Source organism: Dipteris shenzhenensis, chromosome 9, assembly GCF_047967505.1.
Source record: "Dipteris shenzhenensis isolate YYH24624 ecotype China chromosome 9, Dip_SZ_1.0, whole genome shotgun sequence".
NCBI lineage: Eukaryota > Viridiplantae > Streptophyta > Polypodiopsida > Gleicheniales > Dipteridaceae > Dipteris > Dipteris shenzhenensis.
This window is the reverse complement of record NC_141604.1, coordinates 10219395-10280342: the sequence shown is the minus strand read 5'-3', so window position 1 is coordinate 10280342 and position 60948 is coordinate 10219395. Positions and strand designations below refer to the sequence as shown.

Here is a 60948-nt window from a genome sequence, read left to right as displayed (position 1 = left end):
ATGCACGTCTATATGTGCGGCTGTCTGCTATATAGACGTGTTGTTAGATTTGGGTCTCTAGATGCACAAATAGACGTGCAAATAGATGCACTCGTAAGTTTTTTTTTAGTTGAGTAAACGCGTCTGTGTGCGCATCTGTAGGTGCTTTGTCTTGTTGTGGTACACACCACGGATCTCGTGTGCCATACCCTCAGCATCTAAGAGTACTTCAAAGGATATTCATGTGGATTGGCTACTTGATGAAATGGAAAGAGCAGAGAAGGGGATGCATATCACAATGGAAGAATGGGAGTATGCTAGGGGATGCATGAGCAAGGTCGGTATATAGAATGTTATGCATAAGTTAGGAGCTTTCAACAATTTAGATTGCTTATTTAATTGATTTTGTCTTGGTGTAGTGTACTCTGTTCAATGCTATATGGTGTGAGGGCAAGCATTTTCGAACACAACGGATTGATGATAAGAGAAACACACAAGATTGCGGTGTCATTGCTAGCTTTGAGGAAGCTAATGGAGCCATGGATGATTATTCTGGCATAATCCAAGATATTATTAAGCTTGACTTTTGACACTTCTTTGTGTATGTTTTGGATGTAAAGTGGTTTAAGAATGTGGTGGAAAGAGCTTCTAATGCAACAATCAAACACCATGCAAGTGGCTTTGTAACTATTGACTTCACAAAGTTTTCGCAAAGTAAGAAGAACATACTAGTTCTACCGTAACAATGTGAACAAGTATTGTACACACATATAAAAATACTCTTTTAAATATTGATACCTTTGATGCAAGGAAAATAACATGATTGTCTTTGTGTTTGAGTTAGGTTGTCTATCACAACCAATGGTAGATAATAATAGGTGGTGGCATGTCATACCTATTACGCTACGTTTCAAAGTGATGTATAGTACATTTACTAATATGGAGCGTATGGAGGATGATCATGGCCATGGAGGTGATGATGACTGTGATACAAGAGAGTAGGATGATCATGACACAACAACACACAGCAACTATAGACACGCTTGGTAGACGCGCAAAATAGCGGGCGCGTCTATAGGCATTCCTTTAGTAGAGGAATTACAGGCACGTCTAAAAGCACATCTAACAACTTGTCTATTTGCGCGTATATTAACACGTCTACTTGCGCGTCTAAACTGAGAAAATATGGGCTCGTCTAACATTGCGTTTATCAGCGTGTCTATTTGCACGTGTATTAGCGCATTTATTTGCGCATTTATATTGAGAATCAGACGCGCATTTAGACGCGTAGATAGACGCAAACTAGAGAATACAAAAAGTGAGATTTTGGTGTACATCATTGCTTTCCAAACATTGCCCATGATTACCAAAGCACATAAATTTTTGCAAGCCCACATATACAAGAATTAAGTGAGATGAGGAGAATGAGACAATATGTAAAATAGTTTTGCCAATATCAATTATGGGGCTACGCTTCAATCTCATCCTCAATGAGATCAACCCTTGCCAAACTATCTACTTTAAAATCCAAACAAGTGTTTAGATCTACAAATACATTCGACCCACTACTACTTGTGCCACTCATGTGCTCATCGAAATCAGCATCTTGAATGGTAGGCTCGTCCTCATAAGTAATGGCCTCAATATCTGTATCTCCTATCTCATGATCATCCTCCTCTCTCGTATCACGGTCATCATCACGTCCATGGCCATGATCATCCTCCATACGCTCCATATTAGTAAATGTACTAAACATCACTTTGGAACGTGGCATAATAGGTATGACATGCTACCATCTATTATTACCCACCATTGGTTGATAGACAACCTAATTCAAACACAAATACAATCATGTTATTTTTCTTGCATCAAATATTTAAAAGCGAGTATTTTTATATGTGTGCACAGTACCTGTTCACATTGTTGCGGTAGTACTAGTGTGTCCTTCCTACTTTGCCAAAACTTTGTGGAGTCAATAGTTACAAAGCCACTTGCATGGCATTTGATTGTTGCATTAGGGCCTCTTTCCACCATGTCCTTAAACCACTTTACATCCAAAACATACACAAAGAAGCGTCGAAAGTCAAGCATAATAATATCTTGGATTATGCCACAATAATCATCCATGGCTCCATTGGCTCCCTCAAAGCTAGCAATGACGCCGTAATCTTGTGTGTTTCTCTTATCATCAATCCGTTGTGTTCGAAAATTCTTGCCCTCACACCATATAGCATTGAACATAGTGCACTACACCAAGAAAAAATCAATTAAATAAGCAATCTAAATTATTGAAAGCTCCTAACTTATGCATAACATTCTATATACCGACCTTGGTCATGCATCTCCTAGCATACTCCTATTCTTCCATTGTGATATGCATCCCCTCGTCTTTCTCTGCTTTCTCCATTTCATCAAGTAGCCAATCCACATGAATATCCTTTGGAAGTGCTCTTAGATACTGAGGGTATGGCACACGAGATCCATGGTGTGTACGAAAGAGGGCCCTTTCTTCTTGTCTTCTTCCCTTTGCATCCTCGTATCTTATCACCCATCTTTTCATCACATCACTATTAAGCATGCAAAAGAGGTTGATACTATTATGCAACTCCGTGTCTATTACTTTGTTGCGTCTTTTCCCTTGAGGCACAATAGAGGTCATCCTTAGGTCTTCATCATCTCTCCATAGTCGTGGGAGAGAGCTATCCACATCAACAAGAAACTCATAAATATATACAAGTGACTCTTGTACCAACCAACCCTTGGCCATGCTACCTTCAGGTCTTGCATTTTGTCTCACGAAGCCCTTCAAGGTCTTCATGAAGCACTCCAGGAAGAACAACCATCGTGCTTGTATAGTACCGCATATAGCAATCTCATCCACCAAATGCACAATGAGATGTAGTTGGCTTGTGAGAATAGAACGTGGAAATGTCTCCTCCACTAAACAAACCACCTCCACTGACATAACTCGAGCATTCTCAAGTGTGGTGGGATCTATTTCCTTTGAGCTCACATACCTAGAAATGAAAAAGTACAGCATATTAGCAATATGCATTCAAACTTGCACGGAGCATTGATACGCATCATATTTTGTATCATGTAAAGTACCTCACAAGCTCGCCCATCTTGTAAATACAATCTTTCACGTCCTTCAATGCACTACGTGAAATGCTAGTAGGTAGTATGAACTGAACCCATGAGGAGGTGGTTGATTAGTTGCTTATAACTATTCACTCACAAATTTGAAAGGAAAAAGATATTATGCACATAAAATACTTACTTGGAGCATCTTGTGCCAATCATGAGATTTCAAGCCATATAATTGCTCTACACCTCTTTTCTTGCTCTTTGTAAAGGCTCCCTTCAAACACCTCATGCATCCAGTGGGAGTATGAATTGTAGTAATAGTGTGCGTCACCGTCGCCATCTCTAGCTTTGATAACATCCATGGTGCACGAGGTAAAAAAACACGCCCATTTGGTCTCTCTTGATGCCAAGCTTCACGCATCCTCCCTGTGGTACGTAGATCCTCCCTTATGCCTGCTGAATCTTGTGTCCCATTCAAATGCTCCCAAATGGTAGATGCCACATTCTTGAAGATATGCATGGGATCAAGCAGGTGATTGATCTTGAGGTGGGACCAATATGGTAAACGATAAAAGATGGAGTATCTAAACAAAATAAAGTGTTAGCGGGCAATCTTTACTTTAAGCCAATATATCCAATCTTTACTTCCAACCAATAGTTACAAACCCTTACCGGCTCATGCCAAGTGGTGGAGGAGTCATGGAACCGTCCCAAATTCTCATCCAATCTCCTGCGGTGAGTGATTGTGGGAGGACTTCATTCCAAGGGGCAACATATCTAGGATGATCAGGTGGGAGAAATCGACGGTGATTCTCATAGATGACCTTATTCAATGCGTCTGCCTGTGAGGCAACTAGCAAAGGACCACAAATAGGACATGCATGGTAACCCGATGTAGTGAGACCTAAACAATAGATGCAATTAAGAGTGGAAGGTGGGTTTAGGGTGCCACATTCTTTGCCTATTCATAATTAGAAATGCAATGCTTACCTGAACACTCGCCATAGCCTGGGAAGTCATGCATCGTCCACATCAAGACTGCTTTGCAGTTGAAGTCTCATGACGAGGAAGGCCTGCTCACATCATGCACCTCAATACCTCTCCAAAGTATCTCTAGCTCGTCAATCAAATTCTACAAATAAACATCAGGGTTTTTGACTTTATGTTTCCCTAGAATTAGAAGGGACAGCATAACATGTCCTTTCTTAATAGCCATAGAGGGTGGAAGATTGTAATTCACCAATACCACTGGCCATACACTGTAAGACGTGCTTTTGAGACCAAATGGGTTCACACCATCCATACCCAATCCAAGTCTCAAGCTCCTAGGTTCTTCCTTGAAGCTTGGCCATGTGTCTTCAATATGCTTCCACGCAGGAGAGTTCGTAGGAGTTCTCCACTTGCCATCGGTTGATTGATGGGATGAATGCCATGACATGAGCTCTGCAATAGATTTGCACTTGAACATATGTTGGATGCGAGGGATTATGGGAAAATGTCACAATACCTTACGAGGCACGTCCAAGGTTTTGAGATCTGCTCTATATCTTGCCTCTCCATGAGTAGGACAATCTCTTGCATCCTTATGTAGTCCACGAAACAAAACGCAATCGTTGACACATGCATGGATGTGCTTGTAATCTTATCCTCCAAGAGAGGTCACATGTTGCCTTGCCATATCTCTTGAGGTCGGTAGTTTATTCTCCCTTGGAAGCATTTTACACAATAGCCTGCATGTGAAGACCATAAATGAGGAAAAGCATTCGAGTAATTAACCCACTAGCATAATTCACCATGTTTGCAAAATAGACTTTAAAGCTTACTAGAGTAATGCATTCAAACTTGCATTGCTCCATCCATAGATGGTTTGTAAGTTTAGTAACTCAAGGGAGGCACATTGTAGAACAGACAATGTGCACTCCTCAAACAGTGGAGTCGATGCTGTAGTAAAAAGATCATCCTGCTCCATGCTATCATCCCTCCCTTCATGGACATATAAATCCCGCACCATATCATCAAACACCTTCTTCTCCACGGCTTGATGAGGTAATGGTGGAGGGCTACTATCACCATCACTCCATGCATCTGTAACGGTCTTTCCTGAAGATCCCACCTCATATCGCCGATGCTTCACCTCCTCATGGCGAGCATAGGGCAACATATGCGAGTGTGGCATTGCATCCTATATCAAATTAAAATGGGATCATAACTCAAACATATGAAGACCCATAGGTATCTCAATCAACCTTAACTTACAAACCCTTACCCTGTTTACGGTCACATCCCATTCTCCATAGTTTGAGATATGATTAAGTGTAATCCTGCATGCACGATACATGTTTCCTCGACATCGATCACACAAACATTTGATTTTTTGCTCCAACCATATTCGCGATGGTGGATACGGAGGGATTCATCCTCACTGGAGCTACTTGTTGAAGATGAAGACATCCTACAAACAAACAACCCACCAAATTTGCTCTTCTTCAAATATTTAATTTAAACTCTGTGGCACGTCTAAAGGCGCGTTTAAAAGCGCATCTACAGTCGCGTCTAAAGGCGTATCTAAAGACGTGTCTACTCTGTGTATTTAGACGCGCCATTAGACACGATTATAAATGCGGCTTTTAAACTTGCTTTTAGCGTGCTCGCTTTGCTTTTCTTCACATTACTTATACTTCATGCGACTTGCTTCCTTCCTTATTAGCAGATCCACAGTTTCGATGCTTAATTAGAGGAAGGCTCCCATACTTACTTCCAAGCTTACACTTAAGAGGAAGGCACCCACACTTACTTCTAAGCTTAAAGGAGAGGAGGACGAACAAGGAGGAGAAGCAACTTTGAAAAAGAAGAAGAACCTTCCATACCTCTATTTAAGTAAGTCCTTTTGCAGTTAATCTTGTTTGGAAGTTTGCTCTCTTTAGATTTGTACTTTCTCATATCCAAGAAACGCATGATCTGGGTATCAGTGTCACATTTGTGTGTCGGACGCAATGTCCTTTTCTACTTTTTAGAAATCCCGTCTGTCAGAGCGCATCTATAGGCGCATCTAAAACCGCATCTATAGGCGTGTCTAAACGTGCATCTAGCCTGTTTGCAGACACAGACAGATGCGTCTATAGACACGTTGTTAGACGCTCTGTTAGACGCGTCTATAGACGCGCTAATCAAACGCGTCTATAGATGCGCTAATCAGACGTATCTATAGACGCGCTCCGACAGTAAGCCTCTCTTCCCTTCCCCTTTCTTCTCAGCTCATCAGTAATAGATTTTTTTCCTTTTTTCCAGTTCAACATGTGGCTAGGAAGCGCTTCCAGCTCATCTAATCCGCGAGAATCTATTAGAAGGACTTATATAACCTTTTAGGGCACCCTCCTAGTCCTACGGAGTTGTACAGGAATATGACGGGTACTCTAAACACTCCCCAGGAGTCGGCACTACAGACTCCAAACCACCCCACACCACCTGAGATCACCCCAGCGGAGTCAGCATAGCCGTCTTATGCCCCTTCTTATGCCCCTTCCCCCATACCGTCTTATGCCCCTTCCCCCATGCTGTCTTATGTCCCTTCTGCCATCCCGTCTTATGCCCCTTCCCCCATGCCGTCAGGAGGTCCTTCTGTCTCGCAGAGCCATTGATGTACTCCTGTGCCATCGAGACTCGGTTCTCCAGCTACGAGTGGTCAGCGTAGTCCCATGTAGTCTCCAGCTACGAGTGGCTAGTGTACGAGCTCGACACGACACGGTAGCAGGCGTAGTAGCAGGGAGAGCGGTGGGGGATGCATGGCACAGTGCTTTGGGAGGGGTGGCGGTGGGGACGATGATGATTCAGATGATTTAGACGTGCCTCCAGGTGATGGTACGATATTCTATGACATCACTTAGATAGGAGGCATCTTGATGGATGCGCGGGGGAAGGACATCATGGCCTTCATGCGCTTTGTAATTGCTAACAATTACAGAGATTGCTTTATCCACTTCAAAGACCAGCCAAAGAGGTTGGCTGATGAGACCCTCGCTGCTGTTCGCTCTAGGTATCCTAACCCCCCCAATCACCAGTTCACAGATAAATGGGCCAAGTCAAAGATTGTTACGATACTTGGCAATAAAAGATCTTTGCTTAAGAGGCAGGCACTAGCGAAGCTTGCCAGGCTTGAGGTCAACCACCAAGGGGCCCGCCCCACACCACTCACAAGCATGAGTGGAAGAAAGCAATGAAGTCAGCGAGGGAGGACCCCAGTCTGCAGCACGTGGAGGCACGAAGGATCCAGATGGAGGAATATGGAAGCACGCATTTTGAAGCAGGGGGTGTTGAATCATGGGAGGCCCAATTTGTAAGTATCGATCTCAAATTATATTGCTTATGTAGTTTATTAGGAGGTTGTTTCTTTGTACTAATCCCTCCACAAAGTGTGTCGTCTTGTAGCTTGAGATCGTGGGCAGATACCCTACTCCTGTGGAGACAGCCTACCACTGCCACCATCGCAGAGGAGATACATGGAGACACTTCTATGATGACGGGTTGATTACTGAGGAGCAGTATACCCGGGCTACTGGAGCGGCCCCCGAGGTATTTGAAAGTAATTAAATAATGCCAAAATTATAAGTAAAGATTTGATTTTTGAAGGGAGCGTGGAAGGGAGCGAGGACCTAGAGAACATAGATTAGTCGTAGAAGTAGTGCTAGCTACTCTTTTTTGTACTTAAAGCCACTGGCTTGGCTTCGTGCCTCTTGTATATACACTCCTCTTATTTTTTGTACTTGAAGCCACATGACGTGGCTTAGCTTCCTTATTTTTTGTACTTGAAGCCACATGACATGGCTTAGCTTCGTGCTATATGTATATACAAGCACTTTTTGAGCTTTCAATTTTATTGCGTTTTGGAGTTGTGATATTTTATTTGGAATTGTAATTAAGATGCCGTTGGCTGTAAGAATTGAATTACACAATATGGATATGGGATTCTTGTAACTATATAGCATACACAACATACACAGCATTCTGTAAATTAAAAAAAAAAAATAAAGCACGTCTATCAGTGCGTCTATAAACGTGTCTATATATGCATTCGTCTGTTCGACAAGCATCTATATTTGCGTCTATAAACGCATTTATAAGCGCATCTATTTAAGCATCTAAGTGCATGTCTATACGCGCGTGTCTAATATATAGACGCGCTGATAGATGCGGGTCTCCAAATGCGAAAATAGACGCGCCCGTAAGTTTTTTATTTAGTTCAGTAAACGCATCTGTGTGCGCGTCTATGGGTGCTTTGTCTTGTTGTGTGAGATAGCAAATACAGACACTGAGGCCATTACCCCCGTGAGGACGAGCGTACCATTGGTAATGCTGATTTCGATGAGCACATGAGTATCACAAGTAGTAGTGGATTGAATGTATTTGTAGATCTAAACACTTGTTTGGATTTTGAAGTAGATAGTTTGGCAAGGGTTAATCTCATTGAGGATGAGATTAAACCGTAGCCCATCATTGATATTGGCCAAACTATTTTACATATTGTCTTATTCTTCTCACGTCACTTTATTTTTGTATATGTGAGTTTGCCAAAAAGCATTGATATTTTTGTTAAAATTACGTGCTTTGGTAATCATGGGTAATGTTAGGAAAGCAATGATGTACATTTATCAGCCTATACCAAAATTTCACTTTTTGTATTCTCTGTTTTGCATTTAAATCTGTCTCTAATTCACAGTGCAGATGCGCTAATAGACGTATAAATAGACGTGCTAATAGATGCACTATTAGGCGTGCTTGTATTTTCACTATTCGAGCAACGTTTATAGATGCACCTGCTATTTTTCGTGTCTATCAAGCGCGTCTATAGTTGCTTTGTCTTGTTGTGAAGTGGCAACAAAGCAAGCCAATCACCAACCTAACATTAGACTCTAATTTAGAAAGTTGTTGGATTCATCTAATGCCTTACAAAGTTTTTTGTGACTTGCTTACTTTGAGGAGCATAAAAGGGATGACGGAAGCCAACGACTTGCAACAACAAGCAGCCATTCACTTATAAACAGATTGGCTTGTATTCTCAAATCACCATTTACCTACAAAGAAGGTGACAACGTCCCTTTGCCTTCCATCATGGGCATACGGGAGGGAGAGGGGAGGTGATGAGATAAGCGGACCATATTAAAGGAATGTAAAGTAAACACAATGAATCAAACATGAAAATGCACAAGCCTCTCTATATAAAACAACTCAATCAATAATGAAACGACACAATTGATTCAATCACCATCTCGTCTCTCGATCTCTCTCATCTCCTACCACCTCTTCTTTTATCTCTTGCTCTCTGTGTATGAATGGCATTCACTTCCTATTTCCTACATGGTATCATTCGCCATATGTTCCTACAGTGACCTCAAACTTCCATTGTGCTCTGATTCGCTCCCATTGCCCTACACAAATGCAAAACCAAGAATCGTTAGTGCCAGCCCTCTCATCACTAGATTTATCGTCCAACGCTCCCCGATCTGCACAAGAATCACATGATTCGACACACCAGCAATATTCCATTACGTAGTATATATGCGCCCTGTCTGATTGACTCTGCTTGGAGCAACCACTTGATTGATGTAACCTTGTGATTGACATGCTCTGTTTATAAGAAGATGACTGCACGTCAAAGCTGCTAAGCATTCGGTGGAAGCATGGCTTTGATTTATGGGCATTTCGATCCTTAATTGTGCCTACAATGTCATGGGAATTGCGGTTAGAGACAAGCCGTCCAAGAAAGGAGACGTTGAGGAACTGAAGCATAGTTGACAAAATCCTTGGTGGAAAGATGCTGTAGCATACAAGATCATGAAACCTACATCAACGACATCAACAAGACTAAGCCCTCTAACTTCCTTTCTTCCTTTCATTCTGCTACCTCTACGATTTAAAAATTAACTCATATTAAAATACACAGACTGTGCACTCCCATCTTTGCTCAAAGATTATCGACCATCACCATCTAATCCATCTCCTCCATAGGTATTCATCTCTACTTGGAACTGCCCAACTTTTAGGCTATCCAAGGCAACGGAACTGTCATCTTCTTCGGCCATTCGTTGTGGAGAACTTCTACACATCTCACAATGGCCTCCACATCGACAAGAGTCTTCTTGTCTTATAAAATTGACCATCTCACCAACACTAACTACCGTACGTACGCATGGTCCGTTCGTCTGCAAATGTTGGTTATGACATTATTACATGGAAAGACAATGATGCTAAAGCAAAATCTGATCTTATTCTCTCCATTGGAGATTGTCAGGTTGACCTAGTTCATCATCTTCCTAACTCAAAGGATATTTGGGACCATTTCAAACTTATTTACAAAGACTTTGACATTGCATCCGAAGTTTTAGCACATCGTCGACGCCTAGTAAACCACTCGTTGGCTGAGAATGCATTGGTGCCTACCTTCTTGGAAGAGTGGCAATTGCTTCTCGATGAAGCCATGACGGTTGGTCTCAATTTCTCTGAGTCCCAAGTGGTCACCATGTTACTAAGTGCCCTACCTCCTACATGGAGCTCTTTTGTAACCACACAAGGGAGTGCTACTAATCTAACTTTATCTATTCTCCTTGGTAGAATTCTCCAAGAATACACCATGCATAAGAACACTAACAAACCACACCTGAATCTAATAGTACCTCTAACACAATCCTAGTGATGTTCGCAAAAGGCCCACGTTCACCCTCACCATTCCATGGCTGCAAGAAGAATGTGTCTTGGCAAGAAAGACCTTCTAGCTCTAAACTATCGAGCCCATCCTCCTCCCGAAGTCAATCACCCACTCCATGTTCTTGTGATATCACATGCACATATTGTTATAAAAAGGACCACTATCGTGATGGTTGTTGGTCGATAAGCAACAAGCTCAAGAGCACGAGTCATAATTTGTGAAAGCGGAGGGGGAATATCGTGACAATGGGACAATGGAGACACTAATGACAATGTTGCTCTCACGTTTTGATACTCACTCTTGTATTGCTTCTTGAATAGGTATGCAAAGTGTGGACAAAAGGAGATGATAAAAGATGCAACAATTGCATAAAAGCATCTCGGAAGGTCTACTGAAAAGGCACTACAAAACAAGAAGCTCGAGCTTGCAAAAATAAAAGCTCATCTTAATTTTGAAGTGAAAATTTAATTAATCCAAAATTTCCCTTCAAGAAAAATAGGGGAATAAAGGAACGTAAAATAAACACAATGAATTAAACACGAAGAGGCGCAAGCCTCTCTCTATAAAACAACTCAATCAATAATGAAACGACACAATTGATTCAATCACCGTCTCGTCTCCTCGATCTCTCTCATCTCCTGCTGCCTCTTCTTCTATCTCTCTCTCTCTCTCTATGTATGCATGGCGTTCACTTCCTATTTCCTACACATATTACTTTAATAATGGGATGATCATGCCAAGTTATTTCACTCTTATCGTCATGGCCTCTAATGGAGGTGATAAGAAAATTACTCAAAGAAAACGAGTGACCCAAGCAGCATAAATCTTACAAGAAGCCTTACCTATTAATCCTTAATTTGCATCTGATAGTCTAACATCCTTTCAGCATCCAATCCACTGGGCCAGCAAACATCCATGCAACAAAAGTCCACAGGGGCGATACAGCAAGAGTCCAATACAATTTCCATTGGTAGCTGCAGTAAGATTCTTAGCCATAACACCGGTTATATTTCATAAAAAAATAACATCTTTTCAGCAAACATCCATGCAACAGGCGATACAGCAAGAGTCCAATACACTTTCTGTTGGTACCTGCGTAAGATTCATAGCCATAACACTGGTTTTATTTCATAAAAAATATACCTGACTGGTTGTCTTTTATGACCTTATTCAACCAAATATATATACATTGGCCGTGCTCATCCTAACTTCACACTCTTGTGAATAGAGACAATTCACGAAGTTTAAGCAGCAATGAATGACTATTGTGCAAACTACTACAAACAAACACCCCGATATATCTCTACACGACGTAATTTTATGGTAATGCTGAGGATTCATAATGGGTAAAGCCCTACACGACTAAATATATTTCCAGGCAGTAATAAAGGAGCCCTGCCCTACTTGTTCTATACCCTTCTGAATGGTACAATGGATAGACACCAATCTTCTATATACAGGCAGATTTATCAACTTCTCGACAACAGAATACACCACTTCCTATCTATGTAATGCTGCTATGGCAAATAATTAGGGCCAGTGAGGAATAACTCCAACTGCATAGGGATCAGTTATGCACTCACTGAGCCATGGACTGACGCTTCTGTCGTAATGCTGCTGCTGTCTTCAGCTCCAATTCCAGCCTTGGGGATGGTTGTAAGCAAGTGAATCGGTTGCTACTCCATTACATGTCGAACTGCAAACCCTTCTGCTCACTTGATCGATGGGCATTGGATTGGACCTGATAAGCTACTAACACAGTTGATTCTGCCCAAGTTGAGAGGACAAAGTGGTAGAGGTTGCTGGAGGAGCGACACTACTTGAATCCGTCATTTGGTTCTCTTTAGTCCTGGTCCCTGAGCTGCTGCCATCCTCGCCATTGCTGTAGAAATGAGCTGCAACATTATTGTTGGTAGTCATTCCTGCTGGTTCATTCTCTGCAGCTGGCATGATAGCCAATATTTCTGAATCTCCTTCCTGCGCTTGCTCACTATCTTCCCTGGTATTGCTCTCATTGGGTTCCTCCAATAATCGCTCCGTGTGCTCTTCAGCCTTGTTATATAGAAGTTGCTGCTTGCTACCCAACACTCCCTCCTTGTACAAAGCGTCCAAGTGATGATAGTAAGGACAGGTCTTTGCATTTTCTGGACGCTTCTTGTTGCTCTCCTTTGCCTTCTTGAAGTATTTGTTTATGTTCTCCCACTTCTCCTTGCATCTCTTTGCTGACCGGCTGTAGCCCTGGCATGACATTGCTGAAGCGATCTCCTCCCAAAGAAGAGCCTTAGACCCAGGTTCATGGAATTTCTGGTCCATTGCCATCCTGAGCTTGATCAATGCGAGAACTTCGGGTTTAGGCCACCTTTTGCTATTTGGGTCGCTAAATTCCTTGTCGTGCTGAAAATCTTCGCGTGGCATGTCAAATGGGACCATTGCTGTAGGTTGAGCTTGCAAAGCTACTGCATGAGGAAGTTCCACGCTCTGGCCTGTCATCTTCTGGAGGAAAGCCACAACAGCTGCGTCTCTAGAGGCTGAAACAGCACGCTCTTGAGCTCTTAGGTCCCGTTCCCTGTTCAGCCTGGCCATTTCTTGCCTCTTCCAAGCCTCCTCGCGAATTATCCTGTCGTGGTCTCTTCTTTCCAAGGCTTCCAGAAATTTGTGCTGCATCTGCTCCTGCTTGTCAAGCACCTTCTTCATAACGCTCTCAAAAAAAAGCAAGTACTTCTTTGTAGACTTCCGCTTCCTTTTCTTGCTGTCGGGATTGCTACTGTGTCCGAGATTCTCAGAATCATCATCGGAGAAATCAGATGAAAAATTCAGGCCACTGCTAATGTCTGATTCGGGTTTTACTGCAGATCCCGTTCGCTCTCCCGGACCGAGGGTTCTGCCAGTGTCTACATCAGTGGAAAAAACAGGAGTTCTAGTAGTAGGTGCCTCTAACAAGCCAAATGTTCCAGCAGGAGCACCATTGCCAGTATTTACTAGGCTAGGAGTAGTCGTTTTGTTGCTGAAACTGCTAGTTTTCGCGCAAAGACCCTCCAATTGGCTAAAGAATCGATAGCTTTTTCCGTCCTGCCTTCCAGCCTTCGCGTCTTTCGTTCTCTTATAATATTTGAAGACATTCTCAAACTTCTCTTTGCATTTCTTCGCGCTTCTCTGATATCCCATTTCTGCCAACTTCCTGAACATGAGGCCAGTTAAGGGGAATCCAACACCCAGCCCGTCAGAAGTCAGAAGGAACAGAAGGTACAGCCGAAAACCATGAAATATCTTGACATTAACAGCAAAGACAGTCATGGATCGCGTGCAAACATACAAGAACATACAAGCGCATAATCTCGGAGAGTATACAGACATTCCATGGGCGACATGGATCGCATAATTACGTGGTGCGCACAGCGCGATTATTTATTGAGGTCTAACAACAATAGGAGAGCTACAAAAGGAAACAATGGTCCAAACCGTTACGGAAGTGCAAATATTGTCGATGATTGATGGCAGATCGATGATTGATGCCAGATCTCACAGCACTGCCTAACTGTGGCATTACGATTATTTACGAGGCGATGGCGCATTGGCGAACGCGCGCTAAGCTCAGACGCAATGATCAGCAGCTAATAAGAAAATTGTGTGACAAATCCATGTGTAAGCGAATCATGTGAACAAATTAACATGGGAGAGCAGGCCTATCGATTCTATCGGATCTCTCTTGAAGTATCGAGTCTATCAGATCTCTCTTGAATCACTCTCTTCAACGGAGTCTCTTGCTACCTCCTTGAGCTTCCTCACATCGATGCGTAAGATGACGGAGAGGTACCAATCAAGAAGCGAATTTTGCATCAAGCAGCTGGGCACTGCTTCCTAGTTCTGTGCAAGCGACACTGATGCAACGAGAAGAACCCATGATATCCACCAGTGCAAGGAGGCATGCAGGCTGCAGCTCCAAAGATAACACCAGCATCTGCAGGACATGGACTCCACATTCAAGCAGAAAATTACACACCAGGATCTGGATGGATTCTGTAGAACCCTAACTGTTGACTTAGATTGACACGCAATAACGCGGCATTCATGGACACGAAGGGCAGATTACGGATCTACATGACAACACAAGCTCCGACAAGTCTTAGTCTTCTCCAACAGTGATGAGCTTAATTATGCACCTTTGTACTAGAGGCTCGGGAGTTGGGACTCGGGAGTAGCTTCTTGGAGGTAGTCGATAGTACTAAGTACTACTATATGCAGCAACAATCAAGGACAATCGATCGTCTCATCCCTTCCCTCGAACCTCTACTCAAGTTTCAACAGGATCAGCTAAAGAGATTCATCAATCGCTCTATGATCGTATCAACCTCATTGGCACCGAATCTGGCGCCACTATGATCAGGATTCAGTTTCAACTTTCGCCCTTCTGCGGATCCTACATAAGCGCCTTGTTCATCACTCTTTTCAACTACCGGGTTCCGATATCTTATAAGACTCACTCAGCTCATTCGCAGCAAAGTATTCAGGAGAGTTACCTGGATACCTCCTCCCACAGCGCAGCTTTCAGGCTTGAATCGCGGAACATCGCGTCCATATCGGACCTGATTTTCAACAACGCGAGCGTTTCTTGTCTCGGCCACCTGTTTCCAGCCGTTCCTTTCTCTCCCTCTTCCCCCAAGACATCCTGCTCTTCAGCATCGAGAGACTCGTCTCTTACCGGGACCAGCGCTTTGCTGTGAGTGCTGATGGGAAGAGGCCGGCTAGGAATTGGAGAAGGAGCTTCTGGTGGCGACCCCGAAGCCAGGCTAAGTTGTTGCACCATTTGCTGCTGCTGTTGCTGGCTTGGTTGACCGTGGTGCTGCTGCAGAAGTCGTGGCTGTCCTTGAGCCGGTGCCTGTACCTCGTGGTGTGGCTGTTGGGTAGGAGACTGCTGGGCATACCCATGCTGTTGCTGTTGCTGCTGCTGTGTGATCTGCTGAGGCTGAGAGAAAGGCAGCTGTTGGTGCTGCGTATGAAACTGCGACTGCAAGTGATGGGAGAGACTTTGTTGGTGTTGGTGTTGAGGGTGCGGTGAATGACTGTGAGGATGGCTATGACCTGAAGGAGAGAGAGACATTTCATGAGAGAGATTGAACATGTGCCCGGTGGGAGGAGGAACCCTGCCCACCACGTACTGGGGTACATCAGGCACCCCATATTGTCCAGCTCCTTGCATATTTGCAAGGGCTTGCTCCGGTAATCAATATACAAACAGGCTACATTTCGAAGCAGAATGACTGATCAGCATCTTCCAGATGCGGTGTGGGGTGGTCAAGGAGATTTAGGTTATAGTGAGGGAGTGTGATTTTCGAAGGGAAAAGGCAAGAGCGGAAATAAACCAGGGGAAAGAAAGGGGGGTGGCAGAATGGGACAGATGAGCGCGAAGTGTTGAGTGAGAGGAGCGTGGAGGTATTGTAGTATTGCAAACTACGAAGTACTGTTAACTGGTGTGGATGTGGAGGTAGAAGCAGGTGGGGATAGGGAGAGAGGGAGGTTTATCTAAGCGCTGTTTTGTAAAGAATGAGGCAGAAGAAGATGAGTATAACCGAAGGCAAAGTGAGAAGGAGGAAGCAGAGGAGGGTGGAAGGGATTGAAAGGAAGCTACGATAGAGGGGGGGAAGAGAAGCCGTGAGGGTGGTGAAAGGAGGGAGGGGGAGGGGTTGACTCTGCAAGCTGTGAGTGGGAACTCACACCTGTGGAGATTATTGAGCTTGCTAGATATTCAAGTGATAAGATTCAGTGACTGTGCAAACCCCGGCCAGCTAGCCTCATCTTCTCTCTTTGGCAATGGAGCTCCCTCCTTGGTTGCACCTTTCTTATCGCCTTTGTTTATTGATGAATAATTTGCTTATCGCCTTTGTTTGTTGATGAATAATTTGCAGGCCTGCCGGCTTCGTTTCTTTCCTCCCTATTGACCACGTTCAAGCTCACCTCTGATGTCAATTGCAGTGCAGTTTGCTGGCAGAACCTTGGACACCACATCGGTAGACAAGGAAGCATGCTATTTTTATATTTCTGGAAGAAGAACTTACCTTTCTCACATAAAATTAATCTCGTCGAGGTGAGATCTTCGCAGACCATTGTATCATCGACTGTAAGTTTAACGTTCTCCACTGCAAGCTGCACATTACTTCTCCTGGTAGAACTTAGAATATTATTACATTGTTCGCGCAGTGCACAACTGCAAGCTGCAAATTATATCTAGGACTTTGAATATTGGCTTTTCCTCGTTCTGAATTACGTACATAAACCAGAATGCTACGTTAAAAGTAGTTTTGTTTCGTTTGAATGGCCGACACAACCAACGCATCTTTCAGAATATCTGTTCTTGCTGCTACACTCTACTGTTACCAAATGGTTGCATACAAGGCTGAGCGTTCGTTCTGCCGTCAATTTCTACAGCAAAAAGCAGCAGGCAGGGATTGAAAACTTCGGTTGATTTTGCATTGCCAGTCACGCGAGCGAGGTTACGTGCTTGCACCGTTGCACGAGAGTAGCTTGTCGGCAAGCAATAGGTTGGAAAACTTCGTAGATTAAGTATCGCCGTCCGACTGATCTCCGAGTACCCCGCCACGATCAGCAGGAAGAGAAGAAACTTAGATTAAGCATCGCCGTCCGACTGATCTCCGAGTACCCCGCCACGATCAGCAGGAAGAGAAGAAACTCGTTAGTCGTCTCTCTTCACCACCCGCAAGGCAACAAAAAGCCTGCACATGTAGCTCGTTCGCCATTGGCCTGAAGTCTGCACGCAGCTGCGTCATAGCTTCATCATCACCGTCTTCATCATCTTTCATCTCTGCCAGCAATCACCCCATTGATTTGCCGCTGGGGTCGCCCTTCAAATTTTGAGGCCTGGTCTGCTCGCCCCTGGGACTCCGTCAACGAAATGACCGAGGTCCCAGAACTCTCTCTGCCGCTCCAGTAGTACTTTTGTGGCCGTCGGCGGAAAGTTCCTCCCCATCAGAGTGTCTGGCGTGCACGCTCGCGTCATGGCAGGCACGCTCGTCTGGACTTGCCAGACGGGGGCGAACTTCAACGATGCCATAATAGTAAAATGCCAACACACCTCGGATTCATCTATTCTCCAGTCCTCCTTGCTGCTGCTCAGTGCCTGGAAGCCTGAGTGTGCCTTCCACACTTGCCTCGTCAATAATTGTGGAGCGGAGAGTTTACAGACAAGTGGGCAGCCCTGAAATTTGAAAGCCTGCCCTAACCTTCATATTGAAGGACAAAATTTGTCATTGGCCTTTAATTAGGGGTAAATACATGTATTTATATGAAAAAATTTGCAACCTTCTTCAATTGTTGGCTTCATTTGCAACCTCAATTTTTCCAATGTCCTTCCCTAGAATGCCTAAAGGGCTTTAAAGGTCGTTGAAGGCTTCAAATTTCAGGCTGCAGGTGGAACTGAAGTATCCCCTCGCGAATAAGAGTATATCGGCCCTTCAATGGTTCTTCTACCGTCATCGAAAATATACGAATCTACCGCTGCATGTAGGGTTCCTAGACATGCACAACATCCAGTAGAAATCGGAACTTTCTTACTGACTGTAGAAATTGAAGGCAGAACGATCAATCCACAGTAGAAATTCCTGCACGTCTGTATCGGTTGCTTGCAAGCCAGGGCCCAGCACGCTACCAAGCTAGCAGCTAGCTCTCGAGGCTATCCGCTGCTGATCAGCAGTGAAAATCAGTTTCGACCTCGACGCCATCAGCGGTGAAAATTTTCACACAGGCCTGCTCCGGATAAAACAGCAAAAGTTCACCAACTGTGAACGACATAATTAACTGGTGTGTCTTCCCGGCAAAGGCGCTTATACACAGCCTGTCGGTGCATGCTCAAGAGTCGCGATGCGCGAGGGTAGATTCCAGTAAGAACCCAGGAAGAGCTTTCAACAACTGACCATCTGCGATAGCTTTTGCAGACAGACAAGCTGGTGCAAGCAAACAAGCAATAGCTCCTCATGAAGAGCGTGCAGATTCTCATCAGCAGTACACGAGTACAGTGAAGCTAGAAAAAGAAGAAACGATGGGAAGGACAGCGTTGGTCTCCAAACAAAATCTCACGACTTTATCCAAAACCACCACTGTAGTACAGATCCGGAAGGAGGAGGAGGAAACAAAATCGTTCTGGTTCAGGAAAATTCCGCATTGTGTTACAGTCTACAGACTGCAATGGCAATAATATAAATACTACACAAAAGGTGGAAGGAGAAGCTTCAAGCAACAGTCGTGGTGCAGGAAAATTCTGTATTGCAGGTTCACAGACCGTAATATAAATTACTACACATAAGCTGGAAGAAGAATAAGCTTCAAGCAAGAAGCAGGAAACACAACATTGGAGAAGAAATCAGTAGTTCAAGCAGAAGGATCATACTAAACATAAGATTGGAGAATGGTTAAGCATTACTTTGAGCAATTAGAAGAAGGATCAGCTAAAGCAAGGACAAGATTTATACTAAGCTAGTGCACAAATTATTGGAAAAGAAGAGAAGAGCAGAAGCAGCAGCTAAAGCAAGGACAATGTGCAGACCTTATTGGAAAGCAAGGACAGGATTAGTAACTGGTGATTGATGGAGAAAAGAAGCAGCAAAACAAAATCGCTCTGGTTTTCAAACCCAAGCCAGAATGGCCTTACAATCACTACAGTAAAACAGCCCTTTTGTTTTTGTCGCACTCTTCAAAACCCACCTCAAGAACAATTGATTTTATTATTACTAGCTTTCCAACCCGGCCTACGTATTCAATGCTGTTGTAACTGCCATAAGTCTAAAAGGGCCGAAATGCATGCCCTTTGGGCCCCTTGGGTCCCTGCCATTTGGCCGATTGGGATAAATCCCATAAACAAACATCGAGTGCTGGCAACAACACAATGACCTTGTGAGCACCTCCGTCTTGATTACAAGAATCTACCCTTTTGGACTCACCCACCACTCCGCCCTCGCTGTCGCCTTCGCTCTCTAGAGTCTAGCCTCCCTCTTTGTGTGCGTTCTATTTTAATGCTCGTGCTAAATTGTCGTAATGTTCCTCCTCTCTCTCTCTCTCTCTCTCTATCTATCTATATATATATATATATATATTCACACGCTGTTAAATCAGCCCTCAAATCACCCTTAATGGAGAATATCAAGTTACAATGTCAAAATATAGCACTTAGGACAAGTGTGCATAGTAATCTAAATCATGTGCACTCAAACAATCAAACAAGTTGAATTACATTCAGTAGGCTTGCCAATTTTGTTAATGTTTGTATATAGAAGGGAGTGGTCCGACTAGTAAATGAAGTTTGTTCCATATGTTGTGTTGTTATTGTATTTGTTTTTCCATACGTGGTCAATTGTGGAACCATGAATACAAGTTGGTTCTTCTATTAATTATTTAAAACTATTTTGTGCCATGAATTTTTGTAGTTGTGTTGAATTTGTACAATTGTCTCAATGAATATTGAAGTCTCTTGAGATTGTAGTTGGTACTTTGTTAACCATGGTTTGCAATATATTTATGAGTGTTGATTGTGGTGAGGAAGGGTGCTTGTAAACATTAATGATTGCAAACATTGAATTTTGATATGTTTTGAATATTGTTAACAAACACTCACACCTTTTGTGTGAAATGTATTCTTGCATTTGCAATTGTATATAAGTTTTGTAACATATTGCAATACCGACTCCATTGTTGTTTTGCAAGGTTGTGAAATTTTCCAAGGAGATGATTCATTATTTTGGCAATGAAGTTCTTGGAGGCATAATATTGTGGCACTCATGAGGCTTGTGACAATGTCACGTAGTGCGCAATCTTCTAGTATTTAGAGATTGCAATGTCATTTGTGTGTTTTCATTTATGGAGTGGTTAATTTGTTGTGGAATCCATTGTCGAAGTGATCTCAATCATTCTATCTCTTTTACAACATTCTTGTCGATTTTGATATGCTTAGGTTGGATTGGTTTGATGAGGTAAAGATTTTTTGGCTTGCGAACACATGATAGTGCTGTGTATGTAAGACCATGTGCCTTGATGAAGGAAGGATCAAATGCAAGATAGTCCATAGATAGACCTTGCGAATGATGAATTGTTCTTGCAGCTGTTGGTTGTAGTGGAAATTCGCTCCTAGAGATAGTGTTTAAATGGTTTTTGCCAATTTGAAATTCTCTTGTTATTTAGTGTATTGATGTCCATTGTGGAGGAATGTTGTTAGTGTAGAGGTTTTTGTTGTTGAAGCGGGTTTTCCTTCCAATGTTATTATTAGTAAACTGAATCCAAACAATGTGTGGCTCAACGTTGTTGAAGGATTGTTTGAATATTCCATCGGCACTATTCACTAGACCATCACCAATGTCCAAGTTTCCCGAACATATTTCTATAATCATTCATGGATTTAGGTACAATATTTGGTGCAATCTAGATGTGTTCTTAGGAGATGTAGGAATGTTTATTATTTTGCTACATGTCTTGTGTCTTTTGTCAATTGCTCTCAAGATGTGTGGATTTTCCTTAAGCAACGAGAAGACTGCTTCATTGTGTGCATCCTTCACTGCATTTGTGTAGAACAAGTAAGGTATGCTTTCCTTTTGTATCGGTTGACAAAAGTATTTATTGTTAAGATATGAGATGTCTTCAAGAGTGTGTTCCCTAATTCTTATGAAATTTAGAATTTCTATGTATGTATTGTCTTCTTGCCACATAGGCTTTATTAATTCATAAAGAAGAACATTGTCTATCCAAAATGATGACATTGATCTTGCATTTGCTACTTGGTCCATGAATATCCATGAGTCTTTTGTTGGACTTGCTTGACACAAATCTCCACAAAGGATAATGTCTATTCCTCCAAAAGGCTGCAAGTGATTGTATTTAATCTCATGGAGATGCATGTCAGCAGCCACAAGTGTGAGCTGTGTCCAATCAAGGAAACCTCATTGAACACTACAAGTTGAAGGTCTTTGACGTATAGTTGAGATAGTTCTTGATTGCCGTTCCCAAAGTTTCTCTGCAGCAGATAGTGTTATGAAGAAACATGGTGGTCCTAATTGTCTTAACATTGCAAATAGATTTTTTTTGAGTTGTTGCTTGTAATCAATGGAAGTTCTTAGATGTGTGAAGTCACGAAATCCAATGTTTGATTGTAGAAGCTTTTCAATGTTAGTATCCAAAAGAGCATCTTTAACTTGTAATGTCCTACCCTTTGTTTGTGCTTTATGGATACATACCCAGGATGAAGAAAGAATTTGGCGGGCCAATATTTTCATTATTTTGAAGAAGAGGTTGTCTATGGACATTGCGAATCGACGATCTACATTTAATAATTCCCAAGCAGTAATGGTTTAGTATGAAGTGCACTCTGGAATGGCATAGTTTCATTTTTGTCCATAAAAAAGTTTGGGGTATGCTAATTCTTCACAATGTTTGTCTTTAAAAATACTTAGGGGTGAAAATCCTTCGGAAGGTGCAACAACAATAGGTTGACCTTCAAAGTCGACAACTTGTTGGCTTGCATACATGCCATGAACAAGAGTATCTGTTGCATAATCATCTTCTTCTATTTGCATGTGGTGTTAATATCTTCACTACTACACATGGGTCCTATTCCGATGCTTAAGCACCGACATTTAGCATGCGTGGGGCGCTAATCGTCGATAATCAAAGTGGGATTCATTAAGTGTCACTATATAGTTTTGTTTAAAGAGCGTCACTATATAGCGACACTTATTAGACTTGTAAATGGTCGTTATATAGCGACACTGAGACAATTTCCTATAGCAATGTTTTACAGAGAGTCTTTTTTCATATCGACCTTAAAAATTAGTTTTTCCCAACGACAATTTTTTTTCGTTTTCATACATGTTTGATCCTTTGAGAGAATAGAATACAAGACCATGTACATCAAGTTTGAAGCTCATATATTCATGTCCAAGTTTAAGATGAAAAAGATCAATGGAGAGCATTTACATCAATGGCTAACGTGCCAAACAAGTCTATCTCTAACTCTATACCGAGTTGATCTCCTATATCATCATCATGCTCTAGCATCGTACCTTCACCTAAGACTTGATCACCTTCTTCAATAAAGTGTGGTAATTCTTGATGATCGTCATCTTCTTCCTCAATATCATGATCTCCATCTGCCTCCCGTACGATGTCACTATGCAGATCTTTCTCTTGGCTCATATTGTGATCATCTTCTTCACAACTAGATCCGTCTGGATCAATTGGAGTCGACATTGGTAGTGGCATCTCCATATCCACATCTCTATCTTCAAAAATTTGCTTACTTCATGGTGCAACTTGGATCACGTACCACCATCTTGGATCAGAACTATCAATGGATCTTTAAAAATGAAAGCTTTGATAAATTAAATCATTAGTATATACCTGCTCACAATGCTCGAGAAGAACAAAAGCATCACTTTCATCGGTCCAAATTTTGGTGGAGTCTATTGTAAAGAAACTGCTACTATCTTTTCTCACTATCGCATGGGGACCGTTGTAAATAGTTCTAAACCATTTTACATCAAGAATGAAAATACTAAATTGTATGAAATCAATATCATAGATTTTGCATATGGTTCCACAATAATCCAACTGTGAGGAGAGAAGATTGGTATCCGAAGCACTTGCTCGGCTATCTTGTGTGAAGTTAGCCATGACTCCACAATTATACATGACTCTCTTTGAATGGATGCGTTCCACTCGAAAATTTCGTCCATATGACCATAATGCACTGTACTTTTTGTACTGCAAAAGAGCATCATTAAAACAATAAAGATGCATCTATTTTATAGCGTATATTGCCACAAATAATTACTTAATTACATCAAGAGGTAAGAAACTTACATGCATCATATATCCATATGATAACTCTTGCTCGCACTCGTTTATTGTCTCTCCATCGCGTTTGGCTTTACGTAGAGCCAGTTGTAGCCAATCAAGTGACATGTGAGTGGGAAGAAGGGTGAGATCCCGTGGATATGGTTGTGATCACCTGTAAATTACTCTGAATCTCTTCCTTGTAACTATTCTTTTTGCTTTGGCTGCTTCATATCTCTCAATCCAAATTGCATCTCCTTGCTATTGAGGATACAGAACTTATTGAATTTCTCCATTTGCTCTTCGCTCATCTTTCTTTCAATCCCTTTTCCTTGGGGAACCTCGCCAACGATGCGATCATCATGCTTGTTATGCTAAGCCTGCAGCATATCGGGATCCGTGGATGCAAGAAACTCTGTGATATATACTAATGACTCTTGCACAAGCCATCCCTCTGCCATGCTTGCTTCTAGTCTGCTCTTTGTCTTACAAATCCCTTCAAAGTTTTCATAAACCGCTCGAGAAAAAACATCCACCGACTATGAACAGTACCTGTAATGGCCACCTCATCAACTATGTGCACAAGCAAGTGCACTTGAGTTGTCATAATGCTCGAGGGAAAGCGCTTCTCAAGCAAGCATACAGCTTCGATGGATTCCACCCAACCTTCTCGATGCTCGATATGGAGATCTCTTTTTGAGATATCCATCTATTTCACATGCCCATGTAAGATATATTCATAATCAATCTACAGATTATTCAGCTTAAATTGAAGAAAATGCAATCAATGCAATTTGATAGTAAGCATACCTCACAATACCACTGATCTTGAATATAGCATTTCTAACATCTTCTTCTAAGCACCCTTTTATTATAATTGGGAGGATGAACTATTAAAGCAACAAAGAAGTCATGTCAATAATATAACATAATCATAATTACACTAACGCATCACGATTATCGGTACACTAATCCTAGAGCTTAGAATACCTGTAATACCTTGTGCCAAAAGCCCACTAAGCTTATCGTCCTTTGAAAATGCTCCTTTCTAGCAACGCATGTACCCTCTGGGTGTTTGAAAAGAGGCAATGTCCACCTTGACCGCTGCCTCCTCTCTCGTGGAGAGGATCCATGCTGCTTTCGGGAGGACAACTTTTCCCGAAGCATGCACTTGGGGCTACAAATGAGACATCCTAGTATTCATAGCATGCAAGTCTTCTCGCACTCCTCTCGAGTCTTTGGAACCAACCAACACAACAACACAAAGCAACTATAGATGCGCTTGATAGACGCGTAAAATAGCGGGTGCGTCTATAGGCGTTGCTTGAATAGAGAAATTACGAGCACGTCTAATAGGGCATCTAATAGCTTGTCTATTTGCACGTGTATTAATACGTCTATTAGCACATCTACAGTGAGAAAATACGGGCCCGTTTAACATTGTGTTTATCAACGTGTCTATTTGCACGTGTAATAGCGCGTCTATCTATGCTTCTACACTGAGAATTAGACGCGTATTTAGATGCTAAACAGAGAATACAGAAAGTGAGATTTTGGTGTACATCACTGCTTTCCAAACATTGCCCATGATTACCAAAGCACATAATTTTAACAAAAACAACAATGCTTTTTTGCAAGCCCACATATATAAGAATTAAGTGAGGTGAGGAGAATGAGACAATATGTAAAATAGTTTTGCCAATATCAATGATGGGCTACGATTCAATCTCATCCTCAATGAGATCAACCCTTGCCAAAATATCTACTTCAAAATCCAAACAAGTGTTTAGATCTACAAATACATTCAACCCACTACTTATACTTGTGCTGCTCATGTGCTCATCGAAATCAGCATCACCAATGGTAGGCTCGTCCTCATGGGTAATGGCCTCAATATCTGTATCTCCTATCTCATGTTCATCCTCCTCTCTCGTATCACGGTCATCATCACTTCCATGGCCATGATCATCCTCCATACGCTCCATATTAGTAAATGTATAATACATCACTTTGGATCATGGCATAATAGGTATGACATGCCACCATCTATTATTATCCACCATTGGTTGATAGACAACCTAATTCAAACACAAATACAATCATGTTAATTTCGTTGCATCGAAGGTATCAAATATTTAAAAGCGAGTATTTTTATATGTGTGCACAGTACCTGTTCACATTGTTGCGGTAGTACTAGTGTGTCCTTCCTACTTTGCCAAAACTTTGTGGAGTCAATAGTTACAAAGCCACTTGCATGGCATTTGATTGTTGCATTAGGGCCTCTTTCCACCACATCCTTAAACCACTTTACATCCAAAACATACACAAAGAAGCATCGAAAGTCAAGCTTAATAATATCTTGGATTATGCCACAATAATCATCCATGGCTCCATTGGCTCCCTCAAAGCTAGCAATGACACCACAATCTTGTGTGTTTCTCTTATCATCAATCCGTTGTGTTTGAAAATGCTTGCCCTCACACCATATAGCATTGAACATAGTATACTACACCAAGAAAAAATTAATTAAATAAGTAATCTAAATTATTGACAGCTCCTAACTTATGCATAACATTCTATATACCAACCTTGCTCATGCATCCCCTAGCATACTCCCATTCTTCCATTGTGATATGCATCCCCTCGTCTTTCTCTGCTTTCTCCATTCCATCAAGTAGCCAATCCACATGAATATCCTTTGGAAGTGCTCTTAGATACTGAGGGTATGGCACACGAGATCTGTGGTGTGTACGAAAGAGAGCCCTTTCTTCTTGACTTCTTGCCTTTGCATCCTCATATCTTGTCACCCATCTTTTCATCACATCACTATTAAGCATGCAATAGAGGTTGATACTATTATGCAACTCCGTGTCTATTACTTTGTTGCGTCCTTTTCCTTGAGGCAAAATAGAGGTCATCCTTAGGTCTTCATAATCTCTCCATAGTCATGGGAGAGAGCTATCCACATCAACAAGAAACTCAGAACTTCATTCCAAGGTTTAACATATCTAGGATGATCACGTGGGAGAAATCGATGATGATTCTCATAGATGACCTTATTTAATGCGTCTGCCCGTGAGGCAACTAGCAAAGGACCACAAACAGATCTGCTCTATATCTTGCCTCTCCACAAGTAGGGCACTCTCTTGCATCGTTATGTAGTCCACGAAACAAAACGCAATCATTGACGCATGCATGGATGTGCTTGTAATCTAATCCTCCAAGAGAGGTCACATGTTGCCTTGCCATATCTCTTGAGGTCGGTAATTTATTCTCCCTTGGAAGCATTTTACACAATAGCCTGCACGTGAAGAGGCGTATGGTCGGAAAGTGTCGTCCCTGGAACTATACCCGCCTGACCGCCGACGCTTTGCCTCCTCATGGCGAGCATAGGGCAACATATGCGGGTGTGGCACTGCATCCTGTATCAAATTAAAATGGGATCATAACTCAAACATATGAACACCCATAGGTATCTCAATCAACCTTAAGTCTTTAACACTTACCATGTTTACGGTCGAATCCCATTCTCGATACTTTGAGATGTGATTGAGTGTAATCCTGCGTGCACGATATATGTTTCCTCGACATCGATCACACATACATTTGATTTTTTGCTCCAACCACATTTCGCAATGGTGGATACAGAGGGGTTCATCCTCACCGGAGCTACTTGTTGAAGATGAAGACATCCTACAAACAAACAACCCAAAAATATTTGCTTTTCTTCAAATATTTAATTTTAAAACTCTGTGGCACGTCTAAAACCACGTCTGTCTGTTCTGTAGTGCGCATCTAAAACCGCGTCTGCTCTATGTATTTAGATACGGAATTACACACACTTATAGATGTGGTTTTAGACGCGACTATAGACGCGGTTTTCAAATCTACTTTTAGCGCACTTGCTTTGGTTTTCTTCACATAAGCTTCATGCGGCTTGCTTGCTTTGTTATTAACAGATCCATAGTCCGACACTTAAGAGGAAGGCACCTACACTTACTTCCAGGCTTACACTTAAGAGGAAGGCACCCACACTTACTTCCAGGCTTACACTTAAGAGGAAGTTACCCACACTTACTTCCATGCTTACATGAGAAGAGGGTGAACAAGGAAGAGAAGCAACTTTGAAGAAGGACAAGAAGCTTCCATACCTCTATCCAAGGTAACTCTCTTTACGGTTAATCTTCTTTGGAAGTTGCTCTCTTTGGATTTGTCCTTTGTCGTATCCAAGAAACGAATGATTTTGGTATCACTGTTACGCTTTTGTGTCGTGCGCATGTCCTTGAGCTAAGAAGAGAAAAAGAAGAGAAAAAGAGAGAGAAAAGGGAAGGGAAGAGAAGAGAAGGGAAGGGAAGGGAAGGGAAGAGAAGAGAAGGAAAGGGAAGGGAAGCGTCTAAAACTGTCAGAGCACGTCTATAGACATGTCTGAGAAGTGCGTCTATTTTTGCGTATAACAATGCATCTATAGACGCGGCTATCTATGTTTGTAAACATGCTAGACGCATCGATAGATGCGCCTGTAGATGTGGTTTTAGACGCGCTCTGAAACGTGTCCATAGACGCACTCCTAATCTTCTTTTTTTCTTTTTTCCAGTCCATCATGTGGCTAGGAAGCTCTTCAGGCTCACCTGATCTCCGAGAGTCTATTTTTAGGGAGTTATATAACCTTTTAGGGCACCCTCCCAGTCTTGTAGAGTTATACGGCTACATGATGGGTACTCTAAACACCCCCTAGGAGTCGGCACTACAGACCAAAAACCACCCCAATCCCACACCAACTGAGATTACCCCAACGGAGTCAGCACAGCCTAGCCAGCTGCACAGTCGAGGCCCTTCCCCCATGCCATCTTATGCCCCTTCTCCCATGCCATCTTATGTCCCTTCCCCCATGCCGTCAGGAGGTCCTTCTGTCTCATATAGTCGTCGGTGTACTCCTTTGTAGTCAAGACTCGGTTCTCCAGCTACGAGTGGTCCACATAGTCCCGTGCAGATCTCCAGCTATGAGTGGCCAACGTACTAGCTCGACACGACATGGTAGCAGGCATAGTAGTAGGGAGAGCCATGGGGGATGCATGGCACAGTGCTTTGGGAGGGGTGGTGGTGGGGACGATGATGATTCAAATGATTTAGATGTGCCTACGGGTGATGGTATGATCTTCTATGACATCACTCAAACAGGAGGCATCTTGATGGATGCACAAGGGAAGGACATCATGGCCTTCATGCACTCTGTAATTGCTAACAATTACACAGATTGCTTTATCCACTACAAAGAATAGCCAAAGAGGTTGGCTAATGAGACCCTCGCTGCTGTTCGCTCTAGGTATCCTAACCCCCCCAATCGTCAGTTCATAGATAAATGGGCCAAGTCAAAGATTGTTACAATACTTGGCAATAAAAGATCTTCGCTTAAGAGGCAGGCACTAGCGGATCTTGCCAGGCTCGAGGGAGGTCAACCACCAAGGGGCCCGCCCCACATCGCTCACAAGCGTGAGTGGAAGAAAGCAATGAAGTCAGCGAGGGAGGACCCCAGTCTGCAGCACATGGAGGCACGAAGGATCCAGATGGAGCAATATGGAAGCATGCATTTTGGAGCAGGGGGTGTTGAATCATGGGAGGCCCAATTTGTAAGTATCGATCTCAAATTATATTGCTTATGTAGTTTATTAGGAGGTTGTTTCTTTGTACTAACCCCTCCGTAAATTGTGTCGTCTTGCAGCTTGATATCGTTGGCAGATACCCTACTCTTGTCGAGATAGCCTACCATCGCCACCATCGCAGAGAAGATACATGGAAGCACTTCTATCATGACGGGTTGATTACTGAGGAGCAGTATATCTGGGCTACTGGAGCGGCCCCCGAGGTATTTGAAAGTAATTAAATAATGTCAATATTATAAGTAAAGATTTGATTTTTCATACATTGATATATGTTGTCCCTTGTTTACAGGCCCTTGCACAAGAAGACGAGGAAGGAGGCGGAGAAGGGAGCGAGGATGTGGAGAACTTAGATTAGTCGTAGAAGTAGTGCTAGCTACTCTTTTTTTGTACTTAAAGCCACTGGCTTGGCTTCATGCCTCTTGTGTATACACTCCTCTTATTTTTTGTACTTGAAGCCATATGATGTGGCTTAGCTTCGTGCTATATGTACATAGAAGCACTTTTTGAGCTTTCAATTTTCTTGTGCAACGTTCTACCAATTAATGCCTTGTGAACTAAACGTTTTGGAGTTGTAATGTTTTATTTGGAATTGTAATTATCAGCTATAGACGTGCTTGCAAGAGTGCTAATTAAAATGCGGTTGGCTATAAGAATTGAATTACACAATGTGGAAATGGGATTCCTATAACTACATAGCATACACAACATACACAGCATTTTGTAAATTTAAAAAATATTATGTAGCCCATCTATCAGTGCGTCTATAAACGCGTCTATATATGCGTCTGTCTGTTTGGGTAGCATGTATTTGCGCATCTATAAAAGCGTCTATAAGACCGTTTATAAATGCGTCTATAGATGTGTTTAACAATGCGTTCGTCTGTTTTTTAAAATTTTTAGTGCATCTATATAGATGCGCCGTTACACACGGGTCTCTAGATGCACAAATAGACGTGCAAATAGACACGCCCGTAGGTTTTTTTTAAAGTTTAGTAAATGCGTCTGTGGATGCTTTGTCTTGTTGCGCAAGTATGCCCAAATAGTAGCCCCCACATTCTTGAAGATATGCATGGGATCCAAGAGATGATTGATTTGTAATTGATCCCAATAAGGAAACTCATGAAAGATCGATAGCCTCTTCATACCATGAGGAGGTTTCTCTCCATTCGCCCTCCAAGCTTGAATCTAGTCACTTGCCTTCAAATATAGTGGTGGTGGATCAAGCTGACCTCCATGCGCGAGATAGTCCAGCGGAAGGTATCGAGCATGACCATAAACATTTTTCCTCTTATGTTTGGAGTATCGTGCAAGTGATTTCAAACCTGGTCCACAAATAGGACAAGCATGGTAATCACTTGTAACAAGTCCTGCATGCGTGCATGAATGTGTTAGTGTAAGACATGCATGCGAAAGAGAGACATAAAAGCATAATCCCATATTATACATGTAAAGACACAACCATGTACCTGCACACTCTCCATATCCTAGGTAGTCATGCATGGTCCACATCAAGACACCCCTGACCAAAATATCATTGGTATGTCTAGGAGCTCTGGAAATATCAAGACCCACACTCCTCTCCATAAGATTGTCTATGTGCTTCCAAGCTGCACAATCTGTGGGTATCTTCAATGTGTCATCAATGGACCGATGAGATGCATGCCAAGTCATCAACTTTGCTATGGATTTGCATTAGAACATGTGCTGTATTCTTGCAATGATGGGAAAGTACCTTTACCGATATCTGCTCACCCTGCAAGTGATCTCTATATCATTGTTCCCCACACTTCGGACAACTAGCCAAATCTCCATGCTCACGACGAAAGAGAATACAATCATTATGGCAAGCATGGATGGTATCATAATCCATACCCACCATTGATAGCATCTTCTTCGCTTCATCTCTTGATGCAGGCAACATCTTCTGGAGCAACCTATCACAATTCAAACATACATAGGCTTCGAAAAATGATGATTCTCAAAACAAACCATATCAAAATAATGATTCAAATTAATGTGGGAGCTAAGCTCATTAAGGCCGAGACACTTGTATCTAACCACCCATACTTTGCTTGCAGATTCAAGATTGAGAGACAAGCCCGTAGTTTAGACATCCTAGCACTCGTACAACTGTGTTGATTGCAACTCTCGCATATTGACCTCAGACTCTAACATCATGTGTACATGTGATGTAGTGCCCCTGAAAATAGAATCCATCATGTCCACCATACCCTCGTCATCATGTGGCACATCCGAGAGACTGTAGTCTTGCTCAAAGTGTGAAGGTATATGTGCATGCTTGCCACCCTCCTCATCTTGTCTCAAGATTTCGTGTAAATATAAGCATTACAAAACTTTTGGACTCAAAAAGAGGCCCTTTGGAGAATTACTAAAATATTAGAGGCTTGGATAAGGGAATATGGTATCCATGAAGGAGATTATGCCATGTGGACTTCTTTGTAACAGAGGGTCCCCAAATCTAGGGGAAATTTCAGATTTTTTTCAAAATACCCCAAAAAACATCATTGGTGGTTCACAATAAAAAATTATCTTTGACAGGCCTACCCTGACCATGTCAGGCCTCCTTGTTTTCCTCCTAGGGCAAACTATCCCCTAGGTAAAAATATGCTCACGTTTTCCATTTGGTTCAACCATTTGGCCCAAACTTTGACTTCCTAACTGGCTCTCCCCCTATTCTCTCTCTTCCAAAACGTTTCAAACATTCATTCCCACCACTTTCTACAGCTAGTTTCAAATGAGGTATAGAAACATCATAACCCAAGGGTCAAGAAATAAAATATATCAGGCACCCCAAACCATAGATTTATGATGTGCCTTCAATGCACTAGTGAGATCGTAGCCAACGATAGGCAAGGACTAATATACAAACAATCGTGCCCGTACTTTTGTCACTGGGTGTTCCCAATCATGGCCAAACTCCTTTCTCGCGTACCAATTTTTTATTTGCCCTCTATAGCATCCCATTGAGGCTGTTTACAACACTTGGTTGGGTAGCTGTTTGAACCAATAGGAGGAAAGGTGTTTAATGAAGGCAGGCATCCATTACACACATACCCTCATGACGAAACCTTCTAGTCCTAGGTGAACTCCACGTCTTGCCCTCTCCAAGCCTGTCAGACAAGCTTGGATGCCCACCAACGATGGCCACCCTTCAAATTTGCCAATCACTTGTGTTTTCAAGGTCCCAAAATTTAGAAAAGCATTGTGTAACATGGGTGGCACTTGATTTTTTTAAACCCGCGGTGGGCAGATAGTGTGTAATGGGGTACACCCATTCTAGACTACCCAGGACTCTTTCGGACTCCTACACGTTGGGTTGTACTTGGGCACCCTTTGGCGATGTCATTCTCTCTCCTCTTTGCTCACGTTTTTCTTCCACATTCGAGAATCTCTCAAAGAAACTTCTGTCAAAGCTCTGTTCATCCCTCTTCTCTTCCATTTATTCTCTACTTTTTTCACTCTCTTAGAAACCAAAGTTGCGACCTAAATCTGCTTGGAAGGAGTGAGAAAAACGGGCATTCTCTCATTTTCGGTTATTTCCTCACCTTTTTGGAGTATAGAGAGTCACCTCCTGAAGTTGCAACCTAAATCTACTTGGAAGGAGTGAGAAAAGTGGGTGTTCTATCATTTTTGGCTCTTTCTCTACGTTTTTGGAGTATATAGAGTCAACTCCAAAAGAAGAAACAATAGTTTCCAGGTAATGAAGTGATTTCATCTTGAAAGTTTTGTTTGTATTAAGTAAATATGTTTTTGTATCACACTTTGTCTATATGTTTGTTACAAGAGACAGGGAAGAGGGAGAGATTGAGGTAGATGATATATAAAACTACAAGATGATTTTCAACATTTTTTTCTTCATTGGTATAAGAGGGATAGATAGAGGAAGAGAGAGAGAGAGAGAGAGAGAGAGAGAGAGAGAGAGAGAGAGAGAGAGAGAGATTATTTCGAATTGCTATGTTGTTTTCTATTTGGGGGGATGAGTGAGGAAGAGAGAGACATAAAATAGTCATTTTTTTCTTCATTAGTATAGGAGGGATAGATATAGGAAGCGAAAGAGGGAGGGAGAGAGAGAGAGAGTGTATATTTGAAACTACTGTGTTTTTTTCTCTGTTTGAGGGGATGAGTGAGGGAGAGAGATAGAAAATAGTCGTTTTCTTATTTGCTAGTATAGGAGGGGTAGATAGAGGAAGGGAAAAGAGAGACAGAGATTATATTTCGTATTGCTATGTTTTCTTTTGTTGAGGGGATGATTGAGGGAGAGAGACAGAGATTCTATTTCAAACTGCTAGGTTTTAGAAGCATATGAGAAAGAAGGAAGAAAAAGAGATCCTAATCAAAGAGTTTTGGGAGGGAGAGAGAGAATGATATGATATTGATAATGTTTTCTTTGTTTGTGGAGAAACAGAGCAGGAACAGAGCATATCGTAACTAAGTATTTCAAAAAAAATTGATGTTTGTTTGTGTGAGGGGTACCTTGGAAGACAAACTGAGAGAGAGAAGTATTCTATGTTTTTTGTAATAGTATTTTGCTTGTTTTTGTGAGAGGTTTAGTTAAAGGAGAGAGGGAAGTAGGGGGAGAGAGAGAGAGAGAGAGAGAGAGAGAGAGAGAGAGAGAGAGAGAGAGAGAGAGAGAGAGAGAGAGAGACTTGCAAAGAAAGAGAAAGAGAGGGATAGAGAAAGAGAGAATAGAAGACATAAATTTGGAGGGTCTTTGGAAGTAGAAAGAGCTAATTTTAATCACATGGTACAAGGGCGAAAACTATGGAAGTAGAAAATGATAGATATAGAAGTAGTTTACAGTCTGTTGTATTGAAGAATGTTAAGGATGAGCATGGGGAATGAATTCCTCAGCTCTATAGGAAATATTCTTGGATCACAATGCAACCCACTAATCATGGGTGCTACAAAGTGGGTCAAAAGGATGCAATGGACATCTCCAAGCATTGGAAGGGAAGGATTTTAGATTTTGAAATTTCTCTTGGTAGTAACACAATGAAACAAGTATATATTCAGCATGTCTTTACCCATGCAAACATATATGTGTATCTGAATGAAGGACTTCCATATCGTAGGCCCAATTGTAAGTTTTTCAAAGTGTACTAGTACTTCATTTGCTTTTTAGAGTATTTGCATTTATTTGGGGATGTTGACACTTCTGTCTTATGCCTTGTATTTGTTTTACAGACTTATATCCATCTACTTACAAAGAGTGGGAGCTTGCAGCATGCGTAACTAGGGTGTTGCATGTCCTCCATGCTAAGATTGGGAGTCTTCAGTATGAAGGTTGCACACCATCAAAATTAAGAAAGGACGGGATCTTCTTCTATGACTCAATTTTCATTGTGCCAGATGAAGAAGGACAATATGGTAGATTATAATCTCTTCCCTTGCCCTCTTTTAATAGTCCAGAATGGACGCTACCAAGCATGGGGATAAGTGAATCATATAGAAATAGAATGTTTAATGATGTGAGAAATGCTATGAAGCCAACTATTGGTGGAAGAAATGCTAGGTTGAGTTGGTTTCTTCCATTTCCATGCTTTGCTGATTTCTTTGCAAGTTGTAGGCAATTAAGGAAAACAAAGATTACTTACACTTGCAAGAGCTTAGAAATGGACTGGCTATATGAGCTAATTGACAATGGATGGATAACAAGAACATGTCATGCCAAAGATTTAGTACAATGCTGATTGAACACTTTAGATGTGACATTTCGGTGAGCAAATCTTACAATTCTTGTTTGTATAAAAAATGATTAGGATACTATGTATTAAAAGACCCCAAATTTTGCAAGTATTTCATTGGAAGGTAAAATATCTGCATGACTTTCACATATAGAAGGTTTAGATGGAAGAGCCTTCAATGGGAAGCAATGGATAATGATCTGTGTGATGGGACTCACAGTCCTATTGTTGAGGTATCAATTTATCGGCAAGGACATCTTGACCTAATGTTGGAATTAGAAGAGGAGTGGACCATGCAATTTATCAGGGAAGAATTGCAGTTGCAATAGCAAGCCCTCCCCAACAATATTATTTTAGACTTGATAATCGCAAAGTTACATATAGGGATGAGACAAGTATCCTTTGTAAGAATTGTTGCCCCCCCCATACTCTAGAGATAGTAGAGACATGATGGTAGGTATTTCATATGATATCCAATTTCTTGGATCCTTAGTGCTTCAACAATGCACTTGGCAATGAGGCATTGTTACATGTATGAATAGAAATCATATATAATATTAAGTGTTGTTTCATTTATTGTTAAGATTTTTTTTATTAAGTATGCAAATCTAGATTGATGGCTCTCTATGGTCTATGAATGATAAAGCGATAAATATTTGTAATTTTAAATTTTTGGATATTTGTATATCTGTATTGTGCAAGACAGAGAGTGTGTGATCTCGAGATAGATAGCAATTAGAGCATGCAAGAGAGGCTGAGAGAGAGAGAGAGAGAGAGAGAGAGAGAGAGAGAGAGAGAAGTTGAGAGTACAATAAGCAACACAAATAATGCACTTGGCCATGAGACAGAGTTAGATGTATGAAGAGAGAGAGAGAGAGAGAGAGAGAGAGAGAGAGAGAGAGAGAGAGAAGTTAGGGACACAAAGGGCCTCTTAGAGACAGAGGGAGGGGGAGGGATATAAAGGGAGATAGAGAGAGTTAAGATTGTATTTATTCATTTGCACCTTTAAGTTGAGAAAGAGAAAAATACGAAAGTTAATGAAGGTCTTTGAGAGACTAAGAGATTGAAAAAAAAACCCCAAATACAATTGATCCAAAGGGTGGATCCGCTAACAAAATACAAAAAGTGTATACATGAAATCAATGTCCATAACAATGGAGACGGGGATAGAAAGAGAGAGATGGAGAGTGGGATAGAGAGAGAGAGAGGTAGAGAATGGGAAGAGAGAGAGAGTTAAGATTGCATTTATTCATTTGTACCTCTAAGTTGAGAAAGAGAAAAATTGGAAGTTAATTAAGGTCTTTGAGAGACTATAAGATTGAAAAAAACCCATATACAATTGATCCAAAGGGTGGAGCTGCTAACAAAATACAAAAAGTGTATATGTAAAATCAATCTCCATGACATAGATAGCTAAGGGCAACATGGCAACAAGATGATCATCAGGTGTCACAGAGAGAGAGAGAGAGAGAGAGAGAGAGAGAGAGAGCAAATAGGGACACAAAGGGAGGGAAAGAGATACGGAGAGAGCAAGGGAGAGGAGGGGAGCGAGAGAGAGAGAGAGAAAGAAAGAGAGAGAGAGAGAGAGAGAGAGAGAGAGAGAGAGTGAGAGAGAGAGAGAGAGGAGGGAGATAGCTAAGGAGAGAGAGAGAGAGCGAGAGAGAGACTTTCCTAAGAAAAAATAATAAATATAAAAATATTGTAATTTAGAGCATTTTTAAGGGCAATGTCCATTTATAAAGTACACTTCTAAGGTCATTTTCACATTTTCAGTTTCCTACTCTTGAGTAACCTTGCATTCCACAGCCTCATCTTTCGTCTTCCTGAGCATCCTCCTACACTCATGGCTTCCCCTAGAGAGGCTTTTGACCAGTGGATTTCATCCACTGATTCCCATGCCTCTGCAGATCAGGTTTATCCTATCTTCTACAAAGCATTCCATCTTGAGTCACACTTGAGAGCTCTCCTTCCTGCTAATAATCCCTCTCTTCAATTTTTTGATAGACTTATCCATGGGCAATCTGTCGCGATTGCTAACTCCCCTCACCAATGGGTTTCGTTGGATTCTTGGCCAATGCTTGAGCCGATTGATTATCATAGTATATTGTTGTTGGCTTTGATTCACCAAAGTAATCTATCTTTTACAATAGTCTTTTGAGCCATATAGCTTCACATGAACCTATAGCGAGTGCTCTATATTCTGCTTCAATTGAAGACAGTTAGTTGTTTGTTTGACAACCATGATATAGCACCTTGACCAAGGAAAAATGCATATCCTTGTGTGGATCTCTTGGTCTCATGATCTCCAGCATAGTCCGATGTCATGGTATCCATGCAGTCTTGGATGACTTCCTCTGTACTATATTCCAAACTATCTTGTACCTTGTTTGTCCAGAGTGCTAACTTCAAGAAGACACTAGGTAGGGCCATGGATAATGTCCCTCTCTCTCTCTCTCCATGTGAGTATGCTATTCCCATCGGGGATGATTCATCTTCCCCAATTCATTTTATTGAGAGAGATGTAGCACTCACCGTTCTCCTTATGACTAGCAAGTTTGATGAGGATGTTGGCGAGCAGCCCGAGGGTCCTGCATCCACAAGTGGTGGAGCAGGTCCATCAACAAGTGGTGGAGGAGATGACCTAAACCTAGACTTGGAGCTTGAGGAGCATACTATTAGCCTAGCTAAGGAGCAAGTTGAAAGTGAGGTCATCTCATCTTCATATCCAACTCATGCATATCCATCCTCTACCTATAATGTAGATGAGGCAACAAGCAAGCCACACCTTGCTTCAATTGATCCAATCAAGATTGAGGGTGAGGAATACCTTACCCTATTGGAAGTGATGGAAGAAACCGCGGTCTCCGAGAGGACGAGGTGCTCTGTTGGCTCTCGAATGACATTTTTGATGATGTCATTGACTTTGATGCTCCAATGAATCCAGCAATCGATGAGATTGCACGCTTTGATGACTTGAGTCTTATGATCTAGAGGCAATCCAACTAACACACAAGGCAATCGAGGATGCTGCACCAGACTACGCATGTCCGATGAGCAGTTCATGAATTTGAAGCGGGAATTGTTCGGGGACAAAGATGAAGAAGCAGGCACCTCAAGCCAACATGAAGTTCAAGATCAACCACAAAAGGGAGTGTAGTTGGACACTGTAGTAGCTGATGCACTCCACGATGAGGCAGAAAAGGTATGTAGCTTTGCTAGCTTCATCATGTGATTCAAAATCATCAGTATAATTCTAGGTTCCATTTTAGGAACAAAAATCATTGCTTTTTCTTTAACTGGTAGGGAATAAAAAATAGTGTTTAGGGTTTAGAGTAGAAAACCCAAGCAAATTTTATGACTTTTAAACCCAAGACATCCACATCTTATTTTTCATTCCGTGAATCAAATTTGGGAGGCCTTTGACACCCTAGCAACCCTGTCCATCATTTTTAAGCCAAAAACCCCCCTGGAAACCCTAAATCCTACATCATGCGACATGTTTCTGTTGCATGATGTAGGATTTAGGACTTCTAGGTGGGTTTTGGGCTTGAAAATGATGGACATGGTTGCTAGGGTGTCAGAGGCCTCCCAAATTTGATTTAGGGAATGAAAAATAAGATTGAGGGTTCAGGGTACAAAACCCAACCAAATGTTATGATTTTGAACCCAGGACATCTTGCCACTGTCACACATGCCCTGCCACTTGCCCCTTACACATGCCCTTGCCACTTGCCCCTCCCATTCCATTTGTCTAAATAGGGTTATGGTTTTTTCACATATTAAAATCATATCTTTAAGAAATATTTTTTGGGAGGCCACTAGGATCCTAGCAACCATGCCCATAAATTTTATGCCCAAAAAACCCCTTTGGTCGCATGATGTCAGATTTTGGGCTTGGAGGGGTTTTTTGGGCATAAAGGTTATGAGCATGGTTGCTAGGGTCCCAGTGGCCTCCCAAATAAGGTTTCTTAAAGCTATGATTTTTACTTAGAAAAAAACCCTTATTCTTATTAATTCTTGAAAAATGATATTTTATTAATTTATATAATCTTTGGATTTTGATGTAATATGTTGGTTGCAGGATATTGTATGGGTTGATGAGTATGCCAGATGCAAGGGTGGAACTAGAGGGTCTTCTGGTGGGGGGATGGTGTCGATTGGCCACGACATCAACAGAGTAGCTCAACACATTTTGGTGTTCCATTGACAATTATTGCCAGATGGAAAGATAAATATCATGAAGTTTAGGGTCCTCAGTCGGATGGTGAAGATGAGGCCCATCCATCCTATTGCCACTCATGTTGTTTTGATTAGGCATAGTGTAGCTTTATTTTTATTCTCAGACACACTATCTGGTCTGCTTCATAGTATTATAGCTATTGCAGGGCTAGTTGGCATTACAGATCCCTTGGCTAAAGAGAATAAAATTGTGCAGCCCTCTTTGCTTCAACAAGCAAAAATGGGATCTGAGCCAAGCAGGAAGAAGCGTCGACTAGAGTAACTTAGGCATTCAAGCTTTGATGATCTTTGTGATACTACTCAATGTAAATAAAGAATACCATTTTCAAATATTTTTCTCTTCCCGTTTAAAGAACATTTTTTCCTTTTCTATGTTAATTAAAATTGAGTATTATTTCCTTTTCCATGTTCTATTAAGATTTGATGTTTATTATTTCATTTTGCTTTTGTATACATTGAGAGTACATGTAAGTAAATTAATAGATTGCAAATACATTGAAAATAAATTTAAGATTGCACATGCAAAGACAAGTTTAGAAAATACATTTTATTATATTGATGCCCGTGCAACCTTGAGCTAAATACTTATCGTTAACATCCCATAACACAAAATTTCTCATTTATACTGCAACTCATGTTCATTAAACGTTGGCTTTACTGCAAATCACATAACTAAAATTACAAATAAATTCTGAAACTTATGCATGGGCATCCACATTGGAAGAGTCTACACCATCATTTTCATCTGTCTCTGCCCATATGCGCCCTTGTCTATGATGGGTTACATGCCAACTTGCATGATTCTGTCTTGCATTCGATGAGTTGTATATTCTTCTTCGACATTCTATGTTAACATCTTGCACTGCATGGGACACTAAGGACTCTTTGAATGCTAGTGTTGTAGCTGCTCTTATTTTGATACGCCTATACCACCATTGAACCAATTGAACCATTGGGCTTGACTTAGTTGTACCACCCCCGTGCTGGATCACTCTATTATATGCACAACGTGCTTGCCAATGCAATCTTTCTATGCCCTAAGTGGACCACACTCCGATGCTTCCATAATTCCATGCCATGTATGGTGCATGAGCATATAATATGTGTTGCCAAATAGAAAAACAAATCAGTATAAATATAGGACCATTCAATATGCACATCTCAATGTCCAAGTTAGAGATTACCATGTACTATGTGAAATGATTCTTTCCCCAAGCTATCTCCATATTCCAGCTAAAGTCATTCACAGCATTGATGAAAACTATGCATCATCTTCTTCAAATCTTTTCTTTTGTAGTAAAGGTACCAAGCTATCAAGAGCTAACCACACTCATGCCTTTTCCAATCTTTTTTATCCCTTCCCCCCTCATTCACAACAGGCATTGTGTAACTTTCTCCATACATCAAACTCATTAGCGCGTTTGAGCTTGTCATTCTTCTTCTTTACAGAAAGGAATTTTAAAGCCTTGACACCACCAAAGCTTGGCTTACAAGGAACATTGCTTGTTTTTCTAGATCTTTTCTCATCTTTTGTAATCTTTACTTGCCCAGAGTGTAGTCCCATATCTAAAAGAACGTTTTCAATTCTTGCAATCATCCTCTCACTCTCTTGTTGGGGCTTCAAGTTATATGCATCAATGATGTATAGATGCACCAACTTTTCAATTATTCTCACAATAGCATGAAGCACACAAATGTGTACTCGCTCAAGAGGAATTTCAAGAATTGGGCTCCATGATGGATCTTTCCCTGGAGCATCCCTATCTGGTGCCTTAGTTTGATCTATCTCTGCAAGTTCAGAGGCCCATTGCTTTTGATTCTTTTTACCACCCTTTGTAGCTACTCTCGTTTGCATGCACAGTGGACAAGGATGGCTTGTATTTGCTCCATGTGCCACATTAAAAATACATTTAATAGTCTTGAGGTCAGCAGCTAGATGCCATTCTACACGGTAGGATCCATAGCCCTGAACTTCAAGTAGCTCACCATTGTTATGACCTTTGATCACACTTGGGATATCGGTTTGGTCAAAAAACCACTTCAAAATTGAATGTGACCCTTTCGGCACCTGTAAAAAAAAGTCACATGTTATTTTAAAATATTCTATGTCTTTTTGCATTATTGCATTAAAATACAAATTTCCATCATACCTCAAAGACATCCAACCACCAAATCTCCTGTTTTGATTGCACATTGTACTGTCTTGCATCATCAAGCTCAACTTCAAGGTCCAGTATTCTATTCATCATTGTTAAACTAAATCTTTCCAAATTTTGACCTTTGACCACCTCACTTTCATCAAGCTTTGGTACAATATTCAGAGTACCATTGCATTCTTCCATAGGCATATCATAAAACTTCACCATGGCTTGAAGAACTCTTTGAACATCCATCATAAAGTTATTATTGAATGTTAATTCCAATTCTTTAGTCTCTCTAGCCATTGTTTTCAAAGTTAGTGTACTACATACATGCTGGTACTCACCGAGTAAATCAAGTATGCCCGAATTGAGTGCATGCCTGGCCTTATCACATCAGTCGGTTTAGGAAGCGGGGCTTTGACTTTTGCTCGCACAGAAAGACATGCTATTTTTAAGCTCTTAAATATGAGCCGATATGCCCTTGTACTTATCCCTACAGTATCACAAACTCCCTTTGTTCATTGACTCAGATGTTATCTTTGATTTTAGACTTTTGAATTTTGGATGTTATATAATAGACTCCAACATTTTTTTTGTAAACACTTCACCAATAGCACCATAGCATTCATCATGGATAGACATGAGTTCTGAAACACTCCTACAAGCTCTCACTCGATGCTTCCAATGACCACTTTTCTTGGATATTTCATCCATTGGACACAATTTCCTCTTACATAGTCTTGGACCCATTGGAGTATCCTTCATGAATGATAATGCTTTCTCTAACTTCTTGATCTCATCCTTCAGAGCTGTGTTTTGCATCTGTAAGTGAATTGCATTTATAGTGCTCTCTCCCAATTGAGCATCTAATGTTTGAACCTTTACCTATAATTCTTGAATTTTCTTCTCTATGCCATCATATGCAGACATTTGAACACTTGTAGCTTGCATAGATGATACCAAATGTTGATTCCAAGCCTCCAACTTTGCGACCCTTTTGTATCTTTCACTAAGCAAAGATAAATATTGCCTGTGAAGGCTACTTGCTCCATGACCAGTTAACCTTTGACAATATCCTAACAAACCATTCTCACCCTTACATAGGAACTTTATTAAGCTGGTCAATCCATGGAATTGAGGAGTTTGACAAATTTGTGGATCTACTGGATATATTTTCCCTTCTAGCCACAAATCCATATGTGCTTTTCCTTGATTTCGAAGAGCTACTAAATCACTTTCACTTGCTAAGGAGGATTCATTCCTCTTTAAAAATGGTGCATTCTCTGCATCTATTTGAAAATGGATATCCACCTTTTTTAAATTTCGAGTGGCTTGCATGATTTCATGCACTTTCCACCTAATATAATATAACATTGACATCAATAAATAATATACAAACATGACATGTTTAGGAAAAGTATCAATCCAAGCAAAAATGAAAACCCCAATTGCATGCAAAATCTAACGATTGAAATCTATAAATTCAAAAAAACATTTACTTATCATCAAACACTGTTAAACTATGTGAATACACAATACCTTGTAGGGATCTTTGAAGAAAAAATGTGATCAAACTTGTCCTCCTCAATGGTCCCTCTTGTAATCTAGGATGTTGAAATTGATGGATTTTTCTCCAATATTAACTATATGCTTCCAAACAACTCCAAATCTATTTCTAACCATCTTCTGTAAAAAAACTCAATAGTAAGAGCATACCTTTTAAATCAAAAAAATCTTTCTTCCTCTTTAAATCATGTATTAAAAGAAAACAACAAAATTACCAAAACAAACTACAAATTAACTGCTTCTTCAAAGTTGCATCATAAAATCTCATTATTTTCATTGTCTTGCATTGTTCTAAAGGTTTTCTCACCTAAATCTCCATGCAAGTTGGGAACAACAAGCCTGGCACTTACTTAATTTTGCCCAAGTTCGAAGATCAGGTGGAGTTTGACCTAGGCTCATTTCTGGTTTGTGACCTCGGTGTGTGGTTCTATGAGTGGCTACACTCACCTGATAGGTTGGCATTGGCAAGGAAGCAGCCGTACATATGGGAGGATTCGTCCCCAGAATTTGAATATGTGAAGCAGAAGATGTGCCACGGTGGGAAGATAGAGAAGCCCGCACGTGGGTGGATTGATATTAACTAAGAGCCTATAGTTTTATTCTTGTACTTTCCACTTTACTAGGCATTGTAAATGTTTCTACTATTAACACAAAATTATGTACTCTTTCTTTATTCTCCTTGTAAAGTTTAAATTCAGAATTTATTTTAGTACAGTGACATTCCGTCATAGTAAAAGTAACATTATGAATTTATTCTGGTGATGCTTCAATTCTATCACAATCTGTTAAGAGATGCCCACAAGCATTTGAGAAAAACATATGACAGAAACTACTAGTGTCACAATCTAGGGTTGTCATTGCTGTACATATGAAAATTGTTGTTGTTACCCATCTAGGCATATAAGGTTTTGAATATTATCCCTTGCTTCCTAATTATTTGCCTGCAATAAGTCTTCACAAATTATTTCATCTTAAGTCATTACAATAGACGATTCTTACGTGTCCTTTGAATATATCATGTATCTTTGTATGTTTTCAGCTCACAAATGAGCAATGAAACATCAAGCTTCCCTTTAAAGTACCACAAGGAGCTATTCTACATAAGCATAAGAACATATGTAGAATTCTTTGTTCATGCATTTTTGTGAACAAGCCATACATGTACACAATGGTACAAAAAATAGTATTTTTCTTCCATAAAAGTTCATAGCATTAGGTCTCATTAAAAATATCCGGCATTGCATTATATATGGCCTCATGTAACTTTGAAGAGAGGTAGTACATGTTGCTGTCATTGTTCCTAGCATCCATCAAAAACTTAATGGACTTCACCAGATGAGAAAGAATGATCATAGAGGGGCCTTCAACCAGAAGTTGATAATGATGTTCATCACGTTTTTTGTAGTACAAACCAATGACATATGCAAATCCTTGCTTGCACTCTCCTCCCCATTTATCCTTCACCATACCTGTGATAACTTGCCTTTTCTTTGTGCATTTCAGAATGTAAAAGTCTACCCCTTCATCTCATTATCAAGCTCTGCAGGAACAACAAAGCTGTCACCTTCACACAACAAATGATTGAGGAAGTCTTTGTGGCCCCCAAAAAGGGGTTCATTTGTTATGACTTCAACATCAGGTGCATCATCCTCTACAAGTTTCAATAGTTTTTTATTCCATTTCATCACATAGTCCTTATTGACACATCTCCGGCACACATTGTGCATACAAGCCTGACAATAGTAACTCAATTTTTTGATCTTGATTTGAGTTGGATCATTTTTGTTATAGCCACATACACTATGCATTGAGCCAGGCAATCATGCAAAACCATACTCTTTGGACCTATTTAGATCACTAATTTTTATCTCCCAACAGAATCTTCGTATTATGTTTTCCTTCTTCTTATTGAAGGTAATACTTGACAATGTACTTAGTGTATTCCTCAGAAAATCCACAACATCAGAGGCTTTCTGTGACACAAATCCGACTTCTTTGAGATGCTCTTGGGTGAGTGCTCTCTTTATGATTGCACCTTCTCCATCATGCTCTATTTTCCATGTCCGGAGGCAAAAAAATTCCATGTCGTCTCCGAGTTTGTGAGGGCAAAGAACCTTCCAACAAAGAAAAAAGGCCTTGCATCCTTGAATTAGGCTACACACCCATTTGACCACACACAATATCTTTTAAATTGCAAGTCTTTCTCTTTCAACCAATTCCAATGACTCATAAAACAATGTTGCACAAAGAGTGTATCATAATCTTTATCATGAGAAATGTAGAAGTGCATCTCCTTTATCACAGAATTATCATCATGTTTGCGGCGGCGGTAGGTGATATGTACCAAGATAGTGCATTGCTTTGAGTGCCAATGCATTGATTGGATCTCATTTTTTTGTTTGAATGAGTAATTCTTAGCAAAGTCATCGACTCAGACTTGTCCTCACTTCAAGGGGGAGAGAAGAAATCCAAGCAATAGAAGCATAAAACTGACCTTTAGGGGACTCAACTTTAAAGAGGTTTTGAAGGTTGTAGATCATGTATTAGAGGACTTGGTCAAGCCACATGATAGAGGAAGTACACCCAGATTTATCGTAATGAGTAGAACACCGACACTTGATGTATGGCCTATGTATGTTCCAAAGAGTCTTGAAGTATTTTTTGCGTGACTTCTCTATAAGGATAGCTTTGGTACAAAAGTAGATAGCATGGCTTGAACATTTGGACTGGTCATACGTTTGGAGGAAAAACAAAGGGAGGATAAAATTGAGGTCAGATGAGAGAAAATGCTTGCCTTGCTAGACAGATACTTTGCATTGGTCAACTGCATCAGATGATAGACTACATAATGTAATGAACGAATCAAGAGTGAAGGGAGCAGTGGTTAATAGTCTCAAAAGCCTAAAGTTTGTGAAAAAGACCAGTGGAATCTAACTCAAGTTGTCTAGGAGGAAGGAGAGGAATGAAGGAGGCAAACTTGCAAGAGGGTTGTCAAAAGAATTATCAGGGGAAGAAAAATATTGGATTAGGCTTGCCAAGGCTTCTTTCTCAGGCAGATCAAGTCCATCAACATCTACTACGGGGTTCAGCTGAATGCAGGCAATTTGGGTAGGCAATGGGATCAAGGGTAAGTTATTTACCCAATAGGAGTTTGTTCACAATGGATAGGAGAGCCTTGTGGTAAAACTCTAAATCAAAAGAGTTGACATCAATGAGACACTAACAAAAGGAATCAAAGGCCGCATTAGCGATGTGGGTATCCTTTCGGAGTCTTAAGAGTAATTGCAGCTAGTCATTAATGGAAGCAATGCTAATAGCTAAAGGTGTGTCCTTTCCTTTTGCCTCTTCCTTCCTTGAACTTGATCAATTTATGACGAAATCCATTGTTTGGAAAACATGCAAGTATAGTTTGGATGCCTTGGGCTAGAGGGGAACAAATCTCATCTTTGAATCCAATCTTCAATAGGAAATCATTCCAACATTCTTGTACATATTTTAGCAAAGTGAGAGAATATTCATCAAATTGAAAAGGTTAAACAATTTTGAGTTATGCAAAAACTAGTATTCTTGCCTAACCCGATATGTATTTAACGAGAAACGTGGCACGTGGCACAGGAAATGTGGTAGCCAAGCCAAATTTTACCAACATGACCCATGGTTAACCCAGCCAAAGGTTACCAAGGTTTGAGTGTGTGTTTTAAAAAAAGAAACCAATTAACAACACGACACATGATGCTCAAATAAAGGTGGAAAAAACTTTTTTTATATTGTAATATGGATATATGAGTACAACTGGTAAAAAAATGTCGAATCCATCTAGTCGTCCACGTTCCAAGGTCAGGGTCCACTTACTTGCCACCATCCAGAAAAGACCAGTTGTTATAACAACGGAGTTTTAAATGGGTAGACGGGTAATGCCTGCACACCCCGGCCTGTTATTGCTTTACCTAGGAAAACTAGACCCATCTAGATTCATAATTGCATGTTAAAAAAAATGTTAGGGGAACATCATGAAATGTTGGAGACAAAACTGTTGGCCTACCATATAGGAGGTATTATGAATGGCAATAATTTGGAAGCAAAATTACCTAGCCTTCCATATACAAGGCATAGATTGCGGCATTTAGAAAGGACTTTTGTAACAGCACACAATGCTCTAGCATTTTACGAAAAAAGTGTAACATAGGTTAGCCTTTCCAAGTCACAAGTAAACAACCCAACCAAACATACAATAGCACATTATATTGTGTCATAGCTTAGTGGGCATTTACGAATTATTTAGGCAGAGGATGTACTCACATTCCATGTAGGATGCATTAATAAGATATTTAAAAAAAACATGGCCTTCCATAGAGGAGGCATGATAGACTATTAAGTCTTCCATGGAGGAGGCGTCTAAAACATAAAAGCATTTAAAGACCTAGCCTTCCATGGAGAAGGCAACATCAGCTCAGCCAAAAAAGAAGACAATAGAAGGGAAAATTGTATTAGAATACAATCACCTGCCCTTCCATATAGGAGGCATGAAACAATTAACCGTGTCATTGTGTTAGGAACTCATTAATAAATCACAACAAGACAAAGTACCCATAGACGTGCACACAGATGCATTTATTGAACTAAATAAAAAACTTACGGGCACGTCTATTTGCGCATCTATTTTCACGTCTGGAGACCCGCATCTACCAGCGCGTCTATATATCAGACACACGTGCGTATAGACGCACATGTAGACGCTTAAATAGACGTGCTTATAAATGCATTTATAGACGTAAATATAAAAGCTTGTCGAACAGACAGACGCATATATAGACGCGTTTATAGACGCACTGATAGACGCGCTTTATATATATTTTTTTAAATTTATAGAATGCTGTGTATGTTGTGTATGCTATATAGTTACAAGAATCCCATATCCACATTGTGTAATTCAATTCTTATAGCCAAGCACATTTTAATTACAATTCCAAATAAAACATTACAAGTCCAAAACGCGATAAAATTGAAAGCTCAAAAAGTGCTTGTATATACATATAGCACGAAGCTAAGCCACGTCATGTGGCTTCAAGTACAAAAAATAAGGAAGCTAAGCCATGTCATGTGGCTTCAAGTACAAAAAATAAGAGGAGTGTATATACAAGAGGCACGAAGCTAAGCTAGTGGCTTTAAGTACAAAAAAGAGTAGCTAGCACCATTAGGAAAAAAGGGAGCTCATTTTGGGGCCCTGTAAGAAATTCACTATTTTCTCTTTTCTCTCTCTACAAAAGCAAGAAAATATGGATACTTGCGTGAGAAATGTCAGTGTGAAAAGGAATAAATATATTCTTTCACATGCTTTACATTCAATGTTCATATAAGAGCAACACTTTTCTGTGCAGAATTTGGTGATTCTGACACCGCAGATGCGTCCGGAACGGCCCAAAACCCCAGAAACGGCACTGGAAATTCAAAAGGTGCCAGATCGCGTTTTGCTGCAAATCCCACTTTTCGGCCTTTTTTGGCCGTTTCCGGGCCTCCGGATGTCCGATTCCAGCGTTTCCAGTGCCGTTTCTGGGGTTTTGGGCCGTTCCGGACGCGCATGCGGTGTCAGAATCACCAAATTATGCACAAAAAATAAATTTTTAAAAGATTCAAATTAGATCACCTCATTAATGTGACATGCTTCTACGAACATATAGTACTATTTCTTTTTCTTATTTTCATCTTCTTTTGTTGAATTTTCAACGTTACGTTGGCCCACTCTTGATTGGTTGAGAGCCTATTTTCTCTCTCTTCTAAAAGGCCCCAAAATGAGCTCCCTTTTTTCCTAATATACTTCTACGACTAATCCTCGCTGCCTGCCATGCTCCCTTCTGTGCTCCCTTCTGCGCCTCCTTCCTCGTCTTCCTCGTCATCTTGTGCACGGGCCTGTAAACAAGAGACAACATATATCAATGTATGAAAAATCAAATCTTTACTTATAATTTTGGCATTATTTAATTACTTTCAAATACCTCGGGGGCCGCTCCCGTAGCCCGGGTATACTGCCCTCAGTAATCAACCCGTCATCATAGAAGTGCCTCCATGTATCTCCTCTGCGATGGTGGTGGTGGTAGGCTGTCTCCACAGGAGTAGGGTATCTACCCACGATCTCAAGTTGCAAGACGACACACTTTGCGGAGGGATTGGTACAAAGAAACAACCTCCTAATAAACTACATAAGCAATATAATTTGAGATCGATACTTACAAATTGGGCCTCCCATGATTCAACACCCCTTGCTCCAAAATGCGTGCTTCCATATTCCTCCATCTGGATCCTTCGTGCCTCCACGTGCTGCAGACTGGGGTCCTCCCTTGCTGACTTCATTGCTTTCTTCCACTCACGCTTGTGAGCGGTGTGGGGCGGGCCCCTTGGTGGTTGACCTCCCTCGAGCCTGGCAAGCTCCGCTAGTGCCTGCCTCTTAAGCGAAGATCTTTTATTGCCAAGTATCGTAACAATCTTTGACTTGGCCCATTTATCTGTGAACTGGCGATTGGGGGGGTTAGGATACCTAGAGCGAACAGTAGCGAGGGTCTCATTAGCCAACCTCTTTGGCTGGTCTTTGAAGTGGATAAAGCAATCTCTGTAATTGTTAGCAATTACAGAGCGCATGAAGGCCATGATGTCCTTCCCCCGTGCATCCATCAAGATGCCTGCTGTCTGAGTGATGTCATAGAATATCGTACCATCACCCGGAGGCACGTCTAAATCATCTGAATCATCATCGTCCCCACCGCCACCCCTCCAAAGCACTGTGCCAAGCATCCCCCACTACTCTCCCTACTACTACGCCTACTACTGTGTCGTGTCAAGCTCGTACGTTGGCCACTCATAGCTGGAGACTGCACGAGACTACGCTGACCACTCGTAGCTGGAGAACTGAGTCTCGACGGCACAGGAGTACGTCGACGGCTCTGCGAGACAGAAGGACCTCCTGACAGCATGGGGGAAGGGGCATAAGACGGGATGGTAGAAGGGACATAAGACGGCATGGGGGAAGGGGCATAAGACGGTATGGGGGAAGGGGCATAAGAAGGGGCATAAGATGGCTGTGCTGACTCCGCTGGGGTGATCTCAGGTGGTGTGGGGTGGTTTGGAGTCTGTAGTGCTGACTCCTGGGGAGTGTTTAGAGTACCCATCATATACCCGTATAGCTCCGCAGGACTAGGAGGGTGCCCTAAAAGGTTATATAAGTCCTTCCAAATAGAATCCCGGGGATCAGGTGAGCTGGAAGCGCTTCCTGGCCACATGTTGAACTGGGAAAAAGAAAAAAAATCTATTATTGATGAGCTGAGAAGAAAGGGGAAGGGAAGAGAGGCTTACTGTCAGAGCGCATCTATAGACTCGTCTGATTAGCGCATCTATTTTTGTGTATAACAGTACGTCTCTGCAAACAGACTAGACACGTGTTTAGATGTGCCTATAGATGCGGTTTTGGATGCGCTCTGAGATGCGCCTATAGACGCGCTCCGATAGACGGAATTTCTAAAAAGTAGAAAAGGACATTGCACCCGACATACAAACGTGACACTGATACCCAGATCATGCGTTTCTTGGATACGAGAAAGTACAAATCTAAAGAGAGCAAACTTCCAAACAAGATCAATAGCAAAAAGACTTACCTTGGATAGAGGTATGGAAGGTTCTTCTTCTTTTTCAAAGTTGCTTCTCCTCCTTGTTCGTCCTCCTCTCCTTTAAGCTTGAAAGTAAGTGTGGGTGCCTTCCTCTTAAGTGTAAGCTTGGAAGTAAGTATGGGAGCCTTCCTCTTAAGCATCGAAACTATGGACCTACTAATAAGGAAGGAAGCAGTCATGCAAAGTATAAGTAATGTGAAGAAAAGCAAAGCGAGCACGCTAAAAGCAGGTTTAAAAGCCGCATCTATAATCACGTCTAATGGCACGTCTAAATACACAGAGTAGACACACCTTTAGACGCGCTTTTAGACGTGACTGTGGACCTCGAGGGGGTCACTTAGTGTAATATGTCTATATCACGTGCGTGCAAGGGTTCTTTTCTAAATCCCTATGTAACCTATTCGTAGTATTTCCTAGTATCCTCTCTGTAAATTTTGGGAAATTTTATAAATCCCCTTCTGTAAGTATATTTATTTTCCTAGAGGAATTTTAAAAGTCCTTATGTGAGCCATACACTACTACTTTTGGAATCCCTTTAGGTAGGATGAGATATTTAAACTGCAAGATCTCTACATCACCTGCATTATTTGAATCTACACACAAAAAATTGAGGTACCGACTGCAATAATGGGCAATGCATAAGTTTAAGATGGGTTTGTGTCTTGATGATGCCATAAGGCAAGAGAAACAAAGAATAAAGACATATGTGCAAAAATTAAGAGGAACAAATATCAAACAAGACAAATCATGTGTGCCGTACACCAAGAGCAAAGAATTGTGCAAAGTCACTTGAAACACGTAAAGAGCTCAAGAAACAACCTTTATAAAAATACTACATGAAAGATTGGGAGCTTTTATAAATGCTTTATATCTTTCAATTTTTTACAAAACCATATGTATGGGTGTTTTAGCTAGGAGAAGGGATGATAGATTAGCCAATTTTACAAAGCATTCAATGACGATATATAATATTTATTTCTTGCCAAATACAAACATCCACCAAGTCATATCAAACCATGGTATTAAAACCATAGAGGCTACTTTCATACAACATCTTGTTGTACCCGATGCCAAAATAGCATTTTTAAACTTGCTTAATGGCATTCATATAAACAAAAGTACCCAGGCGGTTGCAAATCATCCACTTCTGTGATTCAAGGTCCTGCAAAAAAATAATTTAAAAATTCCATCAAGAGAAATCAAACTAAACTCAGCGCATAGTAATAATCGTAATAAAGCTTTTATCATATTAGAAAGATAACAAAGAAGCCCCTATCAAGTGCGTTTAATGCCCCTTTACAAAGTCATTGAATACATTCCAATCATTCTCATCTAAAGTATACTTATTGCTATTACACTCATAGGTGAGGTTTGCCAATGCAATTACGCTCTCAATATTTATCATGTCAAGGTCTGTAAGGTCATATGTGAAGCATCTTGAACCTTTTGCCTTTTGATACCACCCAAGCTGGACTTCTACTCCAAAAGGTCTATCTGAAAGGTTGAACCCTCTTTTATATTCCACATACCCCCCACCAACCTTTCTCCTCATTTTTTGAACTCGTCCAAGGTACCATATAGCTTGTGTTTTCTTTTTTTGCAAAGATCTTGGATTGCATTTCCTTTTGCTTTTCCTTGTTTTGTGTTCTTCATGAAAGAATACGGCACAATCGGAACCTATTCCAAATAGGTTCTCATTTGATGTAGCAAGAGGTATATCTTCCTTAGAGTAGTATACTCCTTGGCGAACCCTTGTGAGTCTATCTTTAGAGAGTGTGGGATTTCCATTAAGTTGGCTTACCAATGTGGACTTGAAGAGAGTTTTACCATCAATGGTAACAACTGGGCTCACTGCTTCTTGTTCATCTAGGAGAGAATCCACCACATGTCTGATTTCACTTATGGAGGCATCGTTGTCATTATCATCTATTTCTGACACATGATCTGCTTGACATTGGTCTTCTTCTTCAGAATCAGATTCTTGTGAATATGCATCTGCAAATCCATTTGACCAAGGTTCCATCCACCACTTCATATTCTCACCCTTTGGCTTCATATGCAAACTTTCACACCTTTCTTGAGCACTTTTTAGTCCCTTCTTCAATGCTTCGATGATTTTATCATCAGTTGACACACACTCATAGTCCCCTAGATTAGCTTCTCGCATGTTCTCTTTGAGATTCAATTCTCTCCATACATGTTCTTGCTTCTTATGTGCCCTTGTAAATACAGGACTATCCTCTTTGCATTCAAAGTGTGCAAGCCTATTCATACTACCTGCACTATGTAGCATATCCATCAAGTCATAAGCGCGTTCTTGTCCCACCATGCTTCCAATCTTGCTGAAGAAGATTTCAACTGCATCTGAACTTGTAAGATGTAAAAGACACCTTAGGCCTGGACAAAATTCTCTAAAGTACTTGATCAGTAGGACCACAAAATGGCATGAGAGTTGCACATCTAAGAAAGCTTCCTTAGTTATGAAGTTTCTATTCAACGTATAGTTGGCATGATGAACAATCCAAGACCTCCAAATTTGAAAGAAAAAAGAGACTTTGCCCGCAAGATAGACTCGATCCACAAGATTCAAATGTGGAGATAAGAAGATGTCGGTGTAATCCCCAACAATTTCAAGATAAGCTTGTGTTCCTAGCATGCTCCTCTCTTTTCTATGAATTCCATCGTTTACCAATTCTCCCAAGCACCATTGCACTTGTTTACTGCATATTCTTTGAGCTCCAGCCCAATTTTGGCGGTCATCTCGCCTAATGTCTCCCTCCCTTAGCATATGCTTGTCGATAGAAAAAGCATCATACACAATAATGACATGATTTAAGGTGATCCAAACATTGCCAATAGCCAGCTTAGGCTTGTCAAGAACATTGACTAACTTTTTTCCATTATGTACAAAATCTTGATCATGCAGCCCAAAAACTTGATTTTCTAAAACTTTTGCTGAGAGAGGCCATCCATCCCATTTTATCCCAAATCTACTACCTCTTTTATCTAGATAATCGGAGATCATCAATGTTCTTCGTCGACTATCACCATCAGATGCATGTCCAATAATTGGACCAACCGTGGTCTTTAGCTTCTCATTCCATAAGTTTAAAATAGCATCCCATTGCTTGCGGACAAAACTTGCATCAAATCGGCCGCAAGTGCAATGAAGTGCAAGAACCAAGCGTGGGAGTGCATCATGCAATGGATTGGCAAGAAAAACTCTTACACGTCCACCAATGACACAATTTTGAAATGCATCAATAATCTGATCATATCCTTTTTGTCCTTCTCCCACTTTGATCATGCATGTGGTCATGCACTCATGATCATCTACTTTATATCCATCAAAACCCACAAGCATGTCATCCTTTGGATTCCACCTACAAGCAATAATAAGCACAAGTCTGTAAGATCATATGCAATCCACTTGCATTCAAAAACAAGATTTAGATTATGAAAATAATTTAGAGAAAAAGGAGGTTACCTTATCCGCTTCTTTATTGTAGTTTCATCTTCCACTATGATGAAGGGAATCCTTGACATGATTCCATGCTTTTCTTTTTCTTTTTCATAAATTTCAGTGATTGCATCAAAAAGATATCCATGTATACTAGGTACAAACTGAGTAGCAAGTCTTTGCCCTCGCTTTGTCGTTGATAAAGAAGGTCTATTGAGGTTGGAACTCAAGAAGTCATGTAACCTTGGACCTCCCCACATCCTTGCAACCTCAAATATTGCCTTTGTGTTCTCACTATATCTTTGTCCAGCACTTGACTTGATTATGTTTGTGGCAACATCTTGTAGAAAGTCCCATAAGGCAACTTTACCACCAGACTTTTCCAATCTATGGGCTTCGATTATGTTGTTGCAAAATCGTTTTACATCCTTTCGATTGAGAGACTCTATACTAGCTTCTCTTAAACTGTGGACTCTTACTGAAAGAATGGCAACCTGAGACTTTGTCCACCATAGTTGCTTAGAAAGGTCTCTTACTTGTCTTTTAGCAAAAAGAGTTGCATTTCTAAGCTCACTCTTTGTAAGATAATCTAGCCTTCTTCCACAACCGGTACCCCTATCTCCTCTCTTATTCTCAACCTTCTCTTCTCTATACAATCTCATTCTAAAGTCAGCAAGTTTAACTATCCCCTTGCAATGGTGGCATGTAAAGTCTTTAAATGGTTGCCCATCTTGTGAAATGCGTATGCAACTTATGTGACGAAAGCATCCATCCACATGAATATCAGTACATCCATTATTTAATGTCGCCTTAACATGACGCTCTATAAACCAATACTTCCCACCACATTGATCATCTAAGAAAGGCTTTACCTTGACATACTTGTTACCTACTTTGACCTCATGGCTCCAAAGGCCCCAACGTAGCAAGTCAAAATTTACAAAAGAAGATTCATTTTCTCTATTAAAACTTGAATCAACAGAGAAAGCACTCATACTTGGGCTTCTAGTTTTTGTTGAAACCAAAAAGTTGCTAAGAGATCTTTGCTTTGGATCATGCTCCTTATCCTTTCGAGGACGCCCTCGCAAGCCAGTGAGTGCTACCTTTGGATTTTCATCTTTTCTCATGAGCGACTTGATATGAGAGTTTGACTTTGTGTGTTCATTGAGAACCATGTACAAATCTGATCTTGGAGGACATAAACGCAACCATGCATCATCATATTTGCATCGCACCTTCACCAAGCTTTTGTCCTTAAAATCATGTATTGTAGCTTCAACAACCTCAAAATCCCAACCTATTGAAACGATAGGAGATGAGTAAGAGACTTAATGTAAGAAGATGGCAAATACTGATTGAGGAATAAAGGAACAAATAATACCTTCATTTGTGGACATAAAAGATTTCATCTTCTCTATCGCATCTTCTATCTCTCTTTTGTCATCCTTTGTCGGTTGATGCACTACTTTGGGCATATCTTCTTTTCGTAGTCCTCGAGCAACCATATACTTGAGCTCATGCTTTTTACTTTCCAATATGTGAAATCTCATGAAGTTAGAGAAGCAATTGTATGCTGCATGCTTGCCTTCTATCAATCCTTTACCATAAAGTTCATTACACTCATGACACCAAATTCGCACATGGGGCACCCCATTGAAGTCCTCAGAATGCAACTCAAACTTATCATCCCTTGACACTACCATTTCCTTTAGCTTTGATCTAACTCTATCAGATTCACGTTGCCAACATTCAAGAATAGTTGGGCTTAGTAATCTACTAGAAAGCTTTGAAGACATGTGCACTTGGGCATCAAGATTTATGTCATCAGCTAGTTGAGTGCAATGTCTTTTACATGGATAAGGACTTTCCTCTATGCGGCATAGACTTCTCTTGATGTGCACTAAGAGTTGATCATTGATTGTCCATCGTTCCTCTTGCCGTTTGGTTATTATATATTCGTCCTCAACAAACTCAAAGGGTTCCAATAGAAGCTCATCACCTTCAATTTGTTCACGAACATGAGAGAATGTGGGATGACCTGTGTCTCTTGTCACCCTAACAACACCTAATTCCTCCTTATTATCATAGTCAATCACTTGAATCCTGAAAAAAGATGCCATGATAGGAGACCGATGTACTTCAAAATAAAATGAGAACCTTAATTATAACCCCCCTCCACCTGTGTGTGCATGACCTGCAAAATTTAGATTGCCAATTTGTGCATAACTGGTGAGTTTAAATTTAATCATTATAATAAAAATTTGTATGCATGACTCATGGGTTTGAGTTTAACCATAATAAACACAAACTCTTCCCAAATTAATACACAATTCTAATACACAAATATAAAATTTTGAAAAAAAATAAAAATACATTCTAAGACACTTTACACTTTATTAAATTCAAATACTATAAACACATATACTAGTATTCAAAATGCAAGAAGTTACAGCACGAAGATAAAAATTTGAGAATTTAAAAAATATATATATTATAGTACTTTATTAAATTCAAATAGTATAGATGCATATACTAGTATTCAAAATGCATTGAAAGAGTAACATTATAGTTTATAAACATAATTTTCCAAGAGTAGTTTTATAATAAAATCGGATTAATAAAACTGAGGCATCATCTCAACTGCAGGCCGCAAACATGCATGGGGTTGAGTGTTAAATCTTGCTAGTCGATTATTCATCTCGGCCAGTGTCATTCTATTTTGTTTTTCCACAAACATATAGTTAGTTGCATTGAAATAAATCTGCCGCAACTTGCCACTCCATGCTGACTGTTTTGTGTAATCCTCTTTGAAGTAGTATTCCTTACACTCCTTATAAAAATTAATAACCTCTTTAATCATGTATCCCATGGCAAACACATCTGATTCTTTACTGTAAGCATTGGTGTTCTCAGGGTCGATTATTTCTGGAGCTTGCCAAGGCCGGAGTCGATTTTGTCTTATTGCTGTACTCTTCTTGATCTTATAAGTCACATCATCCATATCTGGAGTACACTTCACAAAATTAACAGCTTCTCTTGATTCACTGTATCGAAGCAGCAATCCCCAATCAATGATGCCAACCCGTGGACTATGATTCTTGGTAAAATCTAGCATGACATTGAAAGGGTGTAGATCACAATGTATAATGCCTTCTTGGTGTACAGCTGCTAATGCATCAACCAATGCGTGTATGATGTCTGGGGTAGCTTCCACAAATGCCTTTAATCTCGTAAGCTGTACATCACTTAGTATTGGATCTGGTTCTCTCCTAGTGACTCCATTGCCTTTCAAGCATAACACTTGCTTTCTGAAAGTCCCTTTCTCAAAGGGTAGCTGCATCATCATGTCTCCAATACTCCCTCCATTGAAGTATGGAAAAATGTTGATCCAAGGCAAGCTTCTAGTAAATCCTATGCATCTGACAATACCTAGATGTAAGATTTGCATTCCATATTCTTTGTCAAATGACTTTAAGGTGTGATACATGTTCCCTTTGTAGCACTTTGCCGCATAAGTAATACTTCGAGGAAAGAAAGAGATGCCATTAAAAGTGACTTTAAAGCATACTCCAAATGAGCCAGCACCAAGATTCTCACCCTCCTCTATAGCCTCATGGGGGATACCTAACACAATTGAACAATCACCATTCCTAAATGAATGTGCTTTGTGAGAAGCATCCCCGCGACTACCGTCAATAGCTAACCATGCCTCAGAAGTTGGATCACATGAATGTTTTGATTGCTCATATCACACTCTCTTCGAAATAGTGAAATGTGAATCTATGTCTTTTGCCCTCTTCTTCTACCCTTCTCCTCTTTCCACTTCAAATCCCAAAAACCTAAATTTTCCATGTCAATATTAGGAGGCACGTCATCTCGCAAGTCTTCTGCACATTTCTTCATATTTCCTATGATGCTATTGATCATGTGACGTACTCCACCTTCATTCATTTCACTCTTGGGCAACGTCTCTCCCATTGTGTTGGCTATGACCTCATTGTAGAAACACTCTATCCGTATTGCATTGCTAGTTATGTCTGTTATTTGCTCCTTGCTCATCTTACTTATCCCTATACAAAGATGCCGCCTAATGACTTTGAGCCAATTTTTCCTTTGCTCTGCTCGCATCTTTTCACAAAAGGATTTCTGGCAAAACATGCATGAAAAAACCAAGTATTGAGAGAGAATCTAAAATATATTCATATTTTAAAAAATCAATGAACACAAAGTTAATTACAATAAAGAACACAACGAACTCCATTCTTATGAAATTTGCATCATGCTTACATGGGCCTACCATTTGAGTGTGTGGAGAAGTGTGTGTTAGACACTAGATAATCAACATTGGAAGAGTATTTCAAATAATATCCAATGGTTGATGACCCACAATTGATTAAAGATAAGATTCAACTTAGAATCCTTATACATAAGCAGCTTTCAAAGACCCCATGGATAGGCATTAATCAAAGACACAAATATCATTGGCTCTAGCATTGTTACCTTAGATGTATGAGCATGAATCTTAGATGTATATTTATTGGAAAGTTTACAACCTCTACACACTAGCATCTATGCAATGGTCCCCTATATTCTACACAAAATATTTCCAAAGAGGACAACAACATCAAAAGTCGAATAAATGACCAAGTGTTGAAGTTGAAACTATCATACAACACTGATAACCTACAACAACACTGAAAGCCAAATAAATGACCATGTGTCGAAGTTTAAACATTTGTTTTATGAAATAAGCTACGACAACACTGAAAGCCGAATAAACAACCTAGTGTTGAAGCCTACTTATTTTATAAATTATATATCTAAGAAACAACACCAAAAGTCGAATAAACAACAAAGTGTTGAATTCTATTACTCTTCTAAGGTTGAGAGACGACACATACAGTCGAATGATACGACCAAGTGTCGAGCTAGTTTCAAAACAATGAGAAGGAGTCCTTGTAACGACATCAAAGGTTGAATATTACAACCAAATGTCGAAATGCAGACTTACTTACTTAACCGCACATATAATCGAGTAATACGATCCAATGCGGAAAGATAAGCACCATGCGAGACGCAGTGCCTTATGAACAAACTTATTAGAGAGCTTATGTAAGGTAAAGGGGAAGGAGAAAGCGTAAGGGAGGGAAGAAAGAAGGGCAGAGGGGGGGGGGATAAAGAGACGAAAGAAGGCAGCATAGGGCTTGCCCTTCTCTTTGTTGAGCCTAGTCTACAGATTTCCGAGGATTGGTGGTTCAATGTTTGCAACTCTCAGCCTCTCTAACGGTGATTTGTTCAGCCTCTCTATTGTTGTGTGCAAGATAGACTCACTAATATAAGTGGCAAATGTTGCTGCTGCTTTTTCATTACGATATAACTCTTGGGGCACTAATACACTTCCACACATATGCAATAAATCCAAAATTGCAGGAAATTTCAGAAATGCCATATCTTCCTTCGCAACATGATAAGAAGCTCGAAATAAATTCAGAATTCCAGCATCAACATCCCCTAATTGCCATTGGATACCTTCATGGAGGGATTTTTTCCCATAGTTTTGTGAGTATGATGCCCACTTGTGCTGTTTTGAAGCGGCATGACATCGTATCGCACTAAGCTGAATATTCACCGATCCAATAGTGCCAAATTCTCATTTTTTGGCATGTTGTACAAAAAATACGCCCAAGCTTTTTGTCAAAGAATGCCCATTCAAAAGAAATAGCCCAAGAATCATTCCAAGCCAAACAAGCATTTTTAATTCTTAAGACATCATTTTCTTCACCCGGTCTTGGTATCTCTTCTAGATCTGAGTCACATGTCACATGAGATGATGATGCTACATCAGACAAGGATTTTCTCACACTCTTTCTTTTCACGGGAGGGATCAATCTGGTCATTCCAGGAAAAGCAAAAACAGTTGTTTGTCTTTGAGTCATGGTTCGGCGTAAATCTGTAAAATATTGCAGTGCAATGACTACTTAGATGCTTGCAAAATTCGGGTCAAACAACAAGCAGTTGAAAGTTGAATCAATAATTCTACATTTACTATTTAGCATAAAGTTCATGCAGGTCAAAGAATAGATTCAAGCTCTCAAAAAAAAACAAATGCAGCAATCAGGTTGCAATCATATGAGGTAAAAAGGAAGCAAAGATGGCCTAAGAAAACAACAGACCTGATACTGAGGAAAAAAACATCATAATAAGTACAAAAAACTTGCCTGGCACCTGACTAGAACTTCGGCTGAAGCTTTACGAGAAAGAAGGAGCTGCCCCAAAGCAACCGTCACTGCACAAACGAAAGACAACACATAAGAAACCCCCTTTTAGAGAAACCAGAAGAAAGTAGTTGGAAGAATTTGTAGTACCTGTATATCCAATAATGCAAAAATAGCATTACAAAGCTAAAGTATAGCAAATACATGTTTTATTAGATGTCTTGGCAGCGTGCTAATAACTTGGCAACATTTAAATAACAACCCAATGCTAATGAGTATTACATAACCACAGAACTCCGATCCTATTAGCCTTGAATTGCTTCTCAATTTAAGTAAACCAAGAAGAACACTTTAGAAAGCAAACCCACCACTTGACGAGAAATTATTCTTGGTTTTCAAAGTATTTGTCAATTTGGATTCAAAACAAAAAAGCCCATCAGATGGCATGGATCACTTCCTGTTGAGTTTTGAGTCTTTGTCAGGTTCGTGCTGACATGGTAGCTGGAGCATTTTGATGACATGGCATTGCAATGTCAATCGATGATGTGGTAGAGGTGTGGTAGTCAGAGATGTTGATGTGGCAATCTATCACAATGATGTGGCATACAGGGCCGCTAACATGGTAGCAAGCTGATGTGGCATTCGTGCCACATGGTAGATAAGGCACGTTGCTGATGTGGTAGCTGGGGCCAAGTGCTGACATGGCAGTACTCCAGG

At 40.7% G+C, this 60948-nt stretch overlaps 1 protein-coding gene across 1 annotated transcript; it reads right to left on the bottom strand.

Moving 5' to 3' along the window:
• Positions 1 to 12150: 12150 nt before the first annotated feature.
• LOC147898173 (trihelix transcription factor GTL1-like) lies at positions 12151 to 15429 on the bottom strand. Its single transcript, XM_087379623.1, has 2 exons — positions 15283 to 15429; positions 12151 to 13943 (listed from the first exon to the last, which is right to left on the bottom strand). The coding sequence occupies exons 1-2, from the start codon at positions 15339 to 15341 to the stop codon at positions 12518 to 12520; spliced, it is 1485 nt and encodes a 494-aa protein (XP_087235749.1). The 5' UTR covers positions 15342 to 15429; the 3' UTR covers positions 12151 to 12517.
• Between the last annotated feature and the right edge of the window lie 45519 nt (positions 15430 to 60948).

What these genes read in the sequence shown, in the direction of transcription:
- LOC147898173 (XM_087379623.1), bottom strand. Translation starts at nt 15,341, where the DNA reads ATGGACGCGATGTTCCGCGATTCAAGCCTGAAAGCTGCGCTGTGGGAG. An exon ending in CTGTGGGAGGAGGTATCCAG is followed by an intron (nt 13,944 to 15,282) that starts GTAACTCTCCTG and finishes CCTCATGTTCAG; the next exon opens with GAAGTTGGCAGAAATGGGAT.